General features: G+C 36.0%; 8 protein-coding genes, 1 long non-coding RNA gene and 1 other non-coding gene across 14 annotated transcripts; 7 read left to right on the top strand and 3 right to left on the bottom strand.

Annotated features, from left to right (window-relative positions):
• Positions 1 to 4,147: 4,147 nt before the first annotated feature.
• Positions 4,148 to 8,210, top strand: LOC141677547 (superoxide dismutase [Cu-Zn]-like). Of its 3 annotated transcripts, none has more exons than XM_074483545.1 (8): positions 4,148 to 4,307; positions 5,474 to 5,562; positions 5,647 to 5,748; positions 5,884 to 5,979; positions 6,391 to 6,422; positions 6,502 to 6,577; positions 7,613 to 7,666; positions 7,909 to 8,210. In XM_074483545.1, exons 2-8 carry the CDS (start codon positions 5,487 to 5,489, stop codon positions 7,929 to 7,931), a joined length of 459 nt encoding a protein of 152 aa, XP_074339646.1. In that variant the 5' UTR covers positions 4,148 to 4,307; positions 5,474 to 5,486; the 3' UTR covers positions 7,932 to 8,210. The 3 variants fall into 3 exon arrangements, with proteins under 3 accessions (XP_074339646.1, XP_074339654.1, XP_074339637.1); XM_074483553.1 differs by having other exon boundaries at positions 4,152 to 4,389; XM_074483536.1 differs by lacking the exon at positions 4,148 to 4,307 and having other exon boundaries at positions 5,466 to 5,562.
• Positions 8,211 to 8,932: 722 nt separating this feature from the next.
• On the top strand, positions 8,933 to 14,627 carry LOC141677574 (bifunctional 3-dehydroquinate dehydratase/shikimate dehydrogenase, chloroplastic-like). 3 transcript variants are annotated; one of them, XM_074483571.1, is made up of 12 exons: positions 8,933 to 9,099; positions 9,334 to 9,569; positions 9,976 to 10,081; positions 10,575 to 10,805; positions 11,226 to 11,572; positions 12,411 to 12,474; positions 12,620 to 12,725; positions 12,815 to 12,958; positions 13,050 to 13,198; positions 13,734 to 13,896; positions 14,146 to 14,191; positions 14,274 to 14,627. In XM_074483571.1, exons 1-11 carry the CDS (start codon positions 9,091 to 9,093, stop codon positions 14,184 to 14,186), a joined length of 1,596 nt encoding a protein of 531 aa, XP_074339672.1. In that variant the 5' UTR covers positions 8,933 to 9,090; the 3' UTR covers positions 14,187 to 14,191; positions 14,274 to 14,627. The 3 variants fall into 3 exon arrangements, with proteins under 3 accessions (XP_074339672.1, XP_074339679.1, XP_074339687.1); XM_074483578.1 differs by having other exon boundaries at positions 10,575 to 10,793; XM_074483586.1 differs by having other exon boundaries at positions 10,575 to 10,775.
• A 424-nt stretch (positions 14,628 to 15,051) lies between these two features.
• Positions 15,052 to 19,030, bottom strand: LOC141677592 (uncharacterized). The gene is made up of 8 exons (XM_074483597.1): positions 18,772 to 19,030; positions 17,261 to 17,668; positions 17,012 to 17,129; positions 16,415 to 16,721; positions 16,013 to 16,085; positions 15,643 to 15,733; positions 15,478 to 15,557; positions 15,052 to 15,306 (listed from the first exon to the last, which is right to left on the bottom strand). The coding sequence occupies exons 1-8, from the start codon at positions 18,844 to 18,846 to the stop codon at positions 15,172 to 15,174; spliced, it is 1,287 nt and encodes a 428-aa protein (XP_074339698.1). The 5' UTR covers positions 18,847 to 19,030; the 3' UTR covers positions 15,052 to 15,171.
• Positions 19,031 to 20,653: 1,623 nt separating this feature from the next.
• Positions 20,654 to 24,426, top strand: LOC141677603 (uncharacterized). Its single transcript, XM_074483607.1, has 2 exons — positions 20,654 to 20,937; positions 23,902 to 24,426. The coding sequence occupies exons 1-2, from the start codon at positions 20,838 to 20,840 to the stop codon at positions 24,024 to 24,026; spliced, it is 225 nt and encodes a 74-aa protein (XP_074339708.1). The 5' UTR covers positions 20,654 to 20,837; the 3' UTR covers positions 24,027 to 24,426.
• A 1,163-nt stretch (positions 24,427 to 25,589) lies between these two features.
• Positions 25,590 to 27,758, top strand: LOC141724028 (peroxidase 24-like). The gene is made up of 4 exons (XM_074526017.1): positions 25,590 to 25,828; positions 26,364 to 26,561; positions 26,653 to 26,818; positions 27,180 to 27,758. Exons 1-4 carry the CDS (start codon positions 25,613 to 25,615, stop codon positions 27,581 to 27,583), a joined length of 984 nt encoding a protein of 327 aa, XP_074382118.1. The 5' UTR covers positions 25,590 to 25,612; the 3' UTR covers positions 27,584 to 27,758.
• Positions 27,759 to 28,474: 716 nt separating this feature from the next.
• On the bottom strand, positions 28,475 to 32,060 carry LOC141677609 (uncharacterized). Its single transcript, XR_012557477.1, has 4 exons — positions 31,923 to 32,060; positions 31,076 to 31,189; positions 29,475 to 29,513; positions 28,475 to 28,700 (listed from the first exon to the last, which is right to left on the bottom strand). It is a non-coding gene; the product is annotated as an uncharacterized LOC141677609 (long non-coding RNA).
• A 6,519-nt stretch (positions 32,061 to 38,579) lies between these two features.
• On the bottom strand, positions 38,580 to 44,750 carry LOC141715416 (uncharacterized). The gene is made up of 4 exons (XM_074518735.1): positions 44,662 to 44,750; positions 40,711 to 41,242; positions 38,795 to 40,612; positions 38,580 to 38,693 (listed from the first exon to the last, which is right to left on the bottom strand). Exons 1-4 carry the CDS (start codon positions 44,748 to 44,750, stop codon positions 38,580 to 38,582), a joined length of 2,553 nt encoding a protein of 850 aa, XP_074374836.1.
• On the top strand, positions 40,539 to 40,645 carry LOC141680233 (small nucleolar RNA R71). The gene has a single exon (XR_012558291.1). It is a non-coding gene; the product is annotated as a small nucleolar RNA R71 (small nucleolar RNA).
• Positions 44,751 to 54,455: 9,705 nt separating the features above from the next.
• LOC141715447 (uncharacterized) lies at positions 54,456 to 55,142 on the top strand. The gene has a single exon (XM_074518736.1). It carries the CDS (start codon positions 54,456 to 54,458, stop codon positions 55,140 to 55,142), a length of 687 nt encoding a protein of 228 aa, XP_074374837.1.
• A 10-nt stretch (positions 55,143 to 55,152) lies between these two features.
• Positions 55,153 to 56,270, top strand: LOC141715463 (uncharacterized). Its single transcript, XM_074518737.1, has 4 exons — positions 55,153 to 55,362; positions 55,441 to 55,730; positions 55,847 to 56,036; positions 56,091 to 56,270. The coding sequence occupies exons 1-4, from the start codon at positions 55,153 to 55,155 to the stop codon at positions 56,268 to 56,270; spliced, it is 870 nt and encodes a 289-aa protein (XP_074374838.1).
• Positions 56,271 to 64,243: the final 7,973 nt, after the last annotated feature.

A 64,243-nucleotide genomic window follows, 5' to 3' on the forward strand; every position in this document is an offset into this window, starting at 1 on the left:
TTCGATTTTTAATTACTTGTGGCATATTAGTCGTCAATGCTAGCAGTTCTGTTAGATGCATATATATTAACTTTTTTAGTAAAACAATTCAGAAATCATGGTTACTTGAGGTCAAGTCCAGGCAGGGGAGGTTTGAGAAGAAGCGGATGGGGATATAACACTCTCAGTTGCATGTATATAGAGATATGTAAACATACCTGGATACCATTGTGTTTGATGAGGTAATTTCTGTCTTTTGTGGGAAAAAGCTCATGTAGATCAATAATATCTCATTCCTTGACGCAACTAAACTCTTCTTGATTATCATTCGATATCACTGATAAAGTATAGAGAGAAGAGAGAAAAAGTAGGGTTTTATAATAATATGACGTGTTCTCGATTACAATAAAAGAGATGTTTATTTAGGCAACAACCAAACAATAATAAAAGAAAACATCCTAATAAGGAAAATATCCAATAATACGAATATTATATATTTTAACACCCCCCCTCAAACTCACGGTAATAAATCGAGAATTTGCCAAACAAGAAACCGAGTCACATAACCAAACAATCCTAAGCTGCAACTGAGAAAACAAGAGTATTCGAACGAATCCAAACATAGCCACGAATCCAAAATAACAAAAAGCTTCCAATATAATCCAAAGCACGGTAACATAAGAGAAATCTTCCAAAGATGTGGAAACACAAAAGAAAATAGAGAAATCCAAGTGTATCCAAACCGAAATCAGAATTAATAAGAAATCCAATGAGCCAGAGAAGAAGAACCATCCATGTTATCCAATAACCAGAGTAACTTTAAAACTAAAACAAATCTGTAACCATCAAAAGTATATCCAATTTTGAAATCAAACCCAATAAATAATTCAAACAAACTCCAAATAAATGAATCCTAGTCAACAAACTGTATCCAATCCTCAACTAAATAAAAACTGTATCTAAATTCAATCATTATCCAATACATGTATCCAAATGCAAACTATATCCAAATATAATCAAATCCCATGAAGGACCAGTGTGCCTAAAGCACCAGATAAACCAAACCAATGTGCCTAGATCACCAAATAAACTAAACCAATCTCGTCAAGGGCCAATGTGCCTGGAGCACCAAATAAACTAAAGCAATTCCTCGAAGGGCCAATGTGCCTAGAGCACCAAATAAAGTAAACCAATCCCGTGAAAGGCCAATGTGCCTAGAATACCAAATAAACTAAACCAGTCCCGCAAAGGGCCAATGTGCCTAGGGTATCAAATAAACTAAAATAATCCCTCGAAGAGCCAATGTGCCTAGAGCACCATATACAAAACAAAAGACGAAGAAGGTCTACAAATGTGCCTAGGGCTACTCCCATCATTGATTAGGAGAAAGAGAAAAGAAGATGAGAGAGGGAAAGAAAGAGAATAGAAAACAATTTTATCAATTAGCAAATATCATCAGAGAGAGAGAGAGAGAGCGTGTGTGTGAGTCCCTATCAAAACGAAACGAAATGAGTAGAAACAACTCAACCAGAATTAAAATCCGTATCTCTGAGAAATCCAACCAATTTGAAGAAAAAAATAGTTATCATGATTAAATCTCAAAATCATCCAAGAAAAAGAAAAACAATAACTGATTTGAAAAAAGAAGAGAATAAATAATAATCAAAACACGTGTTTTAAACTTAACATGTGTTAGCCACTACGAATGACTCTACTCAACCTATCCCATATCGAATCATAACTCTTGATACCATGATTAAGTATAGAGAGAAAATAGAAAATTAGGGTTTTATAATAATATGACGTGTTCTCCATTATAATAGAAGATGAGCTTATATAGCCAAAAACCAAACAATAATAAAGGAAAAGATCATAATAAGAAAAGTATCCAATAACAAGAATATTATATATGTTAACAATCACCACCTTCCCCTTGTCGTTATGATCAGAATCAGATCTTCCTTCTGTTTGAACATCAAATTTGTCGTATATAATATTAGGGTTCTCTGTGAACACAAGCGCCTAAAGTGATAAGTTTCAACATTCACAAGACTTACTGTAAAAACAAAAATATAGTCATATAGTAATTTTTTATTTTGCTCAGCAAGAAGCAAGACTGATATAAGCTCATAATATTTCTGAAATTCTCTTTCACGATACTGCTGCTGCAGGAGCATATTATTGGCGTGGAATGTGGAGTAAGTTTTTTCCAACATATCTTTATCAGTTATATTTTCACCACATAATTTCAGCTGAGAAGTAATCTTAAATATTGCAGAGTTATACCGCTTACACTTTTAAAATCTTGCAAGCGCAAGTGTAACCAATCATAGTGAGCTTTAGGAAGTATAATAGTTTTCTGGTGATCATATCTTTCTTTCAGATTTTTCCAAATGGTTGTTGGATCTTTAATAACCAAATATTCGGTTTTCAATCCTTCATCAAGGTGGTGGCGAAGGAATATCATAGCTTTTGCTTTTTCTTACTCAGAAGTTTTGTTCCCTTCTTTAATTATGTTACCAAGACCCATATCGGTAAGATGGATTTCCGCATCCAAAATCCATGTCAAGTATTTTTTCCGGTAACATCAAGTGCGTTGAACTCAAGTTTTGAAAGATTCGACATTTCTTATATTACTATAATAAACATAATATAGTTAATCAATTATAATAAGCACATTCAGTCAATATTTAAAATACGCAAAGAAAACACATATACATTAATATTTAAAAACACATGATAATATAACATGATGATGGTACATTGAATTCAATCTACTAGTACATTGAATGCAATCTACTGTATATGTAGCGTCTAGCACGTTACACCCATTTTCACCTTTATAATTTATCTCACCCCACTCCAAAAAAAAATATAGTTTACTAGTATATTAAAGCAAGGAAGGTGGGAACTATTAAAGCAAGGATGAAACATATTGATCCAATATCTCAAATCAAATATCGTACAAAATGGCTAATTATGATAAAGTCAAATCCGATCAGTTTCAAAGAATATCAATTTACTCTATGAAGATGACTTTATCTGAAAAAGTATAAAACACAAAAAATGTAGAAAATTTCGGGACCTTTCCAGAATGGTAAGGCTCGTTGAAAATGAACAAGTAACGAATTCAGAAAACAAATATTTGTGGACTGTAGAATCAGAATCAGCTCCTGATTATGATAGTATTTTGATATTTAAGACATCGAAATCAGAGTATATGATAATGGAATGTAAAGACAAAAGGTAGATATCGAAAATAGATTTCCAGAATGGTATGGATCATAACAAATATTTAATTTACTATAAATTTTAGAAGTTACTGCATATCACCCTGAATCATACAATCAGATTACACAAAATGCAGATTTTGACATACTTATAAGCAGATTTTGGAAAAACACAAAGAAGAAAGATTGTAGATAATAAAAAAAGCTTTACAATGAGTATAAGATCAATAAATTATAATGGATAATGAATCATATACAAAATATACAAGAATCAGGCACATAATAAGCACATAAAAATCATCTTATTGCAAGCGAAACAAAGTAAATTAAAAATAGTGTACTTACCTGATAGACAAACTGAAATAATAAAAGTTTCGTGGAATCCTTATTCTTCTTGGATTTTCAACACCTATTTACACTATCGTGCTGATAACGTTTTATATATATAATATATCTATATAGATATAAGAGAGATTGAGAACGAACTAGATAATAATGAAATAGATCATCTTGTAATTCTCTATCATAAACAAAGTACAAACAAGCCTTATATAGGCTAGTATAATGAATGTTACAAAAAAAATGTAGAGTCAAATGTTGTCAGTAATTAAGATAACCAAGAAAGACTAAGAGTCATCTATTAATATATAATACAACTTTGTTTTTTATATTGTTTACCTTTGACATGTTCGCACTTTATATTTCTAGCATTGTTGAGCTTATTAAAAAATAAAAAGATTATGAAAATAACGTAATGGCTACATCTTTGACTACATAGATTTTCAAATAATAAAAATTACAACTCAATATTGCGATGCAAATAGTGAAATGGTCCCCTGAAGCGGTTCAAATCCGGTCTAACCCGAATGTGAACAATGCGGTCCAAAATATATCCGGGCCAATCATGTCCCCGCCAAATTGTTCGCGTACGATTCACGGTCTCTTTTAGCGAGTGATATTTGGATTTCTCGAATGGCAGGCGATCGCTATTGGTACTGGTAGAGTTGAATTATGCGCTCTCTCTCTCTCTCTGATTCCACTCTCTCTCTGATTCCAATCTCTCTCAATCTTTCTCTCTACAACAAGAGGTGAACTGAGGTAATACTCTCTCTCCCTCTCTCCCTCTCTCTCTCTGATTACAATCTCTCTCAATCTTTCTCTCTACAAGAGGTGAACTGAGGTAATACTCTCTCTCTCTCTCTCTCTCTCTCTCTCTCTCTCCTGAGGTAATACTAACTCTCTCTCTCTCTCTCTCTCCCCCTCTCCCTCTCCCTCTCCCTCTCCCTCTCCCTCTCCCTCTCACTCTCTCTCTCTCCCCCTCCCTTCCTCTCTCACTCTCCCTCTCTCCCGCTAATCTCTCTCAATATCTCTCTCTACAGGGCGGAATTGAGTAATACTAATTCTATTATATTCTTCTATCTAAGACACATTTAATTTGAATTATTTGCGGCATATGATCGTTCTGTAACTGTGTTGAGTATGTATGTGTGTGTGTGTGTTTTAATAAGTTTAGTGTTAATTTGGTTTAATTTAATTTTGTTTAATACACGTTTAATGTATGTGGAGTTTGTGATGTTGATGATTGACACGGAAATTAGGACGTAATGATTGATATTGATCGATTTGGTCTTATAATCGATATGTGGCTTTTGGTGTTTGTTTCTCGATTTTTATGCTTGAAGTTCTAGCTGATTGATAAGTTATGTACTCCTGAGCTTTATTGTTATGATGCTTTTCGTCTTCGGATCATATTATTTTTTCAGCTGATATTTAGAGTTTATTTAACTTGTGTATGTATGATAATCATGGTGGTAATGGAGCGATTATATACACGTGTTGATGTACATGGGGTTTTGTGTTAATGATGTTGAAGCGAATAATAGGTGATGTACATCGGGTTTTGTGTTAATGATGTTGAAGCGAATAATAGGCATAGGATCAGGGACTTTATGATTGATATTAAGTGAGAGTTTGTTTACTTTACAATGTTTCTTTTGGTCTTTTCCAGAGTTTGTATTATTTTATAAAATCAGTGTGAAAGGTATGCTTATCTTATATTGCAGAGCCTTTAAATGCTAATAGTGTCTAGACCTGAAATTTTTATTGGAGATAAATTTTGGATCGAAGTTAGAAATACACTATATTTTTTAGAAAGGGGAGATGCTGGAGTATTTTTTACTGGATATAAATTGTAATGAATATTAATTTGTTGGTATTATGCTGTGATATACTAAGAAGATAATGATGTTGTAATGTATGCTTAGATCACATATAACAATGGCAAAGGGTGTTGCGGTTCTTAGCAGCAGTACAGGAGTCAGTGGCACCATTTACTTCACCCAGGAAGGAGATGGTAATTAAAGTTGTTTTTTGTTTATAATTTATGCAGTACATAGTTCGATTTATAGGTTTAGATTATAGTTTTTCCTGTTCTCAGGTTCAACCACAGTTACTGGAAGCGTTTCTGGCCTTGCACCTGGACCCCATGGTTTCCATGTTCATGCACTTGGTGATACAACAAACGGATGCATGTCAACCGGTAAAAGTTACTTTTGATTTTTTATATGTTGTTCCTCTATCCAATTGAATCAGGCAAAATGAAAGTAGATAGAAGACATCCTTGTTGGCATATGCTATATAATAAGATGCTTGTTATTATCATATTAATCGGCAGGACCCCACTATAACCCTGCTGGCAAAGAGCATGGTGCCCCTGAAGATGAAAACCGCCATGCTGGTGATCTCGGGAATGTAACAGTTGGTGAAGATGGTATGCTTGCTTCTCGAATGTCATTACTAATATCAAACTACTATTACTTTAGTCACATCTTTCCCAGTTGTATAATTTATTTATTTTTATGTTGAATATGAGTTTCCTCTTATCTGTTTTAATCTGTTGTCATGTAAAATATTACAGGGTATTAGATAGTTGTTTTTTACTTCCAAAAGAAGAAAAATAGGCTTAAAACATTGATGTTTCGATCATGTGTTACAGGGTTCTTTACATTTTATTAGGATTATGTTCAGTTAATATTAATCTATAATTGTAGCTGTTGTGTTTTTCACCAATACACTGCTCCAAAAAGTCCGCATTATGTAAATATTTCTCAGGTCAATTTTTTCTTTGAATTTACCTTTACGTTGTGATAAGGTTTTGTTTTCTTGTTTTGTGAAAATTCAGGTACTGCCAGTTTCACTATTGTTGACAAGCAGGTACTCCTCTGTAGTCTGATTGTCTGCCTTTTGTGTAACATATGGTTTCCCCAGAATTGTTTAATGTTTGTTGTGGCAGATTCCTCTCACCGGACCGGGCTCTATCATCGGAAGGGCGGTTGTTGTCCATGCTGATCCTGATGACTTGGGAAAGGGTAAGAATCATCTATTTTGTAGCCTTTATTGACTATGCAACCTTGATATGCATATGCTGTAGCTATGTGTATTTCCAAAGTAGAAACATGAGTTAAACTAAACTTCTATTTACTAACTTTCATTTCTTGCAACCACAAGTTTCATTTCCCAATTACTGTGTGTAATTGGTCATCCAAGTCTCTCAGTCTCTAATGCAGAAGTCTCTTGTTCCTGATTTTATATGCTAGATGACTTAAAAGAACCCAAACAATTAAACTGTGATGCCATTGTAATAGGCAAAATTGCACATACCTAAATATCGTCTTTGTTTTTTTAGTTGAATTATGGATAGATGATTTCATATCTGTATCTCTCAGTATGTTAATATTTGATACATCTCACAGTTTCTCCTAAATATATGGTTGCTTACTGAATTTTATGCACTTAGTTTGTAATGATTTTAGTAATTGGTGATTCCTATGAACAAACTGATTTTGTAAAGGGCAGTATTCTGCATAGAAAATCTTGACTCCTGCAGTTATTTAGGGTACAAGCTTATTAATATATGCTTAGCCTCAATATGATAATATGAGACTATGAGTTGTATCTATAGTATTCCCTCCAGTCTATATTATTAATTTTTTTGAAAAATATTTTTTGGACATATCTAGTGTTCTCACATTTTAAAGAACAGAATGTTACTTACTATGTCCCCCCCCCCCCAACCCTCCCTTCAGTTTTTAGCTTTCCATATATCCCTGGGGATGGGGGATGTACACAATATGCATACTCTTTTAGGTTATACAAAATACATTGTACTGATAGAAGAGGTTTATGTAAACAATGAGACATCATAGAGAAATGTGGTATTATTTTCGTTCTCTGTGATTGGTCACATGAGTCGTCTCGGTCTGAGTTCTTACTTCTACTAGAAGTTGATAGACTATAGCAGACAATCAGACATGTATATCTAGTAAGAAATGCAAGTGCTTTTAGCACAGAACGTATTACATCTGTAAATCATAGTGATTGACTCTTACTCGTTAATTGTTCAGGCGGTCATGAACTTAGCAAAAGCACTGGAAATGCTGGTGGAAGGGTTGCCTGTGGTAAATCTCTGACTTGAAATAAGAAAAGCATATTACATATTGATTTCCCAAAATCTTGCTGATGAGAAATGAATGGTTATTGATGCCTTGTTGGCTTTCTTTACCACATGAAGTATTAGGGATTATCCAGTTGTATCGATATCGGCATATCAATTTAGCAAGTTGCTAAAATATTAGGATCTTAACACTTGTATCAGCATATCATCTCTGATATTGATTTATTATGTTTTTATTTGGTGCAGGTATAATTGGTCTGCAAGGTTGATTTTGCTTCTCACTCTTGATATTGGTCAGGCACTATCCAGACTCCTTCCTTATACAAGCATGCGACATTTTACAACTGCTATTTTTAAATAAAAGAATTATAGCATTGATGAGCAATAAAATGTAACTTTGTTGCGATTGTTTCATTTCCGGTGCTAAAACTGAATTTGCCTTCCTGCAACAGTTTTAGTTTGCCTGGTGATAATATTCAATTTGTAATTAACTTGCAACTTAGCTCTTAAACAATTTTTCACTTGAAGTAACAAGAAATTTTACATCATCTGCCTCGAACTCGAACTCGAACTAACATTCGGACTCGACAAAAATGTGAAAGTTCCGAGTTTTTTTAGAGTTATACCGATTCATATATTTGGTTCGGACTTGTTTCGAATTTTGACAACCCAATTTTATTCAGAAATCTTAAATTCAATAATATAGAACTCGACTTGTTTCAACTCCCAGCATGAGATACATTCCTTTATAAGTAATACTCCATTCGTCCCAAAATACAAGTCTATTTAACTTTTTATACATATTTTAAGTTATCTCCACATACTTTTTTCTAATTTTTTTTTTCTTAAATTAAAATTTAATATATATATATATATATATATTCAGAAAAGAAAATTTTGAAAAATGATTTATAGAGCTATTCTTTTTATTTACTTTGAAATACACGTAAAAAGCCAAAGTGAGTTGTATTTTGTGACGGAAGGAGTAACATTCAAATTACATAATGAGATGAAACACATTTATTTCGTTAACTTTCGTACATATGTAGAACGTAAAACAGTGATTTTTTTTCTAAATAAAGATGAATCTGTAAAAGAGATAAAAATCAATTTCAAACGTGATAAAATCAATTTCAAAGAGATAAAATCAATTTATCCCAATGGGTCCCAGATAGACGTTGCCAAATTAAAGGCCACAAGTTTAACGGCCCAGATCACTTCCATGATCCATCAACCTTATATCATACCAACCCACCAAACTTCCCTCCATATCATCAGTAACAAATATACAAATCTCCCAACACAATCTTTTATCTACATTAATATATTATTCATCTCCTATCAGCCAGGAAGTAGTGGTTGGTTACTTGGTTGACTAATAACCCTCCTGGAATCTCTCCCTCCTGTTTTCTCATTTCTCATACCACAATGGAGCTGGTAACCTTTTTTCCGTATTCTCGCGTTAAAATGTGTTCTCGTGTTTAAATAATTCCCGTTTAATCGCCAACCTATATTAACATACTTAATTATATTTATTCATGATTATTATTTGAAATTTGAATAACATTTATCTACCAGGCTTGTAAGTTGTAACTGACTAACAAACTTTAATTTCAGTTACAAATTGTACTAATTTTATTTACTACATGAATATTGTGTGATTGTTTGTAGGCTGTCCCTGCTGTGAAAATGAGTAGTGACAGGGGAATTAGGACTGGTGCAACACTGATTTGTGCTCCGTTGATGGCGGATACCGCGGAGGAGATGGTTGTTTTAATGAATAAGGCTAAATTATGCGGTGCTGACCTTGTGGAAGTTAGATTGGATAGTTTGAAAAGCTTTGATCCTCCGAGAGATGTCGAGTTTTTGATTAAGCAATGTCCTTTGCCTATTCTGTTTACTTACAGGTACGAAGACTTAAATGTGTGTGGATTTGAATTAGTTTGTTGTTGATGTTGTAACTTATGAGATAATTGTCGAATGCTGATTGGAATTTTCTATAGATATGTGATTGTTTACAATGTTTTGATCATAATGCTTTAGCTACGGATATTACTCGAGTCTTGAATTGAAATTTCTTTGGCAGTTTAGGGAAAATAGGATAACGTAGTTTGCACTTGAACAAAGAGCTTGTATGGGAAAACTAGTAAGCCTAATAAGATGGATGTTGATTGCCTTTACATTGATCGATTTTCATGAAATTAGTCATCTATGTTCTTGCAGTTAACTTTTTATGAAATGTCATCGATGTTGTAGCAGTTGACTTTTACAGATAACAGAGTATGTGATGCTGATTAAATACTTTTTTTCCAGACCTAGATGGGAAGGGGGTCAGTATGATGGTGATGAGGAAAGCCGATTGCACGTACTACAATTAGCCATGGAATTTGGAGCTGATTACATTGATGTGGAGCTAAAGGTTACCTTCTATTTTGGTTCAAGACTATTTACATACCAATAGTATCATGAAGATAATGATCCTAAATTGAAATATTTTCTCAAGGAAGTTTGAGTTCGGGTTATAGATGAAGAACACATATAAGTATTAGGATTTACTTGAGTTGCAGATTTGTACTCAGAAATTTAAAACCTTATAATGAAAAAGTTAACAATGCTAAAACTTCTCCAGATTTTGCGGAGTCAATAGGCTTGATAATATTTAGACAGATTACAAAGTAAGAACTATGAAATTTCTGTCACGGTCATGCCCACAAGCCCACTGACATTGCAATGTACATTAAGTGAGTGACCGGCTTTTTCATTTTTCACATGTAGTAATGTGTTCTTCGATATGTGCATCTATTTTTGAAAACTCTTAGGCATCATCTATTTTCTTTGTGACATTTTGTTGGTCTGATGCACTGGGATGCCAAGAAGATCAAACTAATTGAATTACTGTCATTATGATGAAGGCTGCTGATAAGTTCAACACTTTGATGCACGGAAAGAAGCCTGCAAAGTGCAAACTCATTGTTTCTTCACACAACTATCAATATACTCCCTCAGTCGAAGATCTTGGGAATCTTGTGGCTGTTATACAAGCAAGCGGAGCTGACATAGTGAAGATTGCTACATTTGCCTTGGATATTACCGACGTGGCACGCATTTTTCAGGTCACAGTTCATTCGCAAGTAAGCGGTGGCGTAAGTGATTTTGTAGATCTATGTGTTCCTCGAGTTTCTTCTTACATTTGCTACTTGCCAGTTTTAAAGTAAGTCAGCGTAATACACCAGACTAAAAGTCTAGGAATCTAGAGAACCTGTAGTGACTAATAAAAATGTGCTTCAACGTGCTGAAAACGTTTTAAATTTTTTGTAATAAAGTTAGAATTTGGACCTTGGGTTGTATCCTCATTCTTCTCCAAAATCTTAGTCCAATTAAACAAAAACTTCTGCAATCAGAATTTCGAGACTAGCATATTTTAGACTTCATTTGCAAGGGATACATTCCTTTACAATTTTCATGCATACCGTGCCTACTTATTTTTATGGTTTTTTAACTCTGTGAATGCTAATTATTATGTAATGTACCATTTGATGTAAGGGAGTCACTAATTGTTTCAGGTTCCCATAATAGCATTAGTTATGGGGGAGAGGGGTCTGATATCTCGAATACTTTGCCCGAAGTTTGGAGGATACCTCACTTTTGGCACCCTCGAGTCAGGAGTAGTATCCGCTCCTGGGCAACCCACAATTACTGATTTGCTAAATTTATACAATTTTAGACAAATTGGTCCTGATACAAAAATATATGGTATTATCGGAAAGCCTGTTGGCCACAGCAAATCTCCCATTTTATACAATGAAGCGTTCAGATCAGCTGGATTTAAAGGAGTTTATGTGCATCTTTTGGTAGATGATTTGCGAAAATTTCTTGAAAGTTATTCATCTACAGATTTTGCGGGGTTCAGGTCAGTCCTTTAAGCATAGTAGTAATTGAGCTCATAAAATATCTCACAACAGATAATAGCTTAGGTCCTTCTTCAGCATTCTGCAGTTTTGATTGTTTGACATATTGAGCTGCCTTTCACCAGTCACATTTTTCTTTTATTCTGGAGTGTCTTGAAATATTTTATCATATAAATTCACAGCCCTTAAAATTAGATCAGACCTTTTCTTTAATTACTACCACTTTTTCTTTACTAGCATCTGATTTGGCAGTTTTATCCTCTAATTAGTCTCCTTAGATGTACCAAACGTTTTATATACTTTCTGAAATGTATTTGCAGCATAAGAGAAGTTATGATTCAGCTCTCTTTGATTGCACTATTTTACAACAGTCCTGCACTCTTTGTTCATCTATTCACTGCTCATTCTCAGTGTAATGTTCAATGCCTATAAGGAATTTTCGGCAGATTTACTAGTTTAGGATAGAAAATGAGACTTTAGACATCTGACAAGGCCACAAGATGTATCATTTGCTGCCTCTTGTTATATAACATACTACTCTATCACTCATGAAGCTTGATGCGCCATGCACGCACAAGGCACCACGCCATCATATAATAAAAACTTCCTCCAATACAAGCTCTACCTACTGTTTATAGTCCCACACTATGATCCAGTTCCTAAATTTGACTTGCTTGATTGTGCCCTATCTTAATATATATTATAACTATAGTCTATTAAGGTGCTTAATTTCTATATTTTTTTCATCTGTGCTTTTTTGTCAACTATATATAGCATGTTACAAATGTACCACATCTGCAAATAGTGTATAAAGGATAACATGAAATTGATTTCATTCAGTTGTACCATTCCTCACAAGGAGTCTGCAGTGATATGCTGCGATGAGGTGGATTCAGTTGCTAAGGTAATTGAGTATATCATTTCTAATATGCTTAATTAAGGGTAGCCAATCTAAATAATTTAATTATTGATGCCTCGAGATTTATACAAGTTACTTCTTTTCCCCTTTTTTCCTGCAAAAACAAATTTCATATTCTACTATATCACAGTCGATAGGAGCTGTTAATTGCATTGTGAGGAAAAACAACGGGAAGTTATTTGGTTGCAATACAGATTATGTTGGTGCAATTTCTGCAATAGAGGATGGGCTGCGAGGTTTCTTTATGCTTCACTAGCCACACAGAGCACTTATACTTGAAAGTACATACTCAAATAGTCAAAATCTGCACGGTTTATTTTTTCAGGTTCAGACCTTGTAGATAGTGCAGCTCGGTCACCCTTGGCTGGTAAACTATTTGTTGTCATTGGTGCTGGAGGTGCTGGTAAAGCACTTGCATATGGTGCCAAGGAAAAGGGAGCAAGGGTTGTGATTGCCAACCGTACATATGGTTAGTCACTAGACTTTTGCAAATCAATTATGTAGCTCCTTGGTGTTTATTAGCAAGTAGTTTAAAAAATTTCCCATTCTATTTGTACAAGATCGAGCAAGAGAACTTGCAGATACAATTGGAGGACATGCATTGTCTCTTTCTGAGTTAGATAGTTTCTGCCCCGAGGATGATATGGTCCTTGCCAATACAACATCTATTGGGATGCAACCAAAGATTGATGAATCACCCATTTCCAAGGTTTGGATACTCATGTTTTCCTTTTCATACGAATTATTGTGATTGAAGTTTTTCAACTTACTAATTTTAAAAGTTATAGTTGTAATGGCTATGGATGTTTTATTAGACGGAGGTACTGGAGGCGCCAAATAAAAATTTGATCTATCAAGTTGTTTACATTATTTTCACGAAGTTATTAAATATCGAATAAGTTGTAGCACAAGATACCGAATGAAATAATAGCATTAAGGACTTTATGTTCTTGATACGAGATACTTTGATCAGTCCATCAACGGTCTTTGCATCAAAGCCTCTGCATTCTGCTGTGTGAGGATGTGGCATGAGTACACCAAATAGCGTCATTGCCTGATCCTGAAATGTTTCTACATCTTACCTGCAAATGAGAAAAGTTGTTCCATCCTTGGAGGATTATTGTATATAGTTTCTTTAGAATTCATTATCATGCTTAATTTTCCCAATCTTGTTTTACATCAAATTAGCATGGTCTTAGCGGTAGACGTTTGTAAAAGATGCAAGTGCCCCTCTTTTTCTGCAGGAAGCTCTGAAGTCATACAAATTGGTTTTTGATGCCGTTTACACCCCCAAAATCACCAGACTACTAAGGGAGGCCGATGAATGTGGAGCTAAGATTGTTACTGGGGTGGAAATGTTCATAGGCCAGGCCTACGAACAGTACGAGAGGTTTACAGGGTTACCTGGTAAGTTTATATGAAACACAAATGCTCATATAAACCACATAATATTTTGGGTTAAGATCCACGACAGATGATTGTTGTAGCATATTTACTCTTTATCGCTAATAACAATAATGGTATTAGTAATTTTCAAAAAAAAGTATAATATGCTGCAACAATCATCCATCAAGACTTGAAGCTTAGAGCCTTAGGCCTTAATACATTTTAGTCCAAGTCACCCTGATAGCTTCATCTCTCATCCTCTAATTGCAGTACCAAAGGAATTATTCAAGCAAATTATGGCTACATACTGAAAGAGGTTAGATTTACTCTTACTCTAGCAACATCTGAATTGGGTTTGGTCTAGTGTTTCTGACACATACTATATCTGTTTTACGCAGGAAATACAAGTTCATATAGTACCTGCCTGCTGCCTCATACTGATTTAAATCATTCTTGGAAGCCAACAACTTCCTAATTTGAGTCAAAGAGATTTGTTTTTAGTTGTTATGTTGGGGTCTTTTGGCCCTTGTATATGATATCTCATTCTTTTTTCCCCATACATCCAGGGAAGCTTGGTCTTACATCTATGAGTAGAATAAGGAAAAATGTACCTCTCGGTTCTATATGCAAATATTATTCTCACAACCTGGGGCAAAATGCATCCCATTGTATCGGATTTGATTTTGTAAATCCTTACTTTATGTCATGAGAATGTGCTCTGCAATGCTGATGAAAATTATGATTTTTAAATAGTTCTTGGGTTTTTTAGTTTCATTTTTTCACTTAAAGCAGGTGCCGGGTTTAGAGATACTCCCTCCGTCCCATTAGGATATATACATGCACTATTTACACGTATTTCGAGACTTCTATAAAAAATAGTTTCATAATGTTTTTTTCAATTTTTTTTTGAATAAAAGTTTAAATATAAAAAAAAATTAAAAAAATATTATGAAATTATACTTTAAGCGAGTATTGAAAAGCGCCAAAAAGTGACGTATAGAATTCAACCGGGACAGAGGGACCAACTCAATAACCCAGAGTAGCAGCTTAGATTTTTGTGTTCAGCTTAGAGCATTTCCAATCCCATTCTCATTCCTGGTTCTCATTCCCGCCTCCGTGGACTCCCTTAATATAGATAAGCCCATGTAAAGTTTCTCAGACATAGCCAAGCACGAGTAAATGAATTTTCTTTTACCAACTCATTGGCCTTTAAAGAATACAGTATACATTGTTATATTTCTATCATATCGCTAACTAAAACAATATCAGATGTTATGTTTTCCCTTCAATTTCTCATCATACTGGACTAGAGTTTTGTGGAACTTGAAGCCGCCTAACAAAATATCGAAGGTACAATAAGTTGAGACTCGTACACAACCCCAATCCTAATACTGTTGATATCAGTATTGCATAAACTGCCTTGAAACGAAACTGCAAGAAACAAAATTACGAGAATTTTAGCTGTGATAGAAGATGTCACATACACCAGAAGAAAACTGAAAAATACCCGTGTGGGCGAGAAGGCGCTTTTTGGACTATGCCCTGAGAAAACATGTAAAATAATGGGCTAATGACCAAATCAAATACACTAACACTGCTTACCATGGAATAGAAAAGATGGAGTGTCATGGCTACTAGTGCAAATTCAAATGTCGCGTAAGTCCATATATACTCCCTGCTTGCTGCATGTGTACAAGGTAAAGGTCAGTTTGCAGAAATGCCTCCTCATACGTCGCAATAATGACTAAGGTTTGAGGCTGGTTATACCTAGGATGATTGCAAGTAAAGATGCCAAAATACCCAACATGAGAGAGAATGGTGCAGCAATCACTACTGCGTCAGTTTTTAGGTCATGAATCTACAGACAAGAACACTTAAAATCAACATGTGGAATGTGCAACCAGTTCTTACATGCTATGCTTAGAAGTATGTTTCACTTTCATACATTTCAATAAATAAGGTAAAACTTAAGTTATCTCCAGTTGTATGACCACACAAACTGAAGCATAAGTGCCCATTTTATCCTAAATTAAAAAAAACAACATATTTATGGTACTTTTACTTGCACATATGTGCATGTGTGTTCCCGAGCGAGTATATCTGTAAATTTATGCTGAATCTAATAGAGAAAGCTTACCAGAAGTTGCTCGACAAAGAAAAAATAACAGATTGTACTGATTAAAACGAGCACCACAAAGTCCTGCCATGCACTGCAAAAGACATGGATAAAACCATCAAAAATTAGAGCAAAAGAAGACAGTAGAATGAGAAACATCATGAAAATTAAACAGTAGATCAATCTGAATTCTGGATGTGGATTTTTCTTTGTTTTTCATTAAGTAGTGAAATCATGTATTAGCTGCGAATATTATAAATGAGCGGAAGCATATCTGTAATTTAGCTTAGTTATATTGCTAGACATACTCATCCAGAAGAACGAGACGGAAAAGTTCATTGATTTCATAAGACTGGCTATATTCTTAAGGTAAAATGACAAACTGATTCAAAACATCAAAACTGCACAGTAAATTATATACACCTTATCATCCCTGCATTCAAGTTTTGCTGATTAAGCTCTGCTCTCCTGTCCCTTTGAGTAGAGGTTGTCACACGAAGCAAAGTTACAGGTAAATTTGAAACTTCTCGCCCACATACATCACAATTTTTGTTCGGTCTTGTGCTAAACCATTTAATGGCACATTCTTCATGTATAAGCCTGAGTGCACCTTTGCAGCTGCACTCCATCTTCAGAGTATTTCCTTCTTCGCATGGCTCGTAACATATCCTACAAACAGCTTCTTCTTCAGGTATCTCTTCTTCATCTTCTTCAATGTCAGTTTTTAGACCTGACTTTTTCAGAAGCAAATTCTCACACAAATGATCAAAAACAGGTCTATAGAACATTGAGTTCGGTTTTTAACAAAACTTCAATCTTTGACACTTGAAATTATTAGTTCATCCAAATGCGAAACTTATGTTGTCCAAATTGGTAATAGAACATCAATGTAAGCGTGCTACTAGATTTGGTACCTTTGATGTTATGAAGTACACACACAAGTGCATGCATATACCAGCCATATCATATAACCTTGAAAAAAAAATTAATTACTAAATTACAAGAAAAAAAGGCACGTACCATCAACAATATCTGTTTGAACATTTTCTTTACGGTTAGCAAAAGAAACTGATCTTACAATAACCACATTTCTCCCGGGAACAGAGAGGGACCTCGAAACAGCTTGAGCTGTACCTATCTGCAAGAAATATAACCAGAATAAATATCTTATAAGTCTCCAGGCCGATGCCTCTGTCATCTCACAACACTACATCATGCAAAATGACAATACCGTATTAACCCTACATGTGGTACAGTATTATAACTTACACGTGATTTAGTTTGTTCTCCGTATGTTCTTGCTGAGGCAGGAATCAAGGTTGAAGGCGACAAGTTATCTGCAGGTGTCACAGGAAGAGAGGTACTTCTATCCCACGAAAATTTAGCCTTAAAATTGGCCAAAACGGGGCTACCAGGAGCTCCTTTCGGGTCTGAATTGAGAAGATGATTTCTTTCACCGTCAAAGTTTGTAACCTTTTTCTTAAAGCTTAACCCCCGAAGTAAACCTGCTGAGGAACTTCCACCTGGGACACTTGGAGACTGCAGTACGCCCTTTCCCCTATGGTTACTGCCAAAGCCGACATGTCTAGGAGGGATTTGAAGAGATAGATCAGAGCGTCGTAAACTTGATTCCGTGTTTGTGACTTCAGTTTTGGAGTCTGTATTGTGGGGATCAGCCTGCATGCATCAAATAATTTTACTTAATCTAAGTTATTTAGTCACAAGCTTCTACCACAAAAGAATGAAATCAAAGCAAGTGCAATGTAATATTAAGAAAACTAAGTATCACTGGTCAGGTCATTATAGTTTGTAGATTAACAGTGAGCACATTAATTTCAATACTTGAATAGACGAGATATAAATTTTGAACAAACTGTAATTTCTCAAACAGGCTTTTTCTGCTATACATATATACAGTTGTTCTAAGATATTGTGCAGGAACCAAACATGAAACATGTCACAAATATAACATTAGTGCAACATTTTTCATTAGTTTCAGTAAATATAAACTCAATGTCGTAGTTCTGAAGTAAACAACTAGTATTAAGAGACCTAAGAAAAAGCCTGCTCTACTCATGAAACTGAAATCCCGATCCCAGAAATCTATTTTCTCAAGACACGCAGGGTTTTGGGAGGGCAGTCATCCTGACTCTTATACTCCAAACCATAAGCCTCTACTGAAGCTTATATCCTCAACAGCTTTTAAGTTGTAACCACTACAATTGTTACCGACTCAAAAGGATTACTCATATTAGTACAACTTAAACGGAATGTACACAATAACCATACCATGTTTTGATGTAGAACAAACATTACAACTCGAAAAATGGTATATCCTACAACCAGGTCTATCGACTATTTTTTTTTCACAATCAATAAATTCTTGATGGCAAATGACTTAAAGGATGACCATTTAACTAATTCACCTGACTGTAAGTCTAAAAGAAAACATCTTCAGCCCCAAAACCACATCAAATCATAAACATATTCAAACAAAACCAATTGAAACACTCATATATCTAGCCAGAAAATAAAAAAATCATTCAAATATACAAAATTTCAAGAACATGGGCCTAATTAAAACACTTTCACACACACACAAACACACACTCATACATCTAGTCAAGAAATCAAGAATTCAAGAATCATTCAAATACACAAATTCCAAGAACAAGGGCCAAATTAAAACACTTTGTTCTATCACAAGCACACACAAAATAAAAGAACCAAACACAAAGAGACACACACACACACATATGCTAAGATGAAAAAAGGTTAACCTGGGGAGAAACATCATGTGAAACTGCTGTATTAACTGGTTGAGATGCATCAGATACTTGTGTTATCTCCTCCATAACAAACAATAACCTTTAAAAAAATGTTGTAACTAAACTTAAAACAACATTAATAAAGTAAACACAGTTTCAACATATCATTGTACTTACAACATATGTAAGCATAAATGAAGGAGACAACAGACAAAGGGTGGTGGGGTATAATTTGGTAAGAAGGATGATGATATATGAGCCTGTACAAAGTTTGGCCGTTCTTGTCTACTTGTTACCAATTATTATTATTACTAGCCGTTCTTAAGTTTGTGTTTAACTTGGTTTTCTGTTTTTTTTATTTACGCCCTTGTCATTTGGCATTTTTTTGTGTAATTTGATATATCTTCCTCAACATATCGTCTCACGTGGAGCTGGCTTTGAGCATGCCAAAAATCACTAGTTCGACTTCTAATATGTGCGTATAATTAATTATATGAGGAAAAGATATATTCATCTCATGTTCATTTGTTTTCAAATTCTCGACATTTTCAACCTGGTCAAAAATGTGTAATTTTGACATTGATCATAAATGAATCTAATCGACGAACTTTGTAAAAGATAATACTACTTCCGTCACAGTTCACCTTCACTAATTAATTTGCATGTATCTTATATTCTTATAAAAATTTAAATATATTATTTACAATCAACTAAATGGTTCCAAAATGACACATGACGTGATTTAATTCGGGAACTCATATTTATGCACGAGAGATCCATATTATTAGTAAGTGAATAGTTAATCATATAGAGAGAGATCCATATTATTAGTAAGTGAATAGTTAATCATATAGAGTATTTTGAAACCATTTTTGAAACGCTTTCTGGGAACCTAGCATTTCTCGAATATATATTAAAATCCATATTTGTATTATTACATCTTTGGTTATTTTCGGCAAATTAATAATGACTCAAAAATTTGCAGGGGGGAGAATACTGAACAAATGTTAAATAAATGAAAAAAAATCTTAACTAATTGAGCAAGTATCTTGTACAGATAAGTAAGCTGCTCATTTTGCAGGCAGTTTTGAAACACCGTACACTTTTTTATAATTAATATTATTAAATTATCTCTTAAATATTTAGGAGCTAAAATTTAATTTTATTTTCAACAATTCTCTATAAACTTACTTCCTATTCATTTTTTTAAAATTAACTACATACAAAAATAACTAAAATCTTTCAAATTGAATGCATGAGAATAAATAAAATAAAATAATAATAATAATAATAATTGAGGAGGGGTTATTAGCTACTCAACAATGACGAAGCTTTTGAGAATCCTAGCAAAATTTGAAGTTCATTTTCTCAAAATTTAATTAAAAAGACTCATTTAACATAGTGTTTATCATAGTGTTGGAGTTACTTTGATTCATTGAATTAGTGATAGAGATTGTTGTATAACCAAATAGATATAAATAATTAAGAAAGATTCATTTTTGAAGAAATTAAGTAATGAAGATAAAAATAGAAGAACAATTTGAAATAATTACGATATTTTCCTTTTCTTTGAAATTATTGCGATAATTTCCTTTTCCCTTATATAATCACGATATCAATTATTTATGTTTTATTTTAATTTTCATTTACATATATTTGTTAGAAAGTATATACGGTTGAATCTTGATTAATTAATAATTAACAAATTAATAATTTCATTAAGATAATAATATTTTTATTGATGGATTCATATTAATGCATGCAAGATCCAACTTAATTTTATTTTTTTAATTTATAATTAATAGCTAATTGACACGTCATCATTTGAAAATCACTTCGTAAAAGATTAACATTTCTCGTATTAAAAAAATGTAATAAAATGGGTAAAGCAAGGTACCAAGAAAATGGATCTAAAGGCATCGTTTAGTAAATTTAGTGGGCCGGGTCGGGTGGAAGCTGCTATTGATAGCTGAGCAGGAGCTCTGAATAGCAAGAACAATTCTACTCAAGAATTATTATTATTAGCAGTAAAATCTTCTTGAATTACATTCATAATAAAAAGAAAAGGGGTTTAGGGGATGAAAAAGATTAAATTTTTAGATTGGTATGTCAAGATTGGTGTTGCAGCTGCCTTTGTTGGTGGTGGTATGGAGCTTTTCATGATCAAAACTGGTTTTTGTATGCTCTCTCTCTCTCTCTCTCTCTCTCTCTCTCGCTCTAGCTCTCTCGCTCTCTCTCTCTCTCCCTCTCTCTCTCTCCCTCTCTCTCTCTCTCTCTCTCTCTCTCCCTCTCCCTCCTCTCTCCCTCTCCCTCTCTCTCCCTCTCTCTCTCTCTCTCTCCCTCTCCCTCCTCTCTCTCTCTCATCATTCTACTACTAAAGTTTCAATTTTTATGATTGTTGTGGCCTAATTTATATATTCAATTTGAGTTATGTACATAACTGTGGAATTCTTGATAATGGTTTTATAGGTTTTTACTAGATGTGTATGTAGACATAGAATGTCTTGTGTAACAATGATGGGGTATAATTGTGATATTTGTTTAGGATTTAATGGAGTTGATGTTATGAATAACTATAGTGAAGGCATTAAGCTTATAGGCCCTCATTTAGGTGTCCGGGGTAAACATTTCTTGGTAAATTTAGTAGGTGCCTGTATGATGCTTTGATAACTATTTTAAGAAATTTTGGAGTTAAATGTTGTTAACCGTGGCAAAGAAAGCGGATTGCTGGTATGTTTATACTTGAAATTGTAGAATGTAATGCGAAATAGTTTTTAAAGGAACTGGCTCCCTTTTTGATCTGCGTAGTATTTCTTTATGAGGATGCAATTCATGTGAGAATCGAAGAAACCAAATACTAGTCGGTCTATTGAAGAAGGAATTTTGGTACCCTCTGATTACACAAAACCTTTAAAACAAAAAAGAGAATTGTGTATACTGAATGCATTTAGAGATGATGACGTGTCTGCTTTACATTTGAGCAAGTTTGTACTGTCAGAAAGTTAATTACTTACTCTTTGTTGGGTTTATGATTTTGTTTAGGCTATAAAGATAATAAAGGTTTAGCTACTGATAGAAAGGCATTCTATAATATGATGAATTGACTGTTAGTTATGAACTGCGTCATATTTGTATCATTGTCATAGCTAGGTTGTATTTCTTTGGTCATTAAGTCCGACTTCCACTCTTCTTTGCAGATGATATCTCTCCTACCCTTCACCCAATTTTTAATTCTTTTTAGGTGTATCTGATTCAAAATCATTCCTTGTTTTTTAGACTTGTCTACCGTATTAGCAATATGTCTACATATCATCGCACAGGGACGGATGCAGAAAAGAAATTTAGGGGGGGGGGGGTGATTTCAGTTATACTCAAGAAATTAAAGATAATATAAAATTAATTGTAAAATGAATTAAGAACTAAAAAAGAATTATAAATGACTGTGTTCAATATACGGGATTAAGCAAAAAGTACAAACTGCGTACACTAACAAAGAAAATTGATGTTCAAAAGGAAAAACAAAGAAAAGAACAGTTCATAAGGAATTTAACCATGGTATTCAGGGTTCACCCATGTAGACGGCCTTTTACCAACTGAGCTGCAGAAACAATACATAAAAAGTACATACTACCTAGTTAATATTCAGATGTCGGGGTGGGGTGGGGGGGGGACCTCTCTGGAACCCCCTAGATCTGTCACTGTCATCGCATTCATACTATTGTAAACAAATCGACACATGCACGTAAGGCTATATTACTAGTCGAACAGGTTGAGCTCAACTAGATAACACAGTTTTGAACGCTAGCCAAGTCTGTTAATGAGTCGAGGTCGAAGACAAAAAATGAACTCAATTATGTTCTTGATCTTGGCCTGAACTCTTGATACCTAGGCTTGATTTGGTAAAAACTGAATCCATTAATATACACAAACAAGCTCGAAATTAATTTGATTTGGTTTGTTTATTAAGGATTTGAGCTCAAATATTACTATTTCTTAGTTCGACCTGTCAACTCCTTAACAGAATGTTCGAGTCGCACTCTGCAAAGGAAATCTTGACTCAACTCACTTACATTCCGACATTCACATGTGTAAGTGTAAGAATGATTCATAGGCACAGTTGGTTTTAAGTTTTGATCCAACTGTTGACGGGTAATATTGGACCACCACTGATTTAGAAGTTTATTAAGTAATTATAAGACCAGACATTACTTTGTGGAATTAGTACATTTATCCATGCATAGCATTGTATACAAATTCATTCATGCACACATGGCTGTAACAGTGTAAACTAGTTGGTAGGGTTGTGCTCGACTAGATAATACAGTCTCGAACTCTGTTCGAGTTTGTTATGTGTCTAGTTTCAAGACAAATAAAAATCAATAATTCCCTAGAGCTCGGTTTGTTAGGATTGAATTGGTCACACTCAACTGAAGCGATTAAGATATGCATACGAACTCGAGATCCCGGAAAACTTAATTTAGCTTGATTCGTTTATTATGGATTCGAGATCATCCTTGTTTTATGCACCAGAAGAGTGGCATAAATATGATTGCAAAAGTTACTGGCTATATGCCCCTAGCACCGTATTGCTATTTGTCATGATAGGTGACCTATTGGAGAGGCTCAGTAATGCACCTCCTAAATTCTGACTAAATTAAGGACGATGATGTTGGCCCCAACTCCGGGGTCATTGAGTATGAAAAGATCCTGTACAAATTGTGCTCGGGGTCTGGGGACTTGGCCTCAGGCATCTGTAGCAGGCAGTTGCTTTAATTGTACAAAAATGTTACTGTAATTATCTGTCAATGTGTGCACATCATCTCCTTGCTGCTTGCCGGCTGTTTAATCAACATCTCAATATGAGATAAACTTTTATTGTAAATTGGTCGAATCTTATTTAAAACCAGCCATGACTAGATATTCTTCATTTAGGTTAAATACTATTTAGTTTAGTAAAATATTAAAAAAATTAAAATATGACCTTTTTATACGGAAGTAACGATGATTCTTGTAAGATAAGCCATACATTTTGCTTAGAAACTTAAATATTTGGTCATATCATTAGAAACAAATTGATGTATTTTGTTTGTTTCTTCATCAGAAAATATGTTCTGAGCTTCTTAATATTTGCATATTGTGCAGATGACAAAGTGACTGAATTAGAAGCAGAGAAGAGAGCTTGGGAGAATTCCCCAGAAGCCGAAGTTAGGAGAGAAGCTCTTAACCCTTGGAGACACCTTGATAACCCTGCAAAAAAGAGTTCCTAGCTTTCATTTCTGGTGTGTTGTTTCGAAGAAGTTCTTTATTGATATATTGCTAAATTTGTGATACTGAGAGAATGTTCCCTGATGGGCCTTAATTTTGAGAACAGTTAGCTTAGAAGTATGTTTTTCAAGGGTTGTGCTGTTCGCTTATGGTAATATTGCCTGATTAAACCACACTTAGGAGGCAAAATCTAGTTTGCTTGAAAACTGACTGTCGTGTGCAGAACTCTTTGCAGCCCAGCCAGGCAGCCTGGTAAAAGTTACTGTTTCTGAACGTCATGTTTGTACAATAACCACTGAGAAGCAACTAATAAATCACAAATCATTTTATAGATAGTTTGTATGAACGAAATTTTAGATGAGCTACAATGTTTTTGTTAAATGATATGCCTCACGTACCTCACATTTATGAGCCCTATATTTAGATTTTCTTGTTTAGTTCTAGAGTTAATTTTTGTAATCGTATTGGTGATCGAAACTGTTTGACATTCGTGTTCCTGGACGGTGTCTATATACGTCGAATTTCAGGTGCACACGACAACATTAGGACTTGATGCTACCTTGAAGAGAACACGCCCAATGATATACAAATGTCCACTTCTAAATAATTATATTACCCCCTTTGACATTCCTGAATAAATATTATATGTAGATACTATAAAGATATTCTCTTATTAAAGTATTCAGAGCTTGTAGGTTTATTTTTTAATTAAGAAATGAAGTTCATTGCATGCTAAATCCACATTCATCTATCCAACAGACTTAATATTCCCAGGTTTAATTCTATTGCACAACCATGCTTTGATAGTTAAAGTTTTGGGTCTTCAACAGATTAGCTTACCTATACACATATTTTATTACAACATATATGTGCTAGGTTGGTTGTTTGTAAGAATTTGGAGAGAAATTTCATCCACGGCCTGCTATATTTTACATTGGGGGACGGAAGATTGACACGCATTTTAAGGTTTCTGTAAAACATGATTTTCTAAATAATTTTAAATATTTTTTTTAAAATAAAAATATAATATTTAAATTTTTATACAGAAAAAGAAAATTTTAAAAATAAATTATAGAACTATAATTATAGTAGTTTTAAAATGCATGACAAGTACGAGGAAAAAGCATGTAAAAAATCCGGGGACGGAGTAACAAAAACTACGAAAAGGATTCATAATCAACAACGAAAATATATAGGCCTCAAGGTTTCTTTATATGGACTCCGGTATTGTTCAAAATTATAAATATTCGTGTTTGGGCACACAATTAAAAAACCCTGATTCTTTATATTGAGAAAATGAATAACTTGATTTAAGGGGTATGCACCGAGGCCAGCAATTTCCAAGATGGAATAAAAGTAGACCTTATTAATTGAATTCAATGATTGAAAAACTAATTGTTATTCCAATTCAATCATTTATTATATTCTCTTATTATTGAAAAACTAATTATTATTATTGTATTTAAAAAAAAGGGGTAAATAGTCAAAAAATGTTTGCATGGGATGCCTATATAAGCATTTGGAATGAAGTCATTTATACACAACAACATTTCTTATCTGAAAAGAGTCAAGTGATCAAAAACTCAAAATGAGGCCAAGTTTCATGTTATTGCTTCTTACTCTTGTGATGGTCAATTCAGTTATGGTTTGCAATGGGAATAAGCTGCTGAAAATGAAGTACTATCGCAAAACTTGCAGTTCAGTTGAGTCGATAGTGAGGGATATTACATGGAGAAAAGTTGCAGAAAACTCGAGTTTTGCACCTAAGCTGCTGAGGCTTCATTACCATGATTGCTTTGTCAGGGTACGTTTGATTATAAGTAATTGTTCATAATCTCGAATTTTTTGTTATGTTTGTCTATGTATAAGCAGGGCCGGGGCAAAATAATCGGAGCATGTGTGAAATAAAAAATTGGGCCCATAATTTTTATTTATATATAAATTTAAAGGAGATATATTCCGACAAATAAAATGAATTATCAAAATATGTAAACAAGAAATATATTCCTACAATTCAGTTAAAATTAGAAGATGTTCTCGCACATTAAAAGAGGTAACTCTCTTATATTTCGTAACAAAATCATCTTAAACACTTTCAACGTGTAATTTATTCAAAAGTCCACTTTCGATTACCACCAAAGAAAGTCATTTAGTCCGATCTTAAAAATTTGGCAACCCTGTATTTTCGGGACCCTTTCCACTTCGATTACCAACAAAGAAAGTCATTTAGTCCCATCTTAAAAATTTGGCGGGACCCTTTCCGGTGGCTCACTCCGCGCTCCCCAGCGCCCCTCCGTGTATAAGGGTTGATCAAATATCGTTCTTGCATGCATGTGCAGGGTTGTGATGGATCGATATTGTTGGATTCAACAGATGATCAGAACAAAGACAATGAAAAGGCTGCAGGACCAAACAGGTCTTTATCAGGGTACGAATTTATTGATGAAATCAAGGCGAAACTTGAAGAAGAGTGTCCTGGAGTCGTATCGTGTGCTGATATTCTTGCGTTAGCTGCTCGAGATGCTGTCTCGTATCAAGTAAGATTAGTCCTGATGCAGATGATCATGTTGTTCTATATGTTTGTGTGTGTTTGATAGAAATGCTGATGAGATTAAATCATATGTGCAGTTCCGGAGACCAATGTGGAAGGTTTTTACAGGGAGGAAAGACGGAAGAGTTTCGCTTTCCTCTGAAGCTTCAGCAAACATGCCATCAGCATCTTCTAATTTGACCACTCTTCTTACCAAATTTGAGTTTCATGGCCTAGACATGATGGACCTTGTCACACTTTCAGGTAGAATCTAGGGTCGTTTGGATCATAGGAATCAAGCCCGTTAACGGAAATGAGAATGATATTCCATGATCCAAACGGTCACCTAATACATTTCATTAGACCAAGACAATATAATTACCTAAAAGAATTATAGGGGCGGTTTGAATCATGGGAATCAAACCGCTTAACGGGAATAAGAATGAGGCTGTAATACATTTTTATATTGAAATCACATTCAGTCCTGCTAACTGAACTGGAATTCCATAATCCAAACGGGCACCTAATATACATTTCATTAGACCAAGGCAATATAATTATCTAAAAGAATTATAGAACAACAAACTCTATAGTACTAACACAACCAAGTAAATTTATATTGCAGGAGCACATACAATTGGAAGCACCAGATGTGTTTTGCTCTCCAGAAGACTGTACAATTTTACAGGACGCGGTGATACTGATCCTGCACTGGATCCTGTATACGCAAACACCTTGCGTAAAATCTGCCCAAATCCTTCGAGTCCAGCAACACGTGTAGAAATGGATCCTCGAAGCTCTAGTACTTTTGATAGCCATTATTTCCGAACTGTCAACCAACATAAAGGCATGTTTGTATCAGACGCAGCATTACTCACTGACCAACAAGCAGCACAGATGGCTCGAGTCTTAGAGAATCCTTTCGTATTCTTTGCCAGGTTTGCGCAATCAATGAGGAAAATGAACGAAATAATAACACTTGCAGATGGTGAAGGAGAGGTGAGGAAGAATTGCCGAGTAGTTAACTAATGCAGATGATGATTAGTTGTTTCTTGTAATAGTAACAGCTTTTTCATTTTCTTGTTTAATAACTTATCTATGCTCTTGGCCCGGCATGTATAGTGTTAAAGATCAGGCAACTTGGTTGTCCACAAATCTTGAAAGCCTGTTTGACGGCTTATAAGCTACTTATAATTCATAATTATATTTTCGAGTTTATAAGTTACTTATAAGCAGTGTTGTATTTCTCAAAAAAAAAAAAACAGTGTTGTAAAAATCGGGAATCGGGAAAGATCGGTCGAGTTACCGATTTAGGAATAATTAAAAATCGGGGATTAATCGGAAGGATTAATCGAAGTAAAAATCGGATGTATTATAATATTAAATTGTATTTAATATATTATTATGATTATATTAGTTATTTATTAACAAATATATATTTATTATATCATAATTTCTATAATTATTCATTTTAAAATTAATATAACATTTTAATTTTAATAAATAATTATATATACTGCAATAAAGAAAAATTCTTAAAAATAAATCGGATTTCAAAGATCGAATCGGTCGGATACATACTACAACATAATCGGTCGGATATATACTGTAGGGGATTAATCGGGGATTTTTTTAAAAATCGGAGATTTTTAGAACACTGCTTACAAGATAATCTAAACCTCAGGACAAAATATCTATATACTTGCTGACATACTACAACATATTTCTTTTAAAAATTTATATTAATATGGCATCTTGAAGCCTTTGGTTGATGAATAATGTTGTTTGAATCAAGCATATAAATTTTATCAGGTAAAAATTTTAGGCTATATACAGGTGATAGTTTTAGGTGAAAAGCAAGCACTAGTTAAATGTCTACAGAATCAAAATATATGATCATATGAATGAGGAAAATATCTCTTACATACATAAGTTCAAATTTTTATTATTGCATGCCAAGAAAAAAGAAGCTCCTGTGTAACAAATACAAGTAGACTTCACTTTGACAAAAAGCCTACTGATCCCCACACCCTTGACAACATCCAGCTACAACTTCCTAGTTCCGGAACTACTTACTAGGCTTTGCATCAGATACAGATCCAGAGCCTCCTGAGCTTGCTGCTGGATTTTCTTCTGGTTTAGCATTCTGGAGACAAAAAATCAGCCAGATGATATGTCATCGTTAGGGATTTTTTTTAATCGGAATAAGATATAGATGGGTTTATAGCTAGAATACCTCTCTCCTTGTTATTAAATCAAAATAAACACTTTGAGAACTGCCTTCTTAGAAATTTAGTGTTTCTATTCACAGTGATTAATCTGTTGCAAAACATGATTTTTCTCAAGAAGACAGTACAATTAGTCGAGTAAGCTTATCCTGACTGTTTCACATTCAGAATTCACCTGATAAAGTTCTCTTTCTGGTCAGGATTCCAAAGACAAACGATCACCCGGGAAAGTTTTGATAGTTAATAAGACAGCCAAAGTCTCTTTCTTGCATGGTTAACTAAACTGTAAGTAGCTTACATGGTTATGTTATGTACTTGTGTGTACACTAATTCGGGTAATTAACTAATTGCGTTGAAGAAAAATAATTTGTAGATAAATAGTTTACAAACAGCAACCAATGAACCAACAGGTTAGAATAGACTTATTTCAGATATAATTTTTAACTCAAACTTCAACTGAAGCTCTCTTATGCATTTAATCTTTCCTCCATTAGGAAATAAGCATGCCGAGTCTTTATTATCAGTCCCCAGTTTAAGGCATCAGAACATAAGAGAAACTATCTTAACCCCTCCTATTTAATGCACGAACCAGATGGCACCATCATAACCAAAAATTAAAACAAAATTTTGCATCAAATACACACATCGACAGACATTATTACACCAAAAAGGATAACGTGGATTGAGCTTACCTTACGCGCTAACTTCTCCAACTTCTCCTTTTCCATTTTCTGCAGTTACAAAAAAAAGGCACTTACATAACAAAGCAAAGAGTCCATATCATAGACAGAAATGAGGAAATTAGCTTGTCAAATATCAGAAAATAAAGTATGATGTCACTATGGTAACATCATTGTCTAAGTTTCATAAAGTTACCATAGTAGATCTGTAAAGTATAGTTCATACTTTGTTTTATAAATAGAGGCATTGCCTCATTGTAAAACTTGTATAGCAGAACCTCAAATATAAAAACATTTCAGTTTCTCTACCAATCTCTTTTCTCTACAATCGTTATTCGTTCCTTGGTTATTTTCTGCATATTGTGTTTTCTCATTTCTCTGTGGCAGCTCTTTGAGGAATATCCCTTGTACTAATTTAAAAAAGTCCACCACTGGGATGAATGCTGAAGTGAAAATACATTAATAGTATCAAAATGGAGCAGAGATATGATGCTGTTTGCCAAAGCCTACAATATGTGCTTAACATTGTTGAGGGGAATGCAATCTATGGTATTATTATCAAATGCCATCTAAATAGCAGTATCAAATCAGTATTTATCCCTGGAACGTATGTATGCAATTTGAAAACCAATCATTTCTATAAAACTTCATAATATTACTTAGAGAAATTAATAAACAGGTTCCTAGTCCTGATGGTGTGAATTCTTTACCAAAATCTATATAATAGTAAAGTTGGTGAATTTGAATAGGGGGTCAAATGCCTGACAAGATCAACAGAAAGGAGGTACACATTACATTGGTTGGGGGGATACTATCTGTGACATTTTAAAGGGTTTCAAGAGAACTAGAACGTGTAAGAGAGAGGGGGAAATTCATTATACACCTTGGAAGTTTAGAAGAAAAGTGAAAAAGGAAAATAGACTGAATCATATTTCACGCCTTTAGAACAGTTTTCTACTAGTTAATCTAAACACACATGCAAAACTTTCTAGGGTAATCAACAAAAATCCCATGACAGTTCATCTATCATATATGTTAAAACAAATATTATGTATTTAAGACCAAAGCTAAATAACCATATGACATGTGCTTTTAAATTTTAATCATAACTTAAAAGAAAATGTTCAACTGTCACTTGTAACATGAATTTAGTGATTAAAATAGTCGATATGCAAGCAACCAGCAAACAGGAAGGGGGTGACAGTGAGTTAGGAAGTCAGGCAGATACTCAATCTGTTTTCCGCAGCCTCCAATCATGTCACGTGCATACTACTATACTAGTAATTTACCAATCATGCCCCTCAACAAAGCAAAACAGCTTAAATAGCTGCGACAAAATTTCAGAACAAACAACTAAAATGGTTAAGGTTAATCTCAAATTCTCAACTCTCAGTGCAGGCAAAAATGCATAATACAACGAAATGTTTAAAAATAGATGAAAAGGCTACTATTTTATAAAGTTGCAATAACGTAATACGTAATTCATTATATGGAAATTTTATTGCATTTTTAAACAAAAAATTTCAAGTTTGCAATAGAAAAATTAATATCAAGTTCACTTGAGACGAAAAAAGTATAGAACAGACTTTTATATGAAAAAAACTATAAGTTACCTTGATGTAGATATTTTCAGCAGCCTTTTCCTCCTCACTCAGTATTTTTCCGCTGCTCGAAAGCCTACGAGACACATATCTAGCAGCAATTCTCGTTGTCATACTTGCTTTTTCCTGCAAAGAAGACAAGCAAACATCAGCTTCTACATGTCAATCGCCAAAACCACTATTTATTTAAAAGCGATTCCCCAAACTGGTGTAAACAAAAGCATCCGTACAAACATACACTTAAAGCACATGTACAACCTCTGCATATGCCGATCTATCTACATTGAGGGGCACAGCATCACCCTCCGCTAAGGCTAGCTCTCTACCCCCATGACTCATTTTCCCCTTTTATACGTAACATAACTATGCCATTTTGCGGCCTATTTGATAACTTAATTGCAAATTCAACAAGTCAACAGGTAGTTAGTATTATCATATTCGATCAATCACCTCGGGAATTTGGTCAATAATATATTCTGTTAGTTTTCATTCAATTATCATTTTTTCGGCCTATTCGATTACTCAATTTGCAGATTCAACGAGTCAACAATTCGTTACTATTATCATACTGGATCAATCATTTCAGGAATTAGCTCAATAATATTTTCTGTTTATTACAACACACTTTCAATTAAATATAAAATACCTAATCCTATGTAAATATGCATCCTCTAGTTGTTAGTATTAATGCTACTACCATAGTTAAAAAACAATAGATGTAAGCTGTGAAGATGAGCAGATACATGTACATATGCATTCATTTCATTTAAGTTGGCTATTAGATACATGATTTATAAATAGTGATATTCATACAAAGATATATAATGAGAGAGAGAGGGAGAGAGAGAGAGAGAGAGACCTGATGTGAGCCGGCGCGAGAGAGAGAGAGAGAGAGATATGAGAGAGATTTGGGATTATTGCTAAGCGGCCTTAACACTGTTTTGGGTCTTGAAGCATTTACTTTTTTGTATAAAGAAAGAACTGCAGCTCGCCTCGAACTTTATATTTCATTTTTATTAATTTCTAGATGGTGAGTTTGTTAATGTAATCTAGTTTGTCAAAAAAATCCGAAAAATTTAATATTTATCTGATGCCAATATTATTCGTGTTCGAAACAAGAACGATATTATCTGTATTATCCGTATCCGAAATAAAACGGATATTATACATATCCGAATTCGACGAACGGAGACAGATGTAGGCGTATGAATCCGAATAAATATATACTAAATTTAAATAAGTATATATATAATTCAAATTTATAGTATATGTCTCTCTGTGTGTATATATATACACACACATATATATATCAAATTATATTTTTTTACAAATTTTATATAATTGTAAAAATAATATAAACATATATAAAAAAATTATTTGAATCCAATAATTTAAAGATAACAATTATATTGAATAGATAAATATAAATTAATTTTTGAATAAATTAAGATAAAATTAAATCACTTTAGCTCTTATCTTAATTTTTAAAAATTAATTTTTTTATTTTTACCATACATTTAATAATTTTTTTGAATTTTTTCACATAAAAATAAAAAAAATTGATTTAAAATCGGGTCCGGATATTATCCGAATCCGGATAGTATCCGTCGAATCCAGATTCAGATATTATTCTCCGTCGAATCCAGATTCAAATATTATTCTTTAAATATTTTCGGATTCGAATAAAGATCTGGATACAAATTTTCTAAAACAGATACTGGCAGATCCGTATCCAAATTAACCGTTTAACGGCCCTAATATAATCTGTTTGGTTAAATATGAAGTAGATCACTAATTGCGTCTAAAAAATTCAAGTAGGTCATCTATTATAAATTTGATCATCTATTGTAAATTTGACGCAAGATGATCATCAATTAAATTAATTTAAATATTTCACTAATATTGAAAATTGAAATTAGGCAAAAACGGAAAATGGTAATACAGGAGGAGAGAGCTCGTTTTAAACTTCAATTTGGTTACTAAAACTTATTGTTTGGCTCATGAAAATCATAATAAAATCTGAATTTGATTCTTGCTTGATTTATTTTTAAAGATTCGAAGAATCAAAACTAAATTTCATCATGATTCCTTCATCATGATTCCATGAGTCAAATAATACGTTTTAATAACCAAATTGATGTTAAAACTCAGTTCTACCCTCCTATGTTACCATTTTTTAACTTTGAGTAATATCAATTTTCGACTTTCACGAAATGATCAAATTAAGTTAATTAGTGAATGCTCAGGTTGAGTCAAATTTGTAATGAATGATATACTTCAATTTTTTTGGACGTAATGAATCAGCAGCTTGATATTTAATTTATAATCGACTCAATAAATAGGTTAAATATCAAAATTATTTTTGTCACTCATCTTAACGAATTATCAATTAATCAATGAACTCATAATAAATATTAAACACATAAATCCAAATATGTGCTCGAAAAGTAATGGGTAGGATATCAAAAAGATAAGCTAACAAGTGGCTAAACTTGATAACTAGCAGAGCATAGTGTTCACTTTTAATTATAATACCCAACATAAAAAGTAGATCACGTACCTTCCCACTTTCACATTATACAAACCAATGAACACCAACTTTACTTGATCTTCTTCTTGCTCAGTTTTTTTTTTCAAAGTCAAAGTCATTCTCCAGTAACCAAGGGCAGTGAAAAGTCACCAAGACATTGTACTTAATACCAGCACATGTACATGGATCGTTCCTTTTATATGACATTGCACTTGCCACCCATTGATCTCAAAGGAGTACTTGATACTTTGTTGCAATGCATTCATTTTTTTTTAGAAGATCAAGTAACTGATTCCCACCAAATATCCCACTTGAACAAAAAAAAAATCCCCACACTTAAAATTTTACCAATCCCAAACATAAATCACCATGCTCTACTAGTCAATCAAGACAAGAATAAACAATTAAGTTCAAGATTTAACTGCTGATATATGAAGAAAAAGGATATAGGCTCAAGGGGGCTCACTAAGGATTATTTTTTTAGGGTACTGTTTGGGACAATACGGTTAATCCTAGTGCCTTTATCATTTTTACACATACAAAATATCAATATACGCACGACCTGGTTTAAAGCAAGTTCTAGAGCAGCATGCACAATGACGAATAGCTCACAAAAAAATAGATTGATAAAAGGATGCATCAATCACATAAAGCTCAAGATCTCACAGGGAAATAACATGTTATACTCGTCAAAATTGACAATGACGTACATTCAAGTTTTGGATTTTTGCAAGCACGTACAAGACATCATCATGCATTAGGTATTTTACGCCAAGGAGACATACATATGACACACAGAAAATAAGTCTACACGGTGTATACTTATCCTTATTTACATGTTATATTGACCAGGCAATCAATTTTTAAATTTTCAACTTTTTAATTTTTTTTAATGTTGAAAACCCCTCCCCACACTAAAATGGTTCATTATCCCCAATGAACAACATATATGAAATATACAACTAAAAAGATTCTAAAAAAATACACAAATAAAAAAATAAAAAATGAAAAGTAATCTAAAAATTATACAAAGAAAGGTGAAAAATACTCCCCCAATGTCGCATGAAGTGTTGCTCCAATCTAAATGAGAAGTGTTGTTTTTAAACCAGGAGCTCCTTTTATTAACACAATTGCAAATGTAGCTCAGATGGTTCTAGGTGTCATCTGAGAGTTTAGTAGCGGTAGGACATGGGATCAAATCCCAACAACAACAACATGATGCGTTATTGCATCAGAGTGCTACAGTGTGCATGATCATGCAGCAATCGACATGAACATGCTCGATTGTCAATAAACTACAGTTTTTTTATAATAGCACACTTGCAATTTGGGCCGCATGAACATGTAGAAGATTAGCATGTGCATGCCAATCATTCAAATTATTCCAGTTGCTAGACACCAAGAGCGAGCACGAACATGATGCGTTATTGCATCAGAGTGCTACAGTGTGCGTGATCATGCAGCAATCGACATGAACATGCTCGATTGTCAATAAACTACAGTGTTGCATGGCGTGTGGGGATGTGAGCATGCTTGTGCAGGGCATGAAAGTGCTGGATATGTGCATGAACAGGCTCAGTACTTGGCATGATCATGCCAATTTATAGAAAAATACCAGTCAGCATGGGCGTGCCAAATCATCAAAAAATGGCTGGAGGGCTGAATCGCATGAGCATGCTAGTAACTGGCATGAGCATGCCAGATCCCCAAAAAATTCCAGTTGCTTCAATGCTTACATATGGCTGATGTGCATGACCATGCTGAATTAAGAGCATGAACAATCTAGAGAATTGGACATTCTAGAGGATGCAGCTGTTTTGACATTCACAGAGTGACAACAACAATGTGCGCGTTGGCAAGATGGCGTTTATTGGAGCTAGGTGCATGGATATGCTCTACCGGTAGAATGATGGTGTCAGAAAGGAGAAATCAGGGAGTATCTAACACTAAACATTGATTGATCATGCCCAAGTATCGCATGATCATGTACATCAATTTTTTTTCCTGTAACACTTCACACAAAATTCATCAAGGCACCTTATGGGAGAGTAAAATAAATATAAAAATAAACTAATCTTCTAAAAAAATGCAAAAATATTTTATAATAATACTATACTAATATTAATATTACACTAAATTACATACCAACATATAGGGTTGCCTCCCAAGAAGCGCTGCCGTTAACGTCATTTAGTCGGACGTCATTCTCTATTAGGGCTCTATTAAATCAAGTGAAGTTTTATTACGAATAACCTCACCTCCCCAATAATGCTTTATACGTTGTCCGTTCACCTGAAATTCTCCGTCTTGATTATCACATAGTTTCACAGCTCCATAAGGTTGTACTCTCACAATTGTAAAGAGACCGGACCATCTGGATTTCAGCTTTCCCGGAAACAACTTTGGCCTTGAGTTGAATAATAAGACTTGTTGCCCCACTTCAAACACTCGAGATTGAATATTTTTATCGTGCCACTTTTTTGTCTTCTCCTTGTAAAGTTTAGCATTCTCATAGAAGAAGAATCGTAACTCCTCCAACTCATCAAGTTATAGCATTCTCTTTTCTCCAGCAAGTTGCATGTCAAAATTTAGATTTTTGAGAGCCCAATAAGCTTTATATTCGAGCTCAACTAGTAGATGACACGCCTTTCCAAAAACTAAACGATATGGCGACATGCCCAAGGGAGTTTTGTACGTCGTGCGATAAGCCCACAGAGCCTCATCTAACCTTGTAGACCAATCCTTTCAATTCAGATTCACAACTTTCTCAAGAACACCCTTGATTTCTCTGTTAGACAACTCAGCTTGTCCATTAGTTTGAGGTTGATATACGATAGCGACCTTGTGTCACACATTTTACTTAGACAAAGTATTAGCCAACCATTTATTCACAAAGTGTGTACCTTCATCACTAATTATAGCCCTTGGGGTTCCAAAGCGAGTAAAGATGTGTTTTTCTAAGAACTCGATGACAACTTTTACATCATTAGTGAGATAGGCAGCAGCTTCCACCCATTTAGAGACGTAATCAACAGCCACTAAGATGTACTCGTTTTTAAAAGAAGGAGGGAATGGTCCCATGAAGTCAATGCCCCACACATCAAACAATTCAACTTCAAGGATATTTTTCAACGGCATCTCACTTCTTCTTGAGATATTACCAACCCTTTGACACCGATCACATCTAACAACATATGCATAAGCATCCTTAAATAGAGAAGGCCAAAAGAAACCAGATTGTAGTACCTTTGCAGCAGTGCGTTGTCCACCAAAATGTCCACCAGAAGGAGAAGAATGACAATGGAAAAGAATATCTTGCACCTCAAATTCAGCAACACATCTTCTAATAATTTTGTCTGCACCCTGCTTGAACAAATAAGGCTCATCCCAAAAATAAGACTTCACATCATGCAATAATTTCTTTCTTTGTTGACTTGATAAATCAGGTGGCATTAATCCAGTAGCTAAGTAATTTGCAATATCAGCAAACCATGGGGTAACATTAGAGATTTGTACCTGAAACATCTGTTCATCTGGAAATGTTTCTTTGATGGGAACCATAGTGTGAGATTCATTGTTGTACTCCATTCTTGATAAATGATCGGCTACTTGATTTTCAACACCTTTTCTGTCTTGTATCTCAATATCAAACTCTTGAAGCAGAAGAACCCACCTAATTAAGCGTGGCTTTGCATCTTTCTTGGTGATTAAGTACTTTATGGCTGAATGGTCAGTGAAGACAACCACTTTGGTGCCCACAAGATAAGAACGAAACTTGTCAAAGGCAAACACAATAGCCAGAAGCTCCTTTTCAGTCACTGTGTAATTCAGCTGTGCTCCTGTGAAAGTACGACTTGCATAGTAGATCGGATGAAATACCTTGTTCTTTCTTTGCCCCATCACTGCTCCCACTGCATAATCACTAGCATCACACATTAATTCGAAAGGCAAGCTCTAATCAGGTGCAATAATGATAGGTGCTGAAATTAATCTCGTCTTTAACTCCTCGAAAGCCTTTAAACATGCTTCATCAAACTGAAATGGAGTGTCATTCTCCAATAACTTACAAAGCGTCTTAGAAATTTTGGAGAAGTCCTTGATATATCGTCTGTAAAAACCTGCATGCCCAAGAAAACTTCGAATATTCTTGACTGAAGTAGGAGGAGGTAGCTTCTCAATAACCTCAATTTTGGCCCTGCCAACTTCAATTCCTTTTCTTGATATTTTATGACCCAATACGATGCCTTCTTTCATCATAAAGTGACACTTTTCCCAGTTAAGTACAAGATTGGTTTCTTTACATCTTTCCAACACCTTACCCAAGTTACATAGACAATCATTAAAAGAGTCTCTAAATACCGAGAAATCATACATGAACACCTCTAGAAATCCACCAACCATGTCGGAAAAGATAACCATCATACATCTTTGAAAAGTTGGGGGAGCATTACATAAGCCGAATGACACCCTTCGAAAGGCAAAAGTACCATAGGGACATGTGAATGTAGTTTTATGTTGATCCTCTAGAGCTACAGATATCTGATTATAACCAGATTACCCATCAAGAAAACAATAGTACTCTCTTTCCACAAGTCTGTCCAGCATTTGATCAACAAAGGGCAATGGGAAGTGATCCTTTTTAGTGGCCTTGTTCAGCTTTCGATAATCAATACATATTCTCCAACCCGTGACTGTTCTGGTTGGAATTAACTCATTATTTTCATTCTTTATCACAGTGAGTCCACCCTTCTTAGGCACACATTGTACATGACTAACCCATGAGCTATCAGAAATCGGATAAATGATACCTGCATCAAGCCATTTGATAATCTCTTTCTTCACCACCTCTTTCATGATAGGATTTAAGTGACGTTGTCCTTCAATGGACCCTTTAGCACCATCTTCCAATAAAATTTTATGCATACAAAGAGAAGGGCTAATACCTCGAATATCTGTAATAGTCCACCCAATAGCTTTCTTGTGCTTTTAAAGAGTCTCCACCAATTTCTCTTCTTGTGCATCAGAAAGTTCCGCAGAAACAATAACAGGTAAGGTTGAAGAAGGTCCCAAATACGCATACTTCAAATGTGAAGGAAGAGCCTTCAATTCCAACTTTGGTGCTTCATCAATGGATGGCCTTGGAATCTTGAATTCTCTTGAAGATAACTCGAGCGATTCAAAGCGGCCTTTAGTTCTTATACCTTGAAATTAGCTTCCAACCAAGATAAAAGATCAACATTATCAACTTCATCTTCAGATGCATTGAGAATTAGTTTCTTCAGAGGGTCGTGTGAAGAACAGAACTCTAGGTTCTCAGAGACTAGGTCATCAACCAAAGTGATCGCTGAGCAAGATTCTACATCATTAGAATATTTCATCGCCTTGAAAACATTAAATGTCACTTTATCATCTTGAACTCTCATTGTTAGTTCTCCATTTTGCACATCAATCAATGTTCTTCCTGTAGCAAGGAAGGGCCTACCCAAGATAATGGGAACTTCTCGATCTGTTTCATAATCCAAGACAATAAAATCAGTAGGAAAGATGAATTTGTCTACCTTGACCGAAACATCTTCAATCTTTCCTTCATGATGAACAAGAGATCTATCTGCGAGTTGAAGAGTGACAGTTGTAGGTCGAACTTCTTCAATTCCCAGTTTCCTGAATACAGACATAGGCATCAAGTTAATGCTAGCTCCCAAATCACATAATGACATACCACAATAAGAATTTCCAATAGTGCAAGGGATAGCGAAACTCCCTGGATCTTTCATCTTCGGTGGTATTTTATTCTGCACGAATGAACTACACTCTTGTGTTAGAGCTACCGTTTCAAACTCTCCCAATCTTCGCTTCTTTGTAAGAATGTCCTTCATGAATTTCACATAGTTAGGAATTTGCTCAAGAGCCTCAACAAGTGGAATATTGATGTGAAGCTGTTTCAGAATATCCAGAAATTTATTGAACTTAACATCTTGCTTCTGCTTTTGAAACCGTTGAGGAAATGGTGGTTGGGGTTGAAGTGTTGGAACAACCTTAGAAGTTTGAATACCACCATTGTCAGAAATTTTCTCCTCATTTTCAGTTGTAGATGAAGCACCTTCTTTGGAATTAGATTTAGTATTCGCCAAGACTTTTCCGCTCTTCAATGTCATGGCTTTGTAGTGCTCATTCCTAGGCTTTTCAGTGTCGCTAGGGAGAGTGCCTTGTGGTCGATTTCTCAGCTCATTAGCTAGCTGTCCAACTTGATTCTCCAAGTTTCTCAATGATGCTGCTTGACTTTGGATTAGTGCATCATTATTAGCCATGTACGCTTTTAACATATTTTCGAGAGAAGAGGATTGAGATGCTTGTTGAGGCAACTGTTGTTGAGCTTGTTGAGAGAATCCAGGAGGATTATTCAACCTGAAAGCATTTGCTGAATTTCCAGAAGTAGCCCCTTGATTGTTCCAAGAAAAATTAGGATGTTGTCTCCAAGATTGATTGTAAGTGTTTGAATAAGGGCCACCTTTATTTTGATTCCCAACATAGAAAATAGATTCCAGATTTGAAGGACAATTGTCATAAGTATGCTCTTCACCACAATACACACATGACACATTCTTGATATGATTAACCTGTGAATTCATTGAATGCCTCATAGATTGGTTACCTCCCATAGTCTGGTTACCTCCCATAGTCAAGCTCTTGAGCATATTCTCCATAGATGACATTTGAGCTCGCATTGAGGTCACATCATCGACCTTATATATTCCAGCCACCCTTTTTCTAGCTTGAGCTCTATTAGTTGTCCACTGATAATTATTTGTTGCAATTGTCTCAAGAATCTCATATGCCTGATTATAAGACTTGGCCAACAAAGCCCCATTTGCAGATGCATCCACCACCAATTTTGTTTGAGCATTAAGACCATTATAAAAGGTCTCCATCTGGATGTAATGAAGAAGACCATGGTGTGGGCATTTTCTGAGTAATGCCTTAAATCTCTCCCAGGCCTCATATAAAGACTCATCATCCAGCTGCTGAAAAGAATTAATCTCATTACTGAGCTTTGCATTTTTGGTAGGAGGAAAATACTTTATCAAAAAATTTCTGCGAAATCACTCCAAGTAGTCACCGAAGATGGTGCAATAGAATTCATCCAATCTCTTGTCATGTCTCTCACAGAATATGGAAACAACTTCAATCGCAAAACATCATCCGTGATTCCAGAAAGTTTGAAAGAATCACAAACCTCGACAAACAACCGAAGGTGAATATGAGGATCCTCAGTAGCCATCCCACTAAACTGACCGATAGTTTGCAACATCTGAAACATGACTGGCTTTAACTCAAACTGTGTTGCTTGAATAGTTGGTTTGACAATTCCAGAATTTAACTCATCAACACGAGGTTTCCCGTACAGCCGGATATCACTATCTCTATCATCCTTCACCATGCCATTGGGTACCAAATCCTGGTTATTAACCGGTTCACCCATGACGATATTTGCTTCCTTTACTCTACTTTGCACTCTTCTTCGTGCTTTAAAAGTTCTCTCAATTTCAGGATCAAAAGCAACTAATCCTGAGGGTTCTTCCTTCATACACAAAGAAACCTGATAAGAAACAATAATTACTCCCGTTAATACAGAAGTAACTAAAACCAAACTGCAAGAAAATTAACTTCGCAATTAACAACTAAAACAGTCCCCGACAGCGGCACCAAAAACTTGTTGCGTAAAATAATGATATGCAAGTGTACACAATCGCAAACAAGTAATATAGTAGTAAATACCAGATATCGTTCCTCAAGGACTGTATATTTATATTAATTTTGAAAATAATATCTAACAATTCAGTTATCGAGCACAAAAGTGTTGAAGATTTTTTTATAACTAACTAATTAATAAAAACTGAATTAAACAACTAAAATTAAACTAGCACGAAAAGTTGATAGAGATTCAAGTATGAGAAGATAAGTCGGGATAATTATTTCCCCCTAACACGTGAAAATTAGTAAAAGAGTTGCGATGTACTATAGCAAATCCACAGTTCACCAGCTAAAATTTATTGGTCATAGGTTCCTCTCGGAATCACCATGGTATAATTCCTATCAAATAAATTAACATATATCTATTCCAATTTACTTCTCAGAATAAAATTAAGCACCAATTCACAAAGCTATGCATTGTCACAATATATGTCTATACCGTAACAATATTATAATGACAAGATATAAGCATGTATCATTCAAGTTTTATGTCTATTAACTATAACACTTTCAGTATTATAATTAATTCAGTAACCTACTACAGTTGATCAGATAATAGCAAGTATAAGTATGAAAATCACTTGAACAAATGAACTGTAGGACTGCATACAATACTCTTTAACAAAACACCAATAATACCATGTTAGGGTTCCATAAAAATCCCAACTTTGATAAAATTAGTTCATAATGAAAATCTCAAAAGCATCCAAGATTTGATAACACATATTCATAATGAAAAAGTGAAGGAGAGAATTCAAATCACAAAGATGGAGGAAAACCAATCCAAGTGAATGTCTTCAATGGCTGTATCTCCTTCCTCGGGCTTCTTCTTTCTCTCTCTATATTGCGTGTCACTCCTTTTCTTGTGCTAACTCCTCTTATTCAGATTAGGTTTCAATAATAATAATAATAATATCTCTAATAAAAGTATTTTTTAATCAATTCAACCAAATATAAGGAGATTTCCCAATTAGAATTGAATTTCAGGAAAGGAAAATCGTAGTTGATTTTTGGGCTCTGATTCTGGGCTGATTCGGCTGGATTATAAATTCAAGACCAATTCTAAATTGAAGCTCTTCTCATAAGCTTTCCATGGGCTGTTGAATCATCAGAATCGGACTTCTAGAACTCCAGATATGGCCCAAACAGTGTAGACTGCGCATCTGGCCCAATAAATCCGATTTTTAATCAAATTAAACTCCAAATCTGATTTTGTAAACTCCAAGCCTTCCTTTATTTTATCTCCTTGATAACTACAATAAAACATTAATATTTATTAAATAAAAATCCAAATCAATGCAAAATAACCAAAATATAGGGACAATATTAAGATAAAGTGCACACTCATCAATAAGTCAGAAACTTTTTTTCTTAAATGAACTAAAATAAATAATTATTTAATATAATTATCTTAATTCTTGAATTTTAATTTTGGTTAACATTTAAAAATATATAATTTAAAACGGAGATTCATAAAATAAGCGAAAAATAAAAATAAGTTGAGAAAAAGTATGTCATTACTAACATTCAACTTATCAGCTTATAAGTTATAAGCTGTTACGAACTTATAAGCGATAAGTAACTTATAAGTTGGTTGCCAAACATGCCCATAATATTTTAGGTTTGGATTTGATCCAAAACAACATCTTGTGACTTTACAGTTAAGTTGCCAATAAAATCGAGATTTCAACTCTCCTAAAATCTGATTGCGGGGTAGGCTCTCTCATACAACCAACAACACAAAAAAGCTTGTGTTTTTTTTGCTAAGTAAAAAGCTTGTGTTTTCTTAATGCTTATTTAGTACATTTTGAATGCCTTGAAGTGTATTACTTGTTTCACTTGTTATACATATCTTCTAAACCACTGACAGAGAAAACGATAACTGAATTAAACTGAGCTGTGCCCTGTGCATAGTGCTTCAGTTGATGTTCACGAGATTGATACCTTCTGCGAACAATTGTTAATATCACTTTGTTATGCCCGCTTTCGGTCATGGGCCCTAAACAGGTCCCCATGGGAACGTTGAATGGTTGGGCTCATGACATGCGAGCTGGGCTCACACATGTAAGGTGGACTCACATTTGCCATCTGGGCTCTCATATGCGACTGGGCTCAGGTGCCTTCACGCGAGGTGGGCTCATGTGCCTTCACGCGAGGTGGGCTCAGGTGCCCATATGCGGGCTGGGCCCATGATCCCACATCTTATAAAAACAGAGGTAACATTGTATTTATTAATTGAAAAAGAAGGCGGTGCGGGCCGAGGTGACCAGGCTGGTCCGCATCAAAGGACTTTGTGTGCAACATGGAAAGTGACTCATAGATGACTGAGTTGCTCGTAGATTTTGGGGCTGACACGGGTTATTCCTACAATTACGGGAAGAAATGCGGAGATGCCGCGAGATTGTAGGAAGTGTGTGGAGCCGGTCGAGATTTACGTGACTAATTGGCTGAAGGCCTGACTTTATCGTGGGCTTGGGCTGCACGGGTTGGAGAACCCTAACCCTTGCCTACGTGACTTGTTCCCCAAGAACTACGTAAGGCTTGATCCTTATAAATAGGGTACGTAGGCACTTGTATGAGACATGAGTCGACACTTGATAGAGAATAACAAACCCTATTCTTTCTTAAGGAGTCAACATACAAGCTCAGCCACCATTATACATAACCTTCCTCCGCCTTCAAACACCGTCCTTGATCCCTGTTCCGCCTATCAACCTCCACAACACTGTTATACGAAATTCTCCCTATAACACACTTAATCAAAAAAAGGGATAAATTTGTATCACTGTCATATAATATGTTTTAAGAATTAAAAAATTACTTGATGACACCCAAGCTACTCAGCACCGGAAGTTTTGGATCATAAGTATTAAATGGGCATCAAATGATCTCAATAGTTCAGTGTCCTCAAGTACACGGTCATTAAAAGATACAAAATTCAAGATACATATAAAAGAATTCATGAAACAAGAGCTTGCAGAGATGAAAGAAGAGTTTAGACGATACAGGGAAAGGACCACCATGTTCGGCTTGCTGAGCAGACCTAACTCCGCATTAGTATGTTATTGGCACCATGTTCGGCTTACTGAGCAGGACTAACTCCACATTAGTATGTTATTGTCCGCTCTGGGACGAGCCCGCACAGATTTGTTTTTGAGCACCTCCCAAAAGGTTATGACTGCTTATATTTTAACAATATGCCCTTCCCACAAATGATGTGGGATAACTCCTATAAATTCTCCCCTCCACACATCGGGCTCAACATCTACTGAATCTGCCACCTAATTGTGTGATCTGGCTCCCCCTTAACCCATACTGGAATCCTTCTGGCTTTCTGGCTCCCTTTAGGCCCATACTAGAAGGTCCACCCGCCTCCCCTTTAATCCCATCCTGGGATAAGCCCATCTGCCTCTTCCATGGTCACTTTTGGAGCCCATCGGAGATTGTTATGGACCGTTATAACCTGAGGCTCTAATACCACTTGTTGGGCCTGCTGAACAGGCCTAACTCCACATTAGTATGATATCGTCCGCTCTGGGTCGAGCCGACACAGATTTATTTTTGGGCACCTCCTAAAAGGCCTCATACTAATGGAGTTATATGACTCTTATATTCTAGTAATCTACCCCTCCCACAAACAATATGGGACAACTCCTAACACACCACGCAGATAATAGTGACTGCACTCATCACAACGGTAACTTTAACTGTAGGATTCACTATGCCGGGAGGATACCATCAAAGTGGAGAACCCGAGGAAGAGCTTGTTAGGGGGAATACACACAAATATAGAACCAAGCAAATAATGCAAAACACTCAAACACACATAATATATAACGCGAAAAAACCCACGTCCCAACTTGTATTACTAATCCAAATAATTATCAATAATACAATCAATCTCGCAAAACGGTATTCACTCAAGCGATACTTAAGTCATACAATACTTAAGCATACATCAAAACAATAACATGACTATATATATATAACCATCACAAACTTGACCACCAAGACTAATAACCTAATCCCATTATAATAATAGTTGTCTATCCATACAATTGTTACCCAACTCAATTATGATAATAATTGTCTACCCATATAATTATTACCCTATCTAATTATGTTTTCTATCACCAAGCCCATACTACCTATTAGGTTTAACCCCAATAATCCTCCCCTTCAACCCAATATGATTTCATAACCGAATTAACGGTCACCTTCAAGCCATTGACGTCCGTTCGCCAATGCCTCCCCTCGAACAATAACCCTTCTTTCTAGCACAAAAAGATTTCTCTTATCTTTTTGACCTTTGAGTATCTCTAAATTCTCTTAGTGACTTTCAACATACTATTCTTCATCATAACAGTATATCCCAAATAAATTAATTTACCCAATGAAATTAGATCTCGATTTAACTCCGGTATGTATCTTACTTGAGTTAACTTCTAAACCCGACCATTACGATGTTTCATTGTTATCTCACCAATGCCTGCAACCTTTAACCTTTTACCGTTCGATAAAGTTACCATCTTTCTCTCACACTTTTTGTAGGACGAGAACCACTCCCTCCTAGCACATATGTGATGAGAACATCCTGAGTCAAACACCCATTCTTCTTTTGATCCCTTCTCTTCTTGAACCAAAAGAACATTTTCATCAGCTTCTACAAGTGAAACACTACCCCCTCCTCGATTTTTCTTCAACTCTCTCAAGTATTCTTTTTCCTTTGGACACATAAATTGTATATGACCCAATTCCTCACAATAAAAACACCTGATAGTAGGGTTATGTTTCTTAACATACTTCTTTTCTGTGTCACGCACACGTACCATGAATGCACTTCCATCAGATGTAACACTCGATTCTTGTTTCATCAAACTTTCGGCCTCCAGAAGAACATCAACAGTCTCATCCAAATCTAACTTCGTTTTTCCAACCAATAAAGAAGTCATCACAATATTATACTTCTCCGGTAGAGACACTAGTAGAAGAACGGCTTTGTCCTCATCCTTCAATTTTCCATCCAAATTATTCAGCTGGTTGATTATGCCATTAAAACGATTCAGATGATCTCTTAAATCTCCTTCTTCTTCCATCTTGAGACCAAACAAATCTTTCTTGAGAAACAACTTGTTGGCCAAACTTTGAGTGATAAGTCTTCGTTAACTTCTCCCACAAATTCTTGGGATTATCCTCTTCAAGAACATCATACTTGATTTCTGGTGCAAGGGCCAACCGTAGAGTTGATGTTGCACGTAACTTCATATCTCCCCACTTTGTATCATCAACTTCAATAGGCTTCTTCTCTCCGAGAGTCGCATATAACCCTCGTTGAATTAACAGATCTTTCACTGTGTTTTGTCACAAGGTAAAATTGTTTCTTCCATTAAACAATTCAATCTCAAATCCCCCAACCTTCTCTATCATGAACCTTGGCTCTTGATACCACTTTTTAGGGGGGATACACACAAATATAGAACCAAACAAATAATGCAAAACACACACATAATATATGACGCGGAAAAACCCACGTCTCAACTTGTATTATTAATCCAAATAATTATTAATAATATAATCAATCTCACCAAACGGTATTTACTCAAGCGATACTTAAGTCATACAATACTCAAGCATACATCAAAACAATAACATGACTATGTATATATAACCATGACAAACTTGACCACCAAGACTAATAACCTAATCTCATTATAATAATAATTGTATACCCATACAATTATTACCCAGCTCAATTATGATAATAATTGTCTACTCATACAATTATTATCCAATGCAATTATGTTTCCTATCACCATGCCCATACTACCTATTGGGTTTAACCCCGACAGAGCTAGTACTTCTTTCAAAGCAAAAAGCTTTCAAAATATTTATAATATAAAATGCATTAGCTCTTGCGCTATTAATAACTTCTCTGTTTATCTACTTCATTTCATCGTTGTATGATAATCCAAGCCAAGTTTTCAAATTCGATGCTGCATCAACAGGGCTCAACATTGTTTCAGTTATGGCAATGATTTTGACCTGTATAGCAGAAGTACATGTCATGCGCTATCTCATTCACCAAGACTTGCCATGATCATCTGCATCAATTTTTCCCCTTTCTTCATATCCATTAATGTTCTATTGATTAAGGCTATATGCGATAGTAGAAGTAGAAAACTGAAAGTGTGAGAAAGTTGGTCAGCATTTTCATCATGAATTTTGTTTAGTCAATTTTTATGACATTTTAAATAACAAGCTATTATAAATTTATGTCTGGAAACAGCATGTCTTCTTCTCTTTTCATGTATCGAACATGCTTAATTACTCTTTAGATTTCTGAAAACCTAGAAGCATTGATCTGAGATTTGGCCAATATTGGCTAAATTACTTAGATTAACATTTATGATTATGAAGGTTTCTTCTTTGAATATCTACGTCCATACTACATAATAAACTCCGCACATCCATAACGATAAGCATTTTTTGTTTGCTATCTGCTCACCATAAAGGTGGCCATGGCATCTTGCAAAAGTGACATGCTAATTATGCCTTTATAATTTTTCTGAGGCTACAAACTTAGTTGGACACGATCATCAGACATAATATATTGGCACTTTAATTGACTGGTTTGATTCACTATCAAAGTTTAAACAATCTGAGTAGTTCTAAGTTCTAGAAATAAAAACACTTCTGCTTATAATATTGTTCAAATCATCCTGAAGGGAACACTGTTAATTTTAGCCAACATTATTACTATCATTTTTGCAGCAGAAAACACACTGTCTAACTTAATCAAAACAACTTTATATGGATATCTCTTTTTTAGTTCCTATCGACAAAGTATATATTTGTGAATCCGTACGACTTTCGTCCGTCCATTTCTTTGTTTCGAACCATTCTTTGAATTCTTCGATATTTTTCTTGACCAATTTAAACTCACAAATGTTTTTGGTAAAATTCAAGTTGTTAACATTAATCAGAAATATGAAGTAATAAATTCCAATAAAATTATTTAATTTGAATTATTTTAAAATTTTAAAATGTTTGAAATGATTAATTTAGAATTGTTTAGAAAATCTGAATTGTTATTATAATTACAAAATTCTATGCAGTGGAGTACTACCAGTATAGTACCATTGTCAAAAAAGTAAAAACTATATGTTATGCCCAAAATTTGGTACAAGAATTATGCGGGTCGAATTTGGGTCAATTGAATGGAATTAGTTTAAAGGTACAATAATCCAAACAAAAATAAGGGCTTGCCTACATTCCTAAAAAGGAAAGGGCGCGCATTCTTAAAATGACAGATGATGTCATATTGAAATATTGGGGCTCGCCCTAATAATAGAAAGACAAGAAAGGCCGTAACTTCCCAAGAAGTCGCCTTATACATTAAGGGGCGACCCATTCTGTAAAAGAGATGAGGCGCACCCTTAAAAGGAAAAGTCTTGGCTTCCTTATACGATAGGGCACGCCCTCAATTGATAAACAAAGAAGAATATGACCAATTTCTTGAGGTGGCACCAATACATGAAAGTGTTAGGGCGCGCCTTCATTGGAAAGATTAACTTGGAAGGAAACATATTGCTTGGACGAATTCTTTGGATGCTTCAAGAATAGAGAAGAATATTATTACTAATATATTTGTTGCAGGTACTCCATTGAAGAACTTCTTTCTATAATGCAACCACAGGAAGACGGTGTCCGTGGTTAGAGACCTCCAGGGCTATGTCTGGACAGAAGGCCTCCTCCTGTAGTCAATGAATGTCCTCATTGGGGATGTGGGGTGAACACTGGTGTGTGCTTTGGGAGCTCTATCTCTGTAATCAACCGGTGTCCTCGTTGGGAGACTTCGAAGTGTCCTGCACTTTGTATTCGAAAGCTTGGGATCACTTGTCATGCAATCTGGTAGGGGCTCTTTATCCATGGGAGAAGGATGCGTCCAATGTTTGGGGTGAAAATTGGCTATACTTGCGTCCATGGACTAGAGAAATAGCTGGTAACAGAGGGTTATCCTTAGCCGGGGAGATGCCTTATCCGTGAAGTCTCGAAGCCATGGACGAGCCTTGGGCCTTTGTGATTGGGCCTCATCGGCAGACATTCCTAAATCTAGTAGAAGGAGGTTTCCATTAGATTTCCTACTAGGTCTCAGGATGAGAAATCTAATCCCATTAGGTTTATTGTTCCCTAAGAACTACATTGTCTTGATTCCCTATAAATATGGATACGTAGGCAAATTGCAAGGGGTCAGAAGTTGAGAGCGGAAAGGAGCCACTGCAAACCCTAAGCAATCTCAACCACCATTAATCAAAACCACCAAACACTGTTCATATTTTCTGACGAAGAACCACCGTCATAAATCTTGTTTCCGGCTACAAACCTCGAAGTTTGTTGTTACCAAAGTCCTCTATCAACAAATTGGTGCTAGAAGAAGGGGCTAATTAAGATCTGTATCTAGGCGGAGAGATGTCTCAATATCGTGATGGAAGTTCTTATGATGGAGAAAGTTCTGAAGAAAGCTTTGGGCATGGTTATGTTCGTTATGAACCTTATTTTCCAACCCATTTAGACCGCTCTACCCCAGATGTTGAGGGTCAACCACCAGTTCTGATCAGCAATGCTGATCTGTTGGAACAGTTGTACCGCATGGGGAATGCCTTGAATGGATTTGATTCAAGGCTGAGCACGGTAGAGTGACGTAAGACAAGGAAAGGTTGTCTCCATAACCCTTCTGCTCATGCACCCGGTAAAGCCCCCATGGTTGAAAGAGATGCTCCGGTTGGCCGTGGCCGAACTGAAGGTGGGCATGTGCTGATTACCCCGTGACGGTTAATTTATTCCAACGATATAACCTAATCGTTGAGCTTGTTGATGAAGATACTGATGGACGAGAGGCGTCGCGGGTGGATAATCGGGTGATAACTCACCCACACCATTCTGGACGGACTCTGAAAGAGTGATGCCGGGCATAATCTTTTCCAACCAATGAGCTGCAAGGCTTTGCTGCCTTGAAAAATCGTTTGAGGATTTGTTTAGGAGACGATGACCTAAGGATGCTACTTTTAAAATGGTAGAAAGATACCGACCGTGGAGATATGACGCCCCGAGGTTCAACGCGTGTGCCCCTAAATCCTTCCGGGAATCAGGAGCGGCACTGCGACCATGAGCGAGCTCCTCTCCGTGGGTCAATGGATAGATATGGCCAGGACTATGGGAGTGATCATCGAAGAAGTTTTCAATGGCAGGAAAGTGGTGGAGGTCACGGTAGATATATAGATGGGAACCAGCGCACCAACTATCATGATTATAGAGGCACCCATGTTTATAACTGATAAGGAAGAGATAATCATAAGGGAGATGATAGCCGAAGGGACATTCAGACATATAACCGTGAGATTCCTCAAGGCCGTGGCCGAGGGAAAGGAGAGACTCAGGACGGTAATCAAGAGATACCAGTAGTGCTAGGAGAGGGGTGGATATATGTTTAAAATACTAATCAACAACCTGTACCTCCAGGTGGGAACCAAGCAGCATCGCCTTCGCCTCAGGATCCACAACCCAATGTGCAAACCATCCCTGGAATTGGAACTTTTAATGTGGATGACCAGAAAAGACTACTTAGTCATTTGGAAGGAGGAAGGGTAACGGCGATGGCCGGGATTCCTTCGCTATTCTCTGCGGCAGTAAGGGAAGCTCAGTTACCGATTGGATATCGTAACACAACTAGTGACCTACGATTTCATGGAAGTTTGGATCCGGTCGAGTTTCTGGGATGATTCAATATAGAGATGGATGTTTATCAGGTTCCGGATTTGGCCAGATATAGACTTTTGGCTGCAACCTTTAGGGAAAATGCTTAACAGTGGTTCCAAATGCTTGGACCTGGAGTAATTACTTCTTGGGACCAAATGAAATCTTTATTCTTGATGAAGTTCCAAGTGGCTGTGAGGTATGCTCCGTCAGTTACAACCTTGGCTAATGTCAAACAGCGGGAGAATGAGAGCTTGATGTCTTACTTTAAAAGGTTCAACGCCGAATCTACTAGCGTGAGGGGGCCCTCAGACGAAGCCCTAAAAAGTTTATTAATAGCTGGGTTGAGAGTCAGTTCAGATTTTTGGAAGCATTTGCAGGGGAAGGATCCGGCTACTAAGCGAAATCTTTTAAATCCGTGGAACCATCTTTGGCAGAAGTTCGCCCTGTCTCTCAAGTAATCCAGAAGAGTAAAGCAAGGAAAAGGAACAGATCTCGAGTCCCAGGTACCGAAGGGATAGTCAAAGCCTTAACCGAGTAAATATTGTAACTGTGCGATGAGAGTGGAGTTCTTCCTTAAGTTATGATAGTAGAACCAGTGGATATACTCCTTTGGAAACCTCGATTGAGCACATCTTTGAGGTGAATAAAATTAAGGGACTTTTCAGGAAATCAGAGGCTCTGTCATCCTGGCAGAACAAGGATAAAAAGAAGTATTTTGAATACCATGAATCTTCTGGGTATAACACCCATGAATGTCGTAAGTTGAAAGAGGAGATTGAAGTCATTGAAGGTTACCTTGGTGAATGGGTAGTTAAGGAAGTGAGAAAGCACCGAAATAGTTCTGACAAAATAAAGAGGGAAGGTGGTCGCACTCCTCATGGATCCAACAACAAAGTTCTAAAAGAAAATAAATTTGTCAGGGATGAAAGCATCCAGGCAATATTCGGAGAAGATCCGGGCATGAAGTGCAGCAACCAAGCTTTGGCAAGATATGTGAAAGAGGCCCGGTATAGGCCCTTAACCGACATTCATAGCTTGGAAACTTGACCATCGAAGGTTTTCAAAGGGGAATCTATGAATATCACTTTTAGAGAAGCAGGCGCAAGATGGGTGCATCATCCTCATAATGACACCTTAGTTATTTCCCTTCAGATTGGGACTAAGAATGTCTACAGAGCTTTTCTGGACAATGGAAGTTCAGAAAACATCCTCTAATAAAACACTTACCAGAAAATGGGTTTCTCTGACCAGGATATATCAGGAGAAGATGCTTGGGTGTACGAATTTTTTGGCGAGGGTGTCAGAATCATGGGTTCAATCTGATTACCATGCACCTTGGGAGAAAGTCCCCTTTCTGTAATAAAGATGCTCGAGTTCAAAGTCCTAAATCAGGAATCCTCTGACAATGTTTTGCTGGGACGACCTTTTCTAAGGGAAATGAGGGTCATCACTTATATTCATCATTTGACGATCAAATTTCCTACCCCAAATGGAATTGGCAGCGTAAAAGGTTCCCAGTATGATTCTCGAGAGTGCTATCGTCGAGCTATGAGGGGTTTTTGAAAAAAGGACGATGAAAGCGGGAATACCTCCGATGATGAGACAGAAGGTATGATCGAGCAGTCAAGCGAAGGAATTTGTATCCACTACTATGTTGAATATGAGGATAAATACTCTTCCATACAAACCCCGACAACATTGCTCTTAGAAGACGCTCCCAAGATCGAATTCTTAGAAGAAGAAAAGCTCACAAACAATGACATCATCCAAGGAAGTTTCGATGGGGAAAATCTTAAAGGGAGAGATAATGTTTTGCAAAGTTTGGGACAAGTTGTGTACAAGGTAGAAACCCCTCCTCCTGAGGGCGCGCCCTTAATACCACAAATTTCAGGAGAATTGATGGCCCTCTGACACAGGGCGCGCTTTCATCCAAAATGATCTTAGAAAAAGTTGATGCTCCTCTTCAAGATGACGCTCCTTCTAAACTGAATGTGAAAGATTATAATCAACTTGACCAGGATCCACGAATTCCACTGCCCATGGGAAAAGGGCCAGTTGAGGACACTATTTCAATCCAAATTGATGAGAAGGATTCCAGTAAAGTTTTGAAGATTGGCTCTCAACTAAATCCAAGATTTAAAGAAGAGCTCTCGAAATTTCTCTTGGCAAGTCATGATGTATTTGCATCGAGCCAGTCGGATATGGTTGAAATCGATCCAAAAATCATGTGCCATCGATTGAACATTGACTTCAAACACATAGGAGTTCGATAAAAGCACAAGGAAGTAAGTGGAGAAAGGGTTGTAGCCTTGGCGGAAGAAGTTGATAGGTTTTTGGAAGTCGGATTGATCAGGGAATCATTTACCCGAAATGGTTGGCAAATCCGGTGTTGGTAAAAATGCCAAATGGAAAGTGGAGAACTAGCGTAGATTTTACTGATCTAAATAAAGCATGCCCAAAAGACAATTTTCCTTTAACAAGAGTCGATCAATTAGTAGATGCCACAGCAGGGCATGCTCTGCTAAGTTTTATGGATGCTTACTCTGGTTATAATCAAATTCCCATGTATGAGCCTGATCAAGAACATACTTCATTCATTACTGATAAAGGACTCTATTGCTATATCGGGATGTCATTTGGTCTTATCAATGTCGGAGCCACATATCAGAGGCTGGTGAAAAAAATGTTTAAAAGGCAAATAGGAAAGACAATGGAGGTGTATGTAGATGATATGCTAGTGAAGTCCAAGGAAGCTGAAGATCATGTAACACACCTGGCTGAAATGTTTCACATTTTGAGAAAATATAGGATGAAACTGAATCCACAAAAATGTGTGTTTGGAGTGGAATCGAGGAAGTTCTTGGGATTCATGGTAAACCATCGAGAAATTGAGGCAAATCCGGCTAAAATCAAAGCTCTGATAGAAATGAAATCTCCCACTAGTGTGAAGCAGGTACAAATCTTGACGGGATGGATTGCGGTTTTAAATCGTTTTGTCTCTAAATCTTCAGAAAGATGCAAAGAATTCTTTAAATCAATTAAGGGTATGGGAAAAGATTTTGTATGGACTCCATAATATGAGGAAGCTTTTCAGGAAAATTAAAGAACAATTAGGAAATCCTCCTAAATTGGCAAAACCAGTGAAAGGGAGGAAGAATGTCACCATTCACCCGTATATTATGTAAGTAAAAGATTATTGGATGCCGAGACCAAGTATACTATACGAAGAAATTGGTATATGCCCTTATCCTCGCTGCACGGAAATTGAGGTCGTACTTCCAGTCTCACAAGATAGAACTTCGCACTGCTTATCCTCTAAGGCATATCTTGCATAAACCGGAGTTGTCAGGAAGAATGTTGAAATGGGCAGTCGAATTGGGGCAATTCGACTTGGAATATTATCCCCGCACGGTAATTAAAGGGCAGGCTTTAGCCGATTTCGTGCTTGAGTTTGATTCAGAGGTAGATGAGAAGGCTATGGTGTTGGCTGAACCTTCTTCACGGGGGGATAACCCCGAAAAGGTGAAAAAAGAGTTCCCACACCCGTGGTGGATTCTTCATATTGATGAAGCTGTGAACAGTAATAGAGCAGGTGTCGGGATTATTCCAATTACTCCAAAAGGGCATTCGTTGATGAGTTCCATCCATTTCAAGTTCCATGTCACAAATAACGACGCCAAATATGAAGCTTTGATTAATGGGCTAAAAATGACATTGGAAGTAGGGGTTGTAAACTTGATAGCTCGGAGTGATTCTGAATTGGTAATTAATCAAGTTAATGGAGGATTCCAAGCTCGGGGCCCTCGAACCGAGCTGTACATGAGATATGTGCAGTGCTTACTTAAAGAGTTTGGTAATATAAAACTGGAAGGTATGCCAGGAGAGGAAAACGGATGTCTTGGCAAAAATGGGTTCGCAAATGGAAAATGTATTGCTAGGACAGATTCCATTGGGAATTCAAGAAATCCCATGTATTCCCGAGATGAATGTGTTCTAAATAGAAGAGGTTCCGCAAGAGACTTGGATGACCCCGATACATAACTATATTCGTATGGGAACTTTGCCAGAAGATAAATTCCAGGCTCGGTGCCTTCGTTATCAAGCTGCAAAATATGTGGAGTATGATGACATTTTATATAAAAGAGGATTTAGTCAACCACTCCTACATCGTGTAGATCTCGAGGAAGGGAATTATATTCTTAGAAAGGTGCATAAAGGTATTTGTGGAAACCACTCAAGGGGTGATTTGTTGGCATTGAAGGTCCTTAGACATGGATATTATTTGCCATCAATGAAAGAGGATGCCTTTAGAATTTTTAAAGCATGTGATCGTTGTTAGCGGTTTGCCAACTATTCTATTGCCCCTGCAACATCGTTGACTTCAATGGTAAGTCCTTGGCCCATCGCCATGTGGGGAATCGATCTCATCGGAGAATTCCCAAAAGCAAAAGGGGGTGTCAAATACGCTGTTGTGGTCGTTGATTACCTTACCAAATGGGCAAAAGCTATGCCTTTGGAAAAGATAACGATAAAGAAAATCAAGGATTTCATTTTCAATTTCATAGTCTGTAGATTCGGGATTTCATACAAGCTCATATCTGATAATGAAAAAAAGTTTGATAGAAAAAAGTTAAAAAAAACTTTGCGAAGATTTGCACATCAAAAAAGACTTTGTTGCGGTCTATCACCCACAGAGTAATGACCAGACTGAAGCCATAAAGAAGAATATTAAACATACTTTGAAGGCCAAGTTTGAAGAAAATAAAGGTGATTGTCCAGAACAGCGACCGATGGTTCTTTGGCCTTATAACACCTCCGAGGTCAACTACTGGCAAATCCCTTTTCACGTTAACTTACGGGTACGAAGCTATGATTCCTGTGAAGGTAGAAGCTGGATCATTGCGAAGAGATTTTTTTGTTGAAAGAGATGCAGAGGTCAATCAAAGGCTATATTTGGATTAGTTGGATGAGGCTAGAATAAATTCTTAGTTAGAGCTTGCGGCTTACCAACAGAAGATTGCTAGGTATTTCAACAAAAAGGTGAAGTCTGTACCATACAAAGTTGGTGATCTTGCTTTGAGAAAAGTCATGCCAAATACAAAGATAGCTCAACATGGAGTGCTTGGAGCTAATTGGGAAGGATCGTACAAGGTCAAAGCTATACTTTAGAAAGTACTTATCATTTGGAAGATTTGGATGGCAAGCTCATTCCTCGAACCTGGAATGCAGAACATTTGCGAAAGTATTATCAGTAGGGCGTGGCTCCGGCCCATTAGTTTTATGGTTGATTTTATGTAATAGACTAGTAGCAAATAAATTCCTCCTAGCCTAGGAGGGTTGTACATGTAACTACGTACCTTTGGAACTAGCTGAAGGATAAATTTTTTTAAATAATTTTCCCACAGAGCATAGTAGCCATGAGACTGACGCAATTTCCGCACTAGAGCGCATTATGAATAAAATTGAAGAAAAATTATCCAACTGCATAACTAATAGGACGCGTCCTAATACTTTTTAGAGCACGCCTATATTATTTCGATATGTTCATAAGAATTTCCATATAGGGCGCGCCTTGATTGTAGAAGCGCCCTAACAAAGATTAAATTACAAAAATTATTTAATCTACAAACAGAATTACAAATAAACAAGTTGACTCTTAGCAACGCCCTAATATAGTTAAGTTGGAAGATTTTGTGAGATCTAAATAATTGAAAAAAGTTCATAAGTATTTTCAAGAATGTGCTCTAATGGTAGATGCACCTAAAATATCTGCAGACTTAAAACGTTTATGCGCGCCCTAAAATGGTTTCATACTCGTGGCCAAGAAATGGATGGATATAGAACTTGTTAGAATAAATATAGAAGTTCATCCTTTGAAAATATAAGCCAAGAAGAAGCACCCTAAGAAGATCATAAGAGCGTGTCCTAAAGGTTTAGCAGTGTTGATGTTTCTTAAATTTGAAAAATAATCCTTAAGGACGCGCCCAATTATCAGAGGCACCCAAATAAAGATATCTTGTACAGAATATTTGGCAAATGATAGCCAACACCAATTCATAACTATTTTCAAAGGCACGCCCTAATGATGAAGGCTCCCAAAGTGTTTATATATTTAGAAATTTTTAAGGCATTTTAAAGAAAAATATGTCTAAAGAGCAATCGTTTAATAAGCAAGGATAAATTGTAAAAAGGAAACATACATAGAAAGAATCTACCAAGGTAGCAAAAAAAGTAATTTACTCTTACAATTTTTACAGCATCAAAAGAGGGTTGGCACCTCAAGTATTAGAGCAGTCAATTGACAAGGTTAAAGAAAGCAAGCTTAGGGCGCACCTTGAGTGTCTCCGCCAGGAGGAATAACCTGAAGAGGAACAAAAGGGTCAACATCAGGCGCGTCCTTTCCTTGAACATTTTCACTAGTGAGCGTGCCATCATCCTCCTCCAAGCCACGCTTTATTCTCTTTTACTTAATTTCATCACCATATTCCTGCTTAAACTCTAGCATCTCAACAACGGTTTCTTCACCAAACTTTTCAAAGGAGTATTCAGGGTCATTTGCCACGAATCCAACTCGATAGTGGTGAAAACCACGAGAAAACGCCTCATCAGTAATCTCTTTTTTTTCATCAAGCCATCCATTTTTCTGCTGCTCCTCAAGATACTCACCCCTTAATTTCATTTCAGCAAGCTCGTTATGAAGATTGTCATCTGTCTCATTAGCCTTCTTGAGTTGGGAACCTTGATTTTCAAGCTCGCCCTTTAAGAAAGAGATTTGAGAGTCTTTTTCCTTAATATCTTTAGAGTGAAGGAGATCTTTGTCTTTAAGATTGTTCTAGAGGATGTTGTTGTCCTCTTGCAGCCTCTCTAGGCGCGCCCTTTCCTCCAACAACTTGTCCACAGCTTGAGTGGAGTAAAACATCAGCTGGAAAGAAGCCTTGATTGAAGCCTTGGTTGACTCTTCCAAGTTCATAGTTTTCCACTTCTTGACTTCCTCATCTGTGACATAGACAGATCCCAAAGGGCCAAGGTAGTTGAGTGTCAAGGATTCAGCATCAGAAGGCACGCCATATGTTCTAGGTATTTTGGGCGCGCCTTGACCTTCAGTCAGGTCCACCACTGTTCATTTTAGTACAGGAGTTGGTTGAGAAATAGGTATGGGAGCAGGAATAGGAGTCTGAGTCTTCTATGCGTCCTTCTTTTGAACTTGTGCTTTGAGCTTGTCGTCAGGGCGCCCCCCGAAATATTTGGAGATTCTTGAAGGGGCCATATCTGCATAAATGTCAATCGAATTAGTTAATATGATTAACAAATAAGCGCGCCTTGTTTATAGGGCGCGCCCTTATAGAATGAAAAACAGGCATGAGAAAATTAAGGCAATTATGATGCAATTTTATCTAGTAATAAAATAAAAAGCATACACCCTAAGCATATAGGGTGCGCCATGACATATAACATGTAAAAGTAAGCGACACAATTATTATAAAAGATAATAATGTAAAATGCCGTACAAAGATGCAGTATAAGCTAATTAATTGGCTAAGTTAAAGGTCACGAGGGTTTTTCATTCTATAGGGGGCGCCATGATAATAAAGTCTCAAACCTACAGAAGATGGGTTTTGAATGGTGCTATCTTCAAATCCTTCAGCTTCTTCTTCTATATCCTCATCACTATTAATGTTTATAATACGAAAGATTGGGTTACCCTTCCTAAATCTTATGTATCTACATTTTGTCCCAACTAAGTCAGAAAGAATCCCAACTCGCATCAAGTTGGATCTTTTTACCAACATTTTCAAGTTTCATTTCTCTGCTGCGACCTTTAATAAATCCTCTGCGCGAGCTTTAGGCGCACCCTCGAGTTTGCGTACAAAAGGTTTATCTGTAGAACGAAAAAGATAATTGTGTAAATGAAGAAAAGAACAAAATAAAGAATAAATGAAAAGTTAGGGTGCGCCCTTACTTGGTTCAGTGTTAAACTGAATCCTGATTCTTGGTACATCATATAAGTAGAAGAAATTCTCTTTCCACCCCTTCTCGTGGCTGACCTTTCCTGAAGAGAATCCTTTTTTGTTGTGTTGCTTGTTGACCACCAAGTAATAGTAGCCGTGATCAGATTTCTGATGACTAAAAAAGTAGCTCACCTCGTCCATAGGTGGTTGAGGAAAGTTCAAATCCATATAAAGAATGAATAAGGTTAGTACAAGTTTGTAGCTGTTTGGTGACAGTTGGAGAGGTGCTAGATCATATAATTCAATCATTTCCCTAAGGTAGGGATGTAAGGGCGCGCCCACGCCCAGAGAAACTAGCTTTGGGCTAGTGACCATCCTGGGAATCCTGAAGTTTTTTTCATAATTAAAAAAATGGGGGTGCATCATGCATAGAGGGTGCGCCCACATTCCCCCCATGTCGTAGAATTTCATTAACCAATCCAGCTGCTCATCTGAACAACTGGATGAAAGTCCCACACAAAACAGCTTCCCTTATTCTTTCCTAAAGCATTTCTTCACAGTTTCTGTATATTTATCATACTTTCTCCAGTTAAAATCAACCTCGATGTCAGAAACCTCCCAATGTACGAATGGGATGGGAAAAGATTCAGGTGAATTGGAGAACTGAAATGATGAAAAAAATCATTTCATTGCGCAGAGAGGGGGGATTTTTTTCAAGCACGTCCTCATACTGTGGCGGACAAGGCGCGCTCTGAAATGATTGGACAGATAAGTTTTGGGAGTTAGATTTATATTTTACTGAGGACAGCTCAGCCCCTACGCTCACACCAATCTCAACACCTTCAAGTCCTCAAGCCAGTCATCAAGTTCTCTGGTGCTGGTGACCTCTCCTCGGAAATTAGTTTTTTCTTTCCTTTTCTCTGAGCCAAAGGAAGGTCATCCAAAGAAGAATCACTTGAAAAGTCTGTCAAGAATTTGTTTTCTTTAAATTCTTGGATAAGGCGCGCCTCATGTTCAGAAAATTCTGGAGTCATGTGAGCGTCTGGAAAATCTGGTTTGAAAGGGGTAGTTGGAGGAGAGTAGATCCCTAAATTGGTGCAGAAATCTTTAAATGGATGAAAAGGGGAAAGAGAGGACGCACCCTCATCTTCAAGCTGCCAAAACAAATGGAAAAGTCTATTGAGGATATTATTTTTTGGATGCTTCAAGAACGGAGAAGAATATTATTACTAACATATTTGCTGCAGGTACTCTATTGAAGAACTATTTTCTGTAATGCAACCACAGGAAGGCGGTGTCCGTGGTCAGAGACCTCCGGGGGCATGCTTGGACAAAAGGCCTCCCCTGTAGTCAATAAGTGTCCTCATTGGGGATATGAGGTGAACACTAGTGTGTGCTTTGGGAGCTCTGTCTTTGTAGTCAACGGGTGTCCTCGTTGGGAGACTTCAGAGTGACCTGCACTTTGCACCCGAAAGTTTGGGATCACTTGTCCTACAATCTGGTAGGGGCTCCTTATCCAGGGGCCAAAGATGCGTTTAACATATGGGGTGAACCACGGCTATACCTGCGTTTGTGGACTGAAGAAATAACTGGTTGCAGAGGGTTATCCTCGGACGGGGAATTGCCTTATCCATGAAGTCTCGAAGCCACGGACGAGCCTTGTGCCTTTGTGGTTGGGCCTTATCAGCGGACATTCCGAAAACTAGTAGAAGACGATTTCCAGTAGGTTTCCTACTGGGCCTCAGGATGAGAAATCTAAGCCCATTAGGTTTTTTGTTCCCCAAAAATTACGTTGGCTTGATTCCCTATAAATACGGATACGTAGACAAATTGTAATAAGTCAGAAGTTGAGAGCGCAAAGGAGGCACCACTAACTCTAAACAATCTCAGCCACCATTAATCATAACCACAAAACACTGTTCACGTTTTCTGACGAAAAACCACCTTCACAAATCTTATTTCCGGCTACAAACCTCGAATTTTGTTGTTACCAAATTTCTCCGTCAACACAATAATTAGCGAAAGAACAGAGTAAAATTTTACACAGTTTTCACTCTTTCACACAGTATGTGTGACGACTGAGAGAGAGAGTGAGAGGGATGGGGAGACGGAGAGAGGGAGGGTGGTTGCAGGCTTGCAGCATTCCAGCTATATGCCTTAATCCTCAACATAACGTCGTCTACTTCAAGTTATTTCACTACTTCAATTCTGTAATTAGCTTAGTTTCTAGGGTTTATTATTTGTTTTATTTTGGGCCAAAATTTTAAATTGATTATAAAATTGCACATCAGTAATACTATGTGCATTTATGTATTTATATTTAATAATGTTTAATTTGAAGGTAGATTTTTTTAAAGAAAAAATCCGTAGTCACAAGTTTTCATTAATCGATGTGAAAAAGATATAATACAAATTAACACCAATCGATTATAATTATTTTAGCACAACTATTTTACATGCGAATACGGCACAATGTGTTCAATTCATAACGTAAGCTATGACGTAGTCAGAACTTGCTGCTGTAAGTTATTTCCTCCCATCCTTCATTTCTATATATTTTTTTGGCATATTCATTCAATTTTATATATTTTAAAATTTTTAAAAATAGTAAAAAATTTATAATATAAAATTTACAACAACCCCTACTTTATTTCACTACATTAACTTTAAAATCTCACCACTTTGTCTAATTTTTTCTATTTTTCTTATAATATTCAATTTTTTTAGTATTCGTGTCAAATTAAATGTATACATACGAGTGGGACGGAGGGTGGGCGGAGAGAGTATTCAACGTTCCTTGTCTTTATATATTACTGTATAAGGTACATTCCATGCTTTTTGATTTGATCTTCAGCATTTTAATGTAAGTTGTTAGGTAGCATGGAATTTGGATACATGTTTTTCAATGTAATTACAGGTGTACCGTCTGTGGAAAATATACGTATCGACATTATATTTAGGATATCTGGATCCGCGTAAAAAGTTTATGCTTAAAATAAAATAACTTTGTCATTTATGTGCATCAATTGTTGAATGAAAGAAAGTTTTAACTGTTTTTCTCCGTCTCAAGTTTTCTTTAATAAATTTTGGACCGGTGAGAGTTTATTCATGAGAAGAATAATGTTAGAGGGCGTTTGAAAACTTGGATTTCATTTCAAATGATGGATTTCAAATGAGGATTTGAGTTGTCATTTCAAATTCTCATATTTATACTAATATTTGAATGTACTGAATTTCAAATGAAATCCAAATTCCCAAATAACTTATTTGATCAAATCCATAATTTTAAATGAAATCAAGTTTTCCAAACCGACTATTAGCTACCCAGAAGAAACATTTTACTAGTTTTACTTCCTTGACGTATATTATGCCAGGTGACATAGAACTCGTTTATTTTATAAACTGAAAAATTTATACTCCCTCCGTCCCGGCCAATTTTTTACGTTTGGTTTGAGCACGGAGGTTAAGAAATATGTATAAAGTAGTAAAAAAAAGAAAGAAAAGTGGTAAAGTGGTGGGACCCGTTGATTTTTAATGTATAAAATGGAGATAGTGGAGTAAAAGTAGTATGAAAAGGAAGGAAAAGTGATGGGACCCATTGATTATTTTTGATAAGTTTTGAAATGTAAAGAATTGGATGGGATATCTCAAAAAAAAATGTAAAAAAAAGTTGAGACAGAGAGAGTATCTTTTTTCATTATAACTAACTTATAAATGCTCACCAATATATATACCCAAAAGTTTAAATTATTCGTGAGCTCTAAGAGCAACTCCAATGCAAAGTGTTAAGAAGGGTGCAAACGTCATGTGACATGACGTGGCTTGACAGTTGGTAGCACTTTATTTGAGTTGAGAGATGTTGTTGGGGTGTTAAATGAGTTGTCATCCCATAAACTAAGGTGCAAACATTTGTGGTCCAAATATGATCGGTGTATTAATATCATTTTTTTAATACATTTCTATTTTACATTTTTTTATTGAATTAATGAAGTTGATATTTCGCGGTGCCAACCATTCAAGTATTTTTGGAAAGAATGATGCTAAAAATGACCGGAAAGAAAAAGAATTAAAAATATAATATTTTTAGTCCGGGTCAGGAATGGTTGTTGGATTATATTTGTTTAATTTAACAAGTTTTCTTTAATTTACACCCCAGTTGAATCATGTGAAAATATAGTTTGAGACGGCCATATGAGATTGATATGCCTAGTTCTTCTAGGTGCCCATTGTTTATTAATTTAAGACGAAGAGTGTATTCCAGACAGGAAGGTACGTACGGGTGACATTTGGTTTTGTATAGTATATAAAGATGAGGAATGTTGAATAACTGATCCATCTCAAGTCCATTAATTAAGTATATGGAAACATATATGACCATGGATATAGATGCTTTGTTTAGCGCTGCCATTGCCGGAGATACTGATGCCAAAAAGCAAATGGCAATGATAGCCGATCATGTCAGCGGGCCGTATGATAGAACTATCCTTCATGATGCATGCATATATGGAAATGCAGAAAGAGTGAAATTCATGGTGACGGAGTTTGCTGATGAAAACCTTTTGGTCAAGCTGGATAAATATGAAAATACTCCACTTTACCTTGCAGCAATCTGGGGACACACTGAAGTGGTCGGGATCCTCATCGATGCAGCCAGACGTATTTGGCCTTCTCCAGCTACTACCGATGATTCTGGTAATTCACCAAGTCGTGTTGAAGATTTTTTGAGGCAAGCAAACTCTTTTGGCAACACTGCCTTGCACTATGCTGTATGCGAAGATGATGTGGCTACTGTTGAGCTGTTGGTAAATGCAGATCGAAATGACCGACATATTCAAAATCAGCAAGGTGAAACCCCGATGTACGCTGCGGTTGAAAGAGGGCACTATGATATAGTCAAGTTGATCTGCAAAATTTGCACAGCACCATCCTTAGATGGCCCTCAAGGGACAACTGCTCTGCATCTTGCTATTCGTAAATTCCATCAAGGTACGCACGAATATATATAAGGAAAATGTCGTAAATTCCATCAAGGTACGCACGAATATATATAAGGAAAATGTTTGGTGTAGAGAATTGTGTACAAAATTTTATACATAATGACATGTTGTGTGTTTTAATTGGAATAGGCCCCCGTATTCACATCAACAAGCCCAATTAAAACACCCCACATCAATTGCCATGTCATTCTGCACA

This window comes from Apium graveolens, chromosome 1 (genome assembly GCF_009905375.1).
Source record: "Apium graveolens cultivar Ventura chromosome 1, ASM990537v1, whole genome shotgun sequence".
Classification (NCBI taxonomy): domain Eukaryota; kingdom Viridiplantae; phylum Streptophyta; class Magnoliopsida; order Apiales; family Apiaceae; genus Apium; species Apium graveolens.

Bases quoted from the DNA above. Each gene is read 5' to 3' on its own strand.
- LOC141677547 (XM_074483536.1), top strand. From the start codon at position 5,466: ATGCTTAGATCACATATAACAATGGCAAAGGGTGTTGCGGTTCTTAGC. The intron at 5,749-5,883 runs GTAAAAGTTACT...ATTAATCGGCAG, and splicing joins AAACGGATGCATGTCAACCG to GACCCCACTATAACCCTGCT. The intron at 7,667-7,908 runs GTAAATCTCTGA...TATTTGGTGCAG, and splicing joins TGGTGGAAGGGTTGCCTGTG to GTATAATTGGTCTGCAAGGT.
- LOC141677574 (XM_074483571.1), top strand. The intron at 10,806-11,225 runs GTAAGTGATTTT...TAATTGTTTCAG, and splicing joins ATTCGCAAGTAAGCGGTGGC to GTTCCCATAATAGCATTAGT. The intron at 12,475-12,619 runs GTAATTGAGTAT...ACTATATCACAG, and splicing joins AGGTGGATTCAGTTGCTAAG to TCGATAGGAGCTGTTAATTG.
- LOC141677592 (XM_074483597.1), bottom strand. From the start codon at position 18,846: ATGGAGGAGATAACACAAGTATCTGATGCATCTCAACCAGTTAATACA. The intron at 17,669-18,771 runs GTTAACCTTTTT...TGATGCATGCAG, and splicing joins CACATGATGTTTCTCCCCAG to GCTGATCCCCACAATACAGA. The intron at 16,086-16,414 runs GTGTATATAATT...TGTCTTTTGCAG, and splicing joins TTGAATGCAGGGATGATAAG to TGCATGGCAGGACTTTGTGG.
- LOC141677603 (XM_074483607.1), top strand. From the start codon at position 20,838: ATGAAAAAGATTAAATTTTTAGATTGGTATGTCAAGATTGGTGTTGCA. The intron at 20,938-23,901 runs GTATGCTCTCTC...CATATTGTGCAG, and splicing joins CATGATCAAAACTGGTTTTT to ATGACAAAGTGACTGAATTA.
- LOC141724028 (XM_074526017.1), top strand. From the start codon at position 25,613: ATGAGGCCAAGTTTCATGTTATTGCTTCTTACTCTTGTGATGGTCAAT. The intron at 25,829-26,363 runs GTACGTTTGATT...ATGCATGTGCAG, and splicing joins ACCATGATTGCTTTGTCAGG to GGTTGTGATGGATCGATATT. The intron at 26,562-26,652 runs GTAAGATTAGTC...TCATATGTGCAG, and splicing joins GAGATGCTGTCTCGTATCAA to TTCCGGAGACCAATGTGGAA.
- LOC141715416 (XM_074518735.1), bottom strand. From the start codon at position 44,750: ATGGGCTTATCCCAGGATGGGATTAAAGGGGAGGCGGGTGGACCTTCT. The intron at 41,243-44,661 runs GTATGGGTTAAG...ATTTTCTTGCAG, and splicing joins AGAAAGCCAGAAGGATTCCA to TTTGGTTTTAGTTACTTCTG. The intron at 38,694-38,794 runs GTATAAGAACTA...TTGGAATTGAAG, and splicing joins GGTTGGAAGCTAATTTCAAG to GCTCTTCCTTCACATTTGAA.
- LOC141715447 (XM_074518736.1), top strand. From the start codon at position 54,456: ATGTTGAAATGGGCAGTCGAATTGGGGCAATTCGACTTGGAATATTAT.
- LOC141715463 (XM_074518737.1), top strand. From the start codon at position 55,153: ATGGGAACTTTGCCAGAAGATAAATTCCAGGCTCGGTGCCTTCGTTAT. The intron at 55,731-55,846 runs GTTAAAAAAAAC...CATACTTTGAAG, and splicing joins AAAAAGTTTGATAGAAAAAA to GCCAAGTTTGAAGAAAATAA. The intron at 56,037-56,090 runs GTCAATCAAAGG...ATAAATTCTTAG, and splicing joins TTGTTGAAAGAGATGCAGAG to TTAGAGCTTGCGGCTTACCA.